The sequence below is a fragment of the Brachyistius frenatus genome, unplaced genomic scaffold (genome assembly GCF_029030835.1).
Source record: "Brachyistius frenatus isolate BFR_SWC_R1_liver_20210118 unplaced genomic scaffold, ASM2903083v1 Contig_385, whole genome shotgun sequence".
NCBI classification, from domain to species: domain Eukaryota; kingdom Metazoa; phylum Chordata; class Actinopteri; family Embiotocidae; genus Brachyistius; species Brachyistius frenatus.
Genome location: NW_027210984.1, coordinates 104,029 through 176,117, shown reverse-complemented (window position 1 = coordinate 176,117; position 72,089 = coordinate 104,029). Strand labels below are relative to the sequence as shown.

At 43.0% G+C, this 72,089-nt stretch overlaps 1 protein-coding gene across 2 annotated transcripts; it reads right to left on the bottom strand.

Annotated features, from left to right (window-relative positions):
* Window positions 1-11,725: 11,725 nt before the first annotated feature.
* On the bottom strand, window positions 11,726-70,330 carry nek7 (NIMA-related kinase 7). 2 transcript variants are annotated; one of them, XM_069724624.1, is made up of 10 exons: window positions 70,054-70,330; window positions 50,490-50,577; window positions 43,226-43,366; window positions 42,407-42,469; window positions 38,226-38,336; window positions 34,347-34,455; window positions 33,115-33,222; window positions 26,957-27,051; window positions 17,508-17,621; window positions 14,170-14,382 (listed from the first exon to the last, which is right to left on the bottom strand). In XM_069724624.1, exons 2-10 carry the CDS (start codon window positions 50,547-50,549, stop codon window positions 14,272-14,274), a joined length of 912 nt encoding a protein of 303 aa, XP_069580725.1. In that variant the 5' UTR covers window positions 50,550-50,577; window positions 70,054-70,330; the 3' UTR covers window positions 14,170-14,271. The 2 variants fall into 2 exon arrangements, with proteins under 2 accessions (XP_069580724.1, XP_069580725.1); XM_069724623.1 differs by lacking the exon at window positions 50,490-50,577 and having other exon boundaries at window positions 11,726-14,377.
* Window positions 70,331-72,089: the final 1,759 nt, after the last annotated feature.

Genomic DNA, 72,089 nt, shown 5'->3' with positions numbered 1-72,089 from the left:
ACGCGTGCTATTTTAATTTGGCTTTCTGTCCATCCTTGCTCTCGACTCAGCGACGGCACGTTGAACAAGCGCCGAGTAAACAACACGTACTCGCACTCGCGCGCGGAAACGTGACAGACGAGCGAGTTGGAAAACAAACAGGCAGACCGGCGAGATACGGGAGAGTTACCTTTTTCCGACCACGGCGACAGAGCAGAGACGAGGGCGTTAATTAAGGGTTTCGGGCGGGATTCTTTTCGCTGCGGTGGCTCGGTAGTCGCTATAAGATTACACCGAGTCGCTGGCCAGTTTTCAAGGCAAATAAGCAAACGACAACACAAGTCGGCCACGCAGCGGGAGTCTGTTCATGCTGTCATTACCAGCACAAAAAAAAGATAAGAGCGTCCTAACCCAACGCTACGCAGGAACACTTGTTGACTTGTTCAGCCGACGTGCTGCGGCACTTAACCCCTCACCCCACCTCACCCCACCTCACCCCACACACACACACACACACACACACACACACACACACACTCGAGCGCGTGATGTCTCTCTCACCACGCAGCCACGGCGTATTTACGTCCGGCACTCGTCAAGGAATGACCGCGTCGCTTTAACCCAGGGGCCAAGCCCTTCACGGGCCAGCGTGCCTTTCTTTATGGTAGTCACGGCCCCGGAGAGCAAGATGTCTGCAGGATCAAACAAAATGCACAGTTCGCCGTCAACCGAGCGCTTGATCCGAGTACGTTGTTCAGGCCGTTGGCGATTGAACTACCTCATTTTGGTCCATGCTTTTTTTTTTTTTTAGTTATTTTCACTTCATGGTTCATGACTGGCTTGAATGGCTGACGTCAGATATGGTGCAGAGGAGCACAGCCTCAGGTCCCCCTCCGGGGTCAGCGTGGAGGCCGGCTGGTCCTTCCGCCGCGGGACACGCGGCCCCGGCACCCGTTCTTCATCGCCCCGAATCCTCCCAGCGGCCTTTTGGAGCGTGACACGCGGCCCCTCCCCGTTCCACCGCCTTACGGCGCAAACCCGACACGCAAGGCCTTTCGAATTCATGGTTCGATTCAATCAAAAATAATCATTTTCTAAATCTGTCGATGAATTTATCACAAATGATCGGAGTATTGTACATATGTTCTTCTAAATAGCTTATATATATATTTTTTTTTTTGGGCGTTCACGACCGCAGCGGCGTTGTCGTTTAGCCCCGAAGCCAAATGCTTTTTGTCGTTTTAGCAACTCCGAGCTCAAATTCTCCTGAATGTTTCTTATCTTTTGTTTTGAGTTGTTCATTTAGCTGCGGAGTTGTTAAAACACTAAATATGGTGTTTTTTTTTTTTGTTTTTTTTTTTCAAACGGAAATAAAAAAATAATCGCTCATACTTAGACGCCGGGTGAATCAGAAGGTATAATTGTACATTATTATATCAGAGATGCAATCGTTCTGCAGAAACTCATTCTGTCCTTTTTACTCCATTAGAATGCGAGCGCTTCTACGCGGTCCAAGCTTCCCCTGCGCCTCGCCTCTTAATGAACACGGCCGGCGGGATTTTAATCACCCGGAGAGTGTTTTGTGTCAACACGTACGTACGGGCGCACGCCTTCACGCCGCGGCGACGCACTCCTGCGGCCAGATGGAGAGAGAGAGAGAGAGAGAGAGAGCGCCCGTCTTAATCCGCTCCGGCGTGCACCCGGCGCACCTCGATATAATAAGCTGTCTTGAGCGTGTTCCCGTCGGGCTGTCATCGCAAGATTATGTTTGTGTTCAACCCCGAGCAGATCCTCCGCCGACACGGGAGGCTCCGGCGGGGGCTCGTCTGCCGTTTAAGGACTCGTAAACAAGGTGCGTGTTGAGAGTCGAAGGGGTCCTGCTGCTTTTGGTGTCTCCCGTCTGCTGTCAAGAGAACACGCGACACAGGAGAGCGGCAGAGAAAGAGACGAGGGGGACAAGATGGGGGGCGGGGGGAGGGGACGGGAGAGGGACGGGACGAGACGGAGGCGGACGTACGGGGAGAGGAAGGGGCACACACAAAAAAAAACACAAGAGGGAGGAATGACAGGAGCAGGAGGAAACGGAAAAGAAGAAGAGGACAAATAGAAACCGGGACGGGAGAGAGTGACAGGCGACAAAACTGGAGGAGGACGGTGTTGAGCGAATCATCGTAAATCCTTAGAGGACATATGAGAGAACAAACAGACGAGGACAAGACAGAACCCAGCAGGAGGAAAAGACTACCGGGCTGCGTTCAATAAGTTTCAATTAATCAAGGAATCATTTGGTCTGTGAGAAGTTCTACTTTGAAAAACGTCCATCGCAATTTTCTGAGAGACAGAGGAAGAGAGAAGAAGACAAAAAAAAGAATCGGACAGAAGATAGCAGAAGATGTGACAAAAAAACCAAAAAAAAAGAAGAACAGGACGGGGAGAAAAAAGAAGGCCACAAGTGGATTAGACAAGACAAATTTGGACATGATACAAGAAGACAAAACTCAAGGGGACAAGACAGAACAGAAGACAAATCAGTAGGCGGCCGGACAAAAGAAGTCAAAACATGGCAGGAACAAGATGGCAAAGTGAGAGTAGAGACGGGAGAGTAGACGTCAGGTGTGGACGAAATATAAAACGACACAACAGAGCAGAAGACAATCCATAGTGGAGGTTAGAAAAGGACGGGAATCACCAAACAAAGCAGGGTAGAAAAGATCGGAAGAGGACAAAATAAGAAGGAAGGGGACAGGACAAACCCGAAGAGGATGGGACAGAATAGGAGATGTTAAACCAAAAGATGAAAGGACAAAATTAGGACAGAAAAGACACAAGAACAGGAAACGAACAAGGACCGAAGAGGATAAAATAATGTGTCCGAGAGGGAGCAAAAGACATTTCGAGAAGTCGGAAGAGAACAAAACTGAAGGGAACAAAGCAGGAACGAGGAGAACGGAGGAAGACGAAGAGGACAAACTGAGGAGAACAGGACGGGATAGAGAGCGATGGAAAAGAACAAATAAAGACAAAATTAGAATAAAAAAAAGGAAGACGACATGACAGCAACAGAGAGAGGAGGACAGATCGCAACAAAAACAAGACGAATCCAAAAGAGGACAAGATGGAGGAGAACAAAAACAGGAGGAAGACGACAGCAGAGGACACGAGCAGACGCGGTAGAGCCCACGAGCTTGCGCATCGCAACACGAGACACCGGAAGACAGTTGAAGACGGTGGCCAGCAACTCGTGTGATGACCTGCCAGCTGACAGCAACACCTTACTGTACAGCTGCTCTCTGGGATTTCTATAAAAAAAGAAAAAAAAAGAAAATGCTTTTGTTTTTGTGTGTGCACTCATGTATGAGCACCAAAAATATTTTGGTTAGCCTACACACACACACACACACACACACACACACACACACACACACACACACACGCACACGGCTCACCTGGAGGTGGTGGGTGGGAGTGGGAGGATGGGGTCTGTGTTTAGCTGTGGGCCCTGCAGACAGGGCGATCAAAGGCTCCTCAGTCTTTGTCTGCTAACGTTGAATAGACAATAGTAAAGAGGGCTCCCTTTGATTTCAGCTCACTTTTATTGATCACAGAGGAGCAGGGATTGAAATATGAGAGACAACCCTGAACTGGATTCTTCTTCAGCTATTGATTATATCCAGAACAGACGGCATTTCGCGATGATCCAAGTTTTTTATTTTTTTTATTTTTATTTTATCCTCTTTTTTTTTTGTTTGTTTTGGTGGGGGCCATGAAAGAGTGTGTCTGGCTCCCTGCCTGTCTTTCAGGTGCAGCTCGTAACAACACCGACTACCATTATTTTACCAGACGACGCCTCGTCTTAAGTCTCATTTCTAAACTGCTGCTTAAAGTTGACATCCAAAACTTATCTGGGATATGCTGACAGAACCCCCCCCCCACCCACCACCACCACCACCACCCACCACCGCCGGTGTGCTCTTTCATCCGTCCTCTCCTCCCGCCTCCGCCACCTTTAAACCTGAGTTTTAGGAGGACGTTTTTGTTTCCATAACTTCAGAGGCGGCACAGTCGGTGTACTCGGGAGGCAGGGGACCGAGTACGGGGCGGGGGGGCGGAGGTGGGGGGGGGGATTGGTTGGTTGGTTGGCTGCAGTACAGAAAAGACCGTGGGAACATGGAAACACGGCGTGGCCAGGTACAACAACTCCCCCCCCCCCCCCCTTTTTTTTTTCCTCCTTTCACAACACATACGGAGCTCTCGTCCGTCCCCTCGTGTCCCCCGTGTCCCGGGGGCCTCAAACTCATCTCACGGCGGGCTCTGTTTAAATCGCTCCTGAGACGCAAACTGCACCGGCCCCAAATCTGAGACCGGCAATCCGTTTATTGCTCTTTACTGTTATGAGGTGAGACGCAGAGCCGCCTGCGAGCTCGCAAGTGTGCGACGGTTTAAATTGAACTTTTCTGGTAATAAAAAAAAAAAAAAAAAACCCACGAGTCAGTTGCGGTACCACGGTAATTGGAGAGAAACCACAGCGTTACACAACGTTGCACTAATGTGCGTTTTAACAACAATTGAAATATGACAGTTTAGTTTACAGCAAACACCTCAAACTCAAACATGGTGTCCGGGAAAAGATTTATTTGATTAAAAAAAAAGAAAGAAAAGAAAAAGAACCCAAAAAAAAAGTTGTAATGCGAAACATCAGACCGTTTCTTTTGATATCTACCGTTCTTTATTTCACGGCAGAGGTAACGACTTCGAGTCTGTGCAGAGCCGACAACGTCCCTTCATCTTTAAAAGTGACTCTTTAGGGCCTGTTTAAGTTGAGCGGACAGATGTGGTTATTTGGGGACAGCTCATTGGCAAGTTTATGGCCAGAGTGCTTATTTTACTGGGGCCGAGCACATGTGCTTGTGACAGTGAGGGAAATCCTTTTGGAAGTCTGGCATGCGGTTGAAATATAGGAGACTTAAGAGGACATAAAGCCGCCTGATGTTTATCACCCGTCCCCCCCCCCCGTCCCCCCCGCCAAAAAAAAAAGAAGAATCTCTTGAGTTTTTGTTGATGAGGTTAAACTGTGCTCATGTCAAATTAAACTTGGGTTTTAATTCAACATGAATAAATATGAATTGCATAAAAGCATTTCTGAGGCCCACTTGGGGTGTGTGTGTGTGGGGGGGGGGGGTCATCGTCGCCGAGTCAAGGGGCCGATCAGATTCCTCCTCGACGGTAGAAATTCACCCGGACGTCCGATTCAGGGCTCACATTGTTTTTTTCTCTATTTACAGGCTGTAGTCTGGGGGGGAGGGGGGGGGGTAGGCGGGTATAAGTCTCACGTAGGAAGTAAAAAAAAAAAGCAGTGGTGTGTGTGTGTGTGTGTGTGTGTGTGTGCGAGTGTGTGTGAGTGTGTGTGTGAGTGTGTGTGCGAGTGTGTGCGAGTGTGTGTGCGAGTGTGTGTGTGTGTGTGTGTGTGTGCGAGTGTGTGCGAGTGTGTGTGAGTGTGTGTGTGTGTGTGTGAGTGTGTGTGCGAGTGTGTGTGTGTGTGTGTGTGTGTGTGTGTGTGTGTGTGTGTGTGTGTGTGTGTGTGTGTGTGTGTGTGTGTGTGTGTGTGTGTGTGTGTGAGTGTGAGTGTGTGTGTGTGTGTGAGTGTGTGTGCTGGGGAGGACTCTACATCTGACACCCCCCCCCCCCCCCCCCCGGCCACCTGTAAAGCGTCTGTCTGAGGATCAGGTTTCTTTTGAACACGTTTAAGATGACATTTGTTCCCAATAGTTTACAGTTGGTGAAAACGGCCCTGTTCCGGTAGGCCGGGCAGATGCTCCCGAGTTAAGTTTTTGCGGGGCGGCGTTTTTTTTTTTTTTTAACAAACCTCCCGTAAGGCCCGCCGGACGGACGAGGGAGAAGCGGTGGCGTGGCTTTTTAAGAGCCCCTGATGAGTTTAGTGAGCCACTTGGCTCAGCTCGCCGCAGGCCGCTTGTACTTCACCGGGAGGCGGGGGGGGGGGGGGGCGGTTGTCCTACGAGACAACCGTTTCACTCTAAATACGAGTTGAACCTGTTTAAAGTTACTGAAGTTTCAAACAATAGCAGCTTTCAAATGATGAGCAGGACCGCGCTGCTGTTCCCGCCCGTGTTTGGAGACCGTCCCTGGTGACTTCTTCTCTCCCAGCAAACTAATATGTTTGAAGCTCGGGCTGCCATTGCCGAGCATGCGCCACGAGCTATTTCAAACGTGCAAAAAAAAAATTATTGATATTCCAGGCTTCTAAAAACAAAACAAACAAACGAACGGGGGGGAAGAAGAAAAAGAAGAAGAAGAAGAAGAAGAAATAAAAAAAAAAGGAAGAACTCCAAGTCAATGTCCCCTGGAACAGCCCCGTTCCTCTGCCTCACAACACTCAGAGATCACCGGGGACCAGCGATGAGCTGAGAGATTATTCTATTTCTTCCACACTCGTTGTGTTTTTTTTTTTTTTTTTAATGTACACATAAACACAACACATGCAAGACCGCTCAAAAAGCACCTTAAACTCGATGATGTCTTTCAGCTCTATTTAAAGAAGGAGCGCCGGCTTTTCCTCTTTTTCCAAATTCTTGTTCAAAAGAAGTTCCAAGTGCGATTACGTGCGGATCGGCAGACGCCGACGCTTTCCGCGGCAGCGTTCGGGTCATATACGTTGTTTTTTTTTTTTTTTTATTATAATCGTTGCATTGACATATTTAGTGGTCGTTAAAAGATGCGGTGCCGTGCATCTCGACCGCGCCTTCAACCAAACGCGTTTCGATCCGTATGACACTTCAGCCGTTAATCGTGTGGCTTTTTATGGCGTTGCTTATTGGCTGTGTGCTTCGAATGTAATGTTTTTACCGTTTGTCCGTACTGGGTGATTCGGTGGCAAAAACGGGTTTTCCGACTTGGGGGGGTCAAACAAAGCCGTCTTTTTAGATCACGTACGTTTGAAAAATTTGGATTATTGTATTTTTTTTTTTAATATATTTCCAGCACTGGACGATCCGAGTAAACGCCTAACGAAAAAGTTTCCTTCTGCCTCTGGCCGTTTTAATGTATGTGGCATTTTAAAGGGATTCACTGGAAGAAAAGTGCAGTGAGGCGTTTTCACCACAAGATGGACTTAGGGGTGCGTGGATCTGGGCTGTACTGCAAACAACAGAGGGGTGGAGGGGGGAGAGGGGGGACGACGACATGCTGTGTAACCCTTTTTTGCAAAAGAAAGTTTTCTTATCACTACACCCCGAAATTCAGAGCCGATTTCTAGCAATATATAAATATCTGTATACTTTGAAGCGACGGAGGCTTGTGTATTAATTCCAGATATTTACTTTTGTTTGTTTTCACTGTGTTCAGAGGCTCCATGGGAGCACACTTTTTTTTTTGCCGTGATGAAACTGAACAGCAGTCTCTGTGGAGTTCATTACAGGGAGAGAGCCAGTGCCCCCCCCCCCCACCCCCACCCCCTCTCCCTTCGCCCCCACTTGCTCCCCGGCCAAGAGGGATTATGGAGGACCCAGAGGGACGGGTTAGTTTGGTGGGTGGGGAGGAGGGGGAGCCTACAGAATAGAGTGAGGGTCTGTGGGAGGGGAGGGGAGGGGAGGGGGGGCTGCACCCATGGGACGCAAAAGGAGGAAGGAGACCATAAACACTCAGCTAATGACCTCAAACACAGGAACAACAGAGCAGAAATTAATAGAAGGGCACAAATGGAAGGAACTCACTTCTGCAGCGGGAGGCCGAGTGTTTCCTTCCCTTTCAAGAAAATGGTGAAAAGTAGCTACGGGTGTGTTTTAAAGCAGAAACTCGCACAAGTGTTGTAATCCCAAGAACGGCAAGAGAGTTCGCGAAAAACATTGATGTCTGAGATATAAAAATCCTGCTCAGAAGTAATTTCCATCGTGAAACCTTCTTTTCTTTTTTCTTTTTTTTTCTTGACTACGTCTGTTACTGTGAGACCGGCAGCGCGCCGAGCGCGTGTTTCAAAGCCTGGCGCAGCGGACTCTTAACGGGTAGAGCAGAGGCGACGCAGAGCTTTATCAGCGGGCCGGAGAACAGACTGCTGTGCGTCCAAGCCTTCTCTCGCCGCCGTCAGCATTTGTTATTGTTTTCGACGGGTCACGCGGTTCTCGCAAGAAAAGAAAAACATAATCCCCGTCGCGCGAGGTGAGACTCTCGAGTATTTGCATCGCTCGTATCCGACGTCTTCATGGTCTTTTATCTTTTATCCAGCTTCTTATTCTGGCTGCGGGAATATGTGTACGTAGACACGCACTTAGGTTCGTATGCGGCCCGGCGGCGGCCCGGCGGCGGGCCTCTGGAGTCCTCGGGGCTCCTTGCTGCTCTGCGCCGCGCCGATCAGTGGTTCGGCCAACCTGTAAGTACGCGTTCGGTAACTTTTGTTTCGCCGTGAACTCAAGACCTGACGAAGGCCGGCGTAATCGAACGGCATTTGGTACAGTTGGAAAGCAGAGAAATGTTTGCACGCTTGGACACGCAAAGGGGACTTCTTCCCTGGCGTAAGTTTTGAACATTCCTTTACTGGGAAATACAGAAACGCAAAGCGTGCTGTCGGTCTGTTAAACGGACCCCCACCCCCCTCCCCAACCCTCACCCCCTCCGCCTTGCTCAAAAGGACGACCTCTGACCCGCCCTAAGTGCCGGCGTGAGCCTCACTCACTTGTAACCATTAATTCACCTACTAGGATACCAGTTGCTATTGCAGGTGAACATACATCAGGCTGCGACTAGACAAAATAACAATCTAACGCAATAGAAATATTACAAAAATAATAAAAGGGGGGGGGGAGAGAGGGGGAGGGGGGCGTCCAGCGTCCATTACGACAAAAATGACCGCGGCTCCCACAGAAATATCACTATTTATATTTGACTTTTTTTTTGTGTGTGTGCATAAAATAGAGGCAAATAGTCTGAGAATACACAACCCAAAAGGTGCCCGTGTAGGGGGAGCTGACTTCATCAAAAGCTCATTTAATTATTTTCAAATGCAAGAAAAGAAAAAAAAAAAAATGTGCGAGTATTTGCAGCGTTTTTATGTAAATTTCCTGGACTTCTGCCGTGTAAGAACATCAGACTGGAACTGCGGGAGTTTCGATTTTTATGACGCTTTAATAAATCATAAAATCGAAATAAAAATTTACTGTGATGTTTCTCTCTTCCCCCCCCCCCGGTTACTCTGACAAACTCAGCCACGACTTCAACAAAAGTCAAAACGGGCGATGAGCACAAAGAATCTTAGTCGTTATGTTTAATTCTAATTACGCTATTAAAAGGAGCCGGATGATGAAATGGTAATGATGTGAACGCTCGCCGTCTCCCTCCGAGTAACAAGTTTGTTTGGCATTAAAAGTTAGTGCTCGCAATTTCCTGAGTACTCTCGTCCTGCGAGCAGTCGCCCGACGCGGCAAAAACGATGAGCTAATGATGCTCAGTTGTTGGCCTGTACACAAAGTAGCGCTTTTTCACGTAATCGGTTCGCAGCGCCGGCACGAAGAAATTGAACAAAACGTGCCGATTTGAGTTTGTGCTCATCCCGACACGCCGCGGTTCGCCAAAAACATTGCAACATTTAAACGTTCCTCATCCCCAGTCACGCTTTTCCAAAAAATAGTCCTTAACAGTCCAACCCTAGGATGGAGTTAATTGCAACTGATATCTTGTAATAGCGTTCAGTGATCGAGTGAGTGACATGTATTAGGAGTGCACGGCATCCCGGACACAATTTAACACCGGACGGTTCGAACACCTGTTGCTTCTCAAAGGCATGATCCTCGGATCAACGGCCAGTGACTTCACATTCAGCAGCTGTTAACATCAGCTACGAATGACTAATGATGTTTTAGCTGTTAGGTCATTTGTTATCGTGGATTATAGAATTTCCCCCAAAATGATGTCAAACTATAGTAATTTGTAATTGCAGCCGGAGGCACTTCGGAAGGAGGTATGATGTTGTAATGAGTGGTTTATTGTATTTCCTGTTTGTTTCCTGTAGTTTAAGTTAATGTACCTGGATGGCGTCAAAAATAACTTTTTGTGCCGTGTTATCGAGTCGTTTGTGAAGGTGTTTTTCGCTGGTAGGAACTTATTATAAACTTTAACTTACCTTTTTGTTATTAGCCAAGAGCTCCAATATTGTGCTCGGATTAATTTATTGAATTCAGCGGCGTCTTTCTCGCTTTGTTCTGTTTTAATGTGTCTGGTGCTTCGATGCGCGTATTTTGCCACGTTCATAAATAAAAGCTAGAACACGACGACTACATCCGAACAACACCCGAAGGTGTTGCCGATTATCTATCATCCCTCCAATTAACCAGAAGTCAAAAGTCTCGCCTTTTTCTGAAAAACGATAGAATAGCTTACGAAACATTAGTTGCGTGAGACAAATAATTATTTAGATGCTTTTGGAAGTGAAAATAGGAAGGAAAATAACAGCAGCAACTCCACCCACACTGCAAGTGACCTTTCCTTTAACATTCTGGAGAATGGTTTTGTCCAGTCTTAAAATATTCTCTGAATAAACAACAGATGTGTAAATTATTGTCCATCATTGTACAGCTGCCTAGAAATGCTTTTTTTTTTCCTCCCCCTTTTATTGTTTACTTTATTGAAGCCCCATATATTGTCACCATTTTCTTTTCTGTTTAACTTAAAAGTAACGAGTGGGTTTTCTCTCTATTGTCGTTTGTCTTTGTATGACTTGAAAGATCTTATTTTGCTGTTGTCACTGTTGTCCCACACTTTTGTTTTCTGCGTTATAAAAAAAAAAAATGTATCCGGGAGAAAGATAAAGTATATTAGATGTAATTGAAAACCAGTTGGGAGAATATGGCTTTTTTTTTTCTTTTTTTTTTTCAGGAATATCAAAATAAAAATAAAAGGTTTAACAATTTAAGACTAATGAATCGTTTAACATGAAGTTTTAGACCCTGATCATACTTAAGATACGTCTTACAACAGTCTTGTTTTCTTGCTGCTGTAAATTTTATACTAAATTAAAGTACCAATTTAGTTTGCGCGTGTATAGCATATAAGCGTATTCAAACTGACCGGGTACTAAACTCTCATAATATTTATGTAGGTTTTAACTGTGAAAATAATCTTAATAATGTTCAAGGGGAAAAAAATAATAATCTATTTTCATTTTCCTTTCAAACATTTTGAGCCTGCGCTTAACATGCAGCCTTTTACAGAACTTGGCAACCAAACAAGTAAACCCAAGTTTGAATTTTTTTGGCAAAATAATGACTTCTTCGGTCTTAACCCGAGCGATCAATATGGAGATGGTGTCGTACTTCAAGTAATACAGAATTGTCCCCGTATACGCAGACGAGAAGCGCAGCTGTCTTTTGCTGAAATCTGGATGATGCGGTTTATTATAAGAAGCCACTAAATAGAAGTTACATGAATGTGCTTACCAACAGGCTGGTACAATGTGTCCGTGGTCCATCAAAGTCAAATATGCCAACTCAAGTAAGTAAAAAGGTTCCTCTTTACCAGTGATTTGGTCCTTCCTCATAAAAGGATCCAAACGGGTCCTAAACTATCGATCTGCAACTTCAGCTGTGAAACCAGGCAGCACTGTGGAAAAAATGTTACCGTTTTATTGATTGGAAAAACAAGTGACGCCCTCAAAGGCATGTGTACAATCAAAACCTGTCTGAACAACTAGACGAGTTGTGAAACCCGTTAAATCCCGGTAAGCAATCACTCTAATGTCCAAAAGAAATCTTAAAGCTTTATTACATTTCATTTGCATACAAGGGTGTTTGTGACGTGGGTGTTTAATCGGGACATGAAATGGTCAGGAAAAAAACAAAACCCCAAAGACAATAAATATCAATTTGCCAATATCTTACTTTCCGGACAACACCTGGACTCTTCAATACCAACTTCAGCGAGCATGCAGAAAAGTAAACAGAGCTATGAGCTAAAAGGCCGGGACACAGCAAAGCAGTGTCGTACACATGAGAACAACAACAACAACAAAAAAACAACATCAAGAAATAGTCAGAAAACCTTAAAGTGACTTAGAAAAACACTAAATCTCTGCTTCTGTTTGTAAACTGAAAACAGAACCTTTACTGCACAGATACGGCCATTTTCCTTAGAAATATGGTGCTTTGGGTTTGTGAGAGGCCATCAATGTAAATGCATTTGTAGGCCAATATGAGGTGCTTTCATTAAATATGCATAAAAGGGGGAACATTAGAGGCTGTTTTCCTCAAAGCATTGGAGAATTTATTTTTGGTATTTTGCTGTTAAACACTACCAATTCAGGGAATTCTGTTTAGCACCAAAACTAAAAAAAAAAAAAAAGTGCCTTAAAGCAATAGCTCCCCTGTAAATACTGAAATGTTTTGGTGCCATACAGATGCTCTTATTTAGACAACACAGAAGATAGAAGATTAACAGGACTGTGGGGGAAGATGATGACAAATTTAGGGGAAAACCATTTTATGGCTGCGGGAATAAAAAGCAATATTAAGGCACAAAAAAAAAAAATCTAGGACAAGATGTAAATACGCAAACAAAAATTGCAAACACTGTATTTGCGAGTCTCAGACAAACAACTATCAACACACTTTCAAAATATTCTGTTAACCAAAACAAAATAACTTACATTTTCTTGCAACTATAAGCTTTGATTTTGTATATAACAACGTTATTAAATGTTAATTAAAAAAAAAACCATTAAAAAGGCATACATTTTCAATGAAGGGTTAACAGTCTATTTGATAATGTTAAAAGAGAATTCATAAGACACTGAAATAAAGCATTATCAATCATTGTTTACCTACTTTACCTTCGACGTGGTATCATTATCATTATTGTAAACCAGTGGAAGTCATTTGTGACCCACTGGTGTAAACCATTTCACTGTAAGAAAAAAAAAAAAAAAAAAAAACCTTTACTCATTCATTGGGAGTTTTATCCTTCGCTATGTACAGTAAAACAACATGAGTCCCATCGGTGCTTTTTTTTTTTTTTTTTTTTTCAGTAAAAGTTCTCGATATTCTTTTATAAAAGATACTTTGACATGTACGTATAAACTGTTCTCTGTGTGTGACTTTGCTCTTATTTCCTCTTAACTGAGGACATAAGTCAGGCACACCGTGGTGCACTCCAGCTACACAATGAAAGGATCCGTTATCTCTTGTTTGTTACTTTAAAAGACACATACACTGCAACGTACACAGCAACATTAATACAATTCTGTCTGGTTAGTTGACCCTAGTCGGACAGCTGTGTTCGGACAGATCTTTAGGGCATACAAAAACAAACAAACAAACAAACAAACAAAAACTCACACTATGCAACAGCAGTATACCTTGCTGCTTAAGTTGAACCAAGGAGGAAATATTTCGGTGTCAGTGACTAAGGTAAACAGCAGATGTAAAGCTGCTTTTGTTACAGCTTTCATGCCAGCTAGGCTGTCAGAAAAGAGACATTCTGAATTCAAGACAATACATAGGTGTCAGAGCGACTTACATTCAAAGTGTTGTGGAGACATCTGTCCATGTTCTCCCCCTAGCACATCTCTAAGTCTACCTTCCTAAATGATCCTTCTCTTTCTAATACCTTCATTAGATATGATCACCCTGCCAGCCTTCCAGTACCGGGGTAAAAAGTGCAACACAACAACCCTTCAACCATCAATTACACGCTGTTATGTCTCCGATTTGCTGTCACTGAGTGAACATCTCTTAACTCCAGTTTTACCGAAAAATTTCCATGGTCTTTTTTTATTTAAATTTTTTTTTTTTTGCTGCTCACTACAGGTCTCGTGACACGCCAAATCCGACGAGGTTATATTTAATATTTGCATTGATTAAATGTTGAATTTATGAACACTGAACATTGCAAATTTGATATTTTTCCCAGTATATCTTCTTTAAATTGCATGTGCTAGAAGCAGCTGCTTAAGAACACTACATGAAAAGAGGACGTGTGTTTTAAAGCCATAGCAGCGCCTCCGTGGGCTGCAACACACCGACTTACAGCGTAATAATATTATCGAACTCTACGGAATGGGAGATCCACTGACAAAAAAAAAACAAAAACAAAAAAAAAGTATAAATCTCTACCGTCTTGATTGTAGGGCAGAAAGGTTTTGAGTGTCGCATCTGTTACATGTACTACTTATCACAAGGAGCTAAACTGGGGGTGTTTGTGTATAAAGGCTGAAAGTTGTGTTACGAGTCCAGCATGGAAAGCAAGGAGAGACGTTGGGAGGAGTTCTGCGAGGCATAAGTGTGTGTAACGTGGGGCTTAGCTGCCCTGTGTCATGCTCTGCATGTGTTTGGCAATGTCGTACACGTAGGCGATGTCCGGCCTCTTCTCCGGGTCGGGGTTGATGCACATATCTACCAAGTTCCTGAGCTGGTGATGGGGGTGGGAGAAGGGGAGGGGGGGGAGGAGAGAGGGGAGGGGGGGAATGATGGTTGGGAAGTAGAGAGAAAAATCATACAGTCAATGATGCTCTACTGATGAAGCCCCTCGTAATGCCCTCCGGATGACCTCTTCCCATCGCAGCAATAACAAAGCAACAGGTAGGCGAACTGAGACAAAGGCGCGAGACTGGGTTAATGCGCTAATCACTTACTGGTCTGCTAAATCCACTTTTTACCCGAGCCCACACACGCACGCCCACTCGCATGCCCACTGCTGCCACTCCACTGCCATCCGGAGACAGCACTTACTCTTGAAGCCGAGCGCAGCGGCTGATTGGAGCAGATAGACAGACAGGCTCGCAGGCGGAACAGCCACCACCATCATTAAAAAAAAAAAAAAAAAAAGATAATAAAAGATGGAGAGGAGAGAAAGAAAGAAAGAAATGAAAAAAAAAAAAAAAAAAACATCTACACGAGGTCGCTATGGTAACCATCTGCCGACTTCCTGGCCGCTGTTGCGTGGCACTGGCTCGGGCGAGTTTTCATCAGCGGTTGTGCATAGACGTGCGAGTGAGAGAGAAAGTGAGCGAAAGATGCAAATTCAGACAGTCTGAGAATTAGTCGCACAGAATGGAGATGGGAGGAGGGTGTGTGTGTGTGTGTGTGTGTGTGTGTGGGGGGGTGTGAGGTGGTGGGTGGGTGCAGAGATGCAGATATGTAAAATATTCATACGCTTCTTTGCATGGCGAGTGGGGTGGGGGAGTGTCAGGTGGAGGGGGAGGAGGTGGGAGCTGGTGAAGGGAGGCGTGGGGGGGAGAAAAAAAAAAGCATAGACGGAGATGGTTAAATGACACAACAAAGATGAGCAGCTGACAGTTTGCTGCCGATCCTTCAGGAGCATTGTTTACATCCAGACAGGCGCTGCAGGCACCCCCCTCATCTCCATCTCTCCATCGCCCTGTCTCTCGCTCTATCATTCCCTCTCTCTTTCGCTTTGTCTTCCTTTCTCCTGGATGGGGGTGACATGTGGGGCAACGCAGAAGCTCAGCGTGGAGTGTGTGTGTGTGTGTGTGTGTGTGTGCGCGGGGTGGCGGGGTGGGGGAGCTCTTGTAACAAATATACACATGCACAATTCCTCTTGCAAGTACAAAAACACACACACACACACACACACAGACACCACAGAGGCTTGAAACACCTCGCAATTAGCCTTTATCGGCCTAATGAAGTAAATGCTCACGGTGTAATAGAAGCCTGCCTCTGCAGGGTTTTACTGTTTGCCCACAGAGACGTGGATAAGGACAGCCCTTAAAATTAGCCACCGTGGACTGGCGTGTGCAGATACTGACACCGTACAGACAATAGGTTAAGGGTGGTTTTGTTTTTTTCTTTCTTTCTTTTGCTTTGAGGAGCTTATCAGTTTCCAGGTTTGGGTCCAGCATGCATACTTCACATGTTTTGTTAAACTTTTTTTTATTTTTTTTTATTTGGCTGTATGTTATACTGTTCCAGGCTGCCATTTGTTTCTATTCATTTCCACATGGCAATAAAACCAATAGCCAATAAAACCAAAAATGGAACTTTGACAGAGAAAAAAAAAAAAAAAAACTGCATACTTTATGTTCACTGTAATGTGTTACACAACCGAAGCAAGTTTCAATAACCCGCAGATGGATCTTAAAAATGTCCAAAATGGAAGAAAAAGTGTATATATATATATATATATTAGTACGCGGCAGGACGGTTTGCAAACGTTAGGTGTGACGTAATGTGTACGTCAGCGAGAGCTGAAGAAGAAGTATAAGATTAATTTTGTTTGGTTGAGTGATAGAAAATGTCCACGATGTTTAATTGTGGTTTAATATTTAAGGCGGAAAATTTGCCGTGATTTTTTTGGTTTCCTCCTGAAACCTCAAATGAAGAAGTTCAGAATTTATGTAATTTAAAATTTTGTACTATTAATCAGACAAACTTTTCCTGGGCATTTTGTAGACCAAACAACTCATCGGTTGATAAAAGATTATTGGATATATTGCTCATTAATGAAAGTTAACACTGGCAGGTGCTTAAATTAGATTGGCTATGATGGGACGTTTCTTCTGTGCCTTTCTACTATTAATCAATAAGATCTTCTGGTGCTTAGCCAAACTTTGTAATTGTTAAAATAATGATCATAAAGATTTTAACTGACTTTTAACTGACTGATGTCAGCCAGTCAACACTATTAAGATCTCTGAAAAGTGAAAGGGAGTAAAAAAAAAAAAGAAAAAAAAGAAATCTGTTGCAATTATAGCTTATCGCCAAAGGTGCCGCCAAAAAGAGCAAAACAGAGCTCTGCTAAGTTGCAACTAATAAACAAATGTAATAATGTGCCCACAACAAAGCACAGCGTTGTTGCAAAATGGGTCTAATACCTGCAATGTATGCATATATGCCTATGAGTCAATGTCTGAGGTTTTGCGTGTATGAGAACCTGAATTTATATGTTCAAGAGAAAAAGACAGGAAGAAAAAAAGAAAAGAAAAAAAAAAAGCCACCCAAACAAAGACGACATGCAAACACAAAGCCACGCAGATTCATGCACACGTCACCGGTAATCAGCAATAAGGCGATCTTTAACCACAGCCTGACTACGTTCCATTTTTGTGCACAGAGAAGTCTTCACAGAATTACAGCAGATGATTTAACGTTTAGTTAAGGAAACATGACACTCCAGCCCATTTAGTTTCACCCCACTCTCGAGCATGACCACATGCTTTTGATATAAGCATTTAATTTTCAAAGGCTTAAAAATCATACCAGTCTTTTGATCACAGAGAAATATCATCCTGTACTGTAGCTCAGTAAGATGGGTAGATTGCACTAACAGAAATTAACTGTAATAGTCTACACAAGTAAAAATCAGGCAACTGGCATAAAGAAAGAGAAGCCAACTCTGTTGGCTTAAAGTTCCGTTAGGACTTTAGTCAAGTTTTTTTTTTTTTTTTTTTTTCTTCCTCTCAGGAGTCAAAGATTATTGTGGGTCCTTTAAAAAAAAAAAAAAAAACTGAACAAATCTGTATGTATTTTGTGCCTTCATACTAAAACACAACTGATACCACTACCGGTACTTACCTCCTCTGAGTAGTGATCTGAAGGAAGAGGGGGGTAGTCACACTGCTCTATCTTCTTACAAAGGGAGTACAGGTTCATCTTATCCCCATAGAACGGACTCTGTAAGGCCGCCATCTGAAGAATAGAGATACAAAGAAACAGGAGGGTGGGGATATACGGGGAGAAAAGGGAAAAAGACGAGAGGAAAAAGGTGCGAGAGAGCCGGGTTAAAACAGCAAGTAAAACATCCAATCGAACTCTCAACAGGTGCTCCGCAGAAGACAGCGTACCAGATGGTAAAAGTGGTGTGCATGGTTTACCGCTATAGAAGTGTAGCGTATTGTTTAAAGTAGGGATTTGGTGCGAGCCACTGGCAAAAAGTCCATACGTCTAAGGTTTTGTATAACTATCAAATTCGTACACCCTCACTTTTTTTTTTTTTTATTTTCTAATGAGCAGTGGTATAAAATTCAAGTGAACCAAAACAAAAACATCCATGGAAGCTTCCCTGAGCTTATGAGTTTCCCCCTAGTTTCTGCAATGCTGCTTCCAAAACATAAGAGATGAATATGAGAAGAAGGATGGAGCTGAAAAAGGAAGAGGAGCACGAGAGATGAGGGTGTAGGGATACGAGAGGGAAGAATTTATCAGTTTGCTGGAGCAGCGAGAGAGAAAAAAAAAAAAAAATTCTCTAGAAAAACAAATGCTAAACAAGCAGAGCAGCGGCAGGGCAAATGGGAACGGGACGGAGGAATAGAGAGCACGAGGAGACCTTTGCTTGCGAGCATAAACAGGTGAAGAATCCCTCCCGTTTCTCTAAGAATAGAAAACTAGCATCCTCTCGTTTAAAAGGCGCATGTGCGAGGTGAAGCCCGCAGCGGACTTGCATAACAAGCACACTGCACATTATTGTATTTTTCAGATTCAGTGATTTCAAAATAGACACTTGAAGTGCTCGGCCATTATCATCAACGCTGTCAGGATAATGAACAGCTCGGAGATATTGGAGCTCCCTGACATTTTGGGGGCGGCACAGTGGTGTCGTGGTTGGCTTCTCACAGCGAGACGGTTTTAGGCTCGAACCTCGGCTGGGGGTTTGCGTGTTCTCTCCGAGCCTGCGTGGGTTTTCTCCGGGTACTCTGGCTTCCTCCCACATTCTTAAGACATGAAGTTTAGGTTAATTGGTGATTTTCAATTGCCCCTAGATGTAAATGTGAATGGCTGTCATTTCCTCAAAGCGTTCCTGAGATAAGCAATTCGTGAGCGAGGGGCGGACGAACGGACAGACGTACAGATGGAAAACCTAAAAACATAATGCCTCACAGCTGCCGCTGGCATTGGGCACAGAGGCATAAAACATCTCAAGTTTATCAGTATGGTAGACGACATTTTTGCTGATTATTATTTCGACCATTTTTCGAGTGTCCCTGCATTACTTCTGGAGAAAGTACAGTATGTGTTTGACAGGCTGCTAATTGGTAGTCTGAGAACAAAGTCTCCACATATGAATCCAAATGGACTTTTTCCCCCATACAGAATACAAGAGGTTAGTGTGAACGTTGCACAAAATCAGGCACTTAATATTTCTGTGAAAAGGACCGATGAGGAAAAAAGAGCTGTATATCAGGATGTGTTTTAGATTAAAAAAAAAAAAAAAAAAAAATAGGGACACAAAGTACTTAATATATAGAATTTTTTTGTGTGTAACTTGGGATAAGGCTTTTCATTCCTCCAAAAATGGATGCCTCACTCAATGGATCATTTAAACTTTTCTGAACAAATCTGAGAAAACAGTTACTGCTTTCTTCATCAGTTCACCTGTTAAGTGTGAAAATACCAAGCGTACACTGTCTGGCTTTGTTCGAAGTAGAAGAGTAATCCATCGACATTTCCCAAATCACACCCACCGGTACGTCGCTTCATCATTACTGTCTTCAATGATGGAGGTGTCAAACGTTGATGGCGCAGAGGCAGAAAAGTTCTTGTTTCCTATCGGGCAGATTATGACAGAGTCTCTGTCACAGCTTCCAGTGGGAAGTCAAGATGACAGCAGCAGAATCTCAGTGGGCCATCTCTCCTCTGGACATAATTTGCCATCATGCGTTCATCTGCGCTCTTAATCAAACAGACACTTTAATACAGTAGATCCTTACTGAAATACACAAGAACATTAAGCAAAGAGCATCTCCCTTTGTTTGTCTCTCCTTGGGTACCTCTAAGCATCACTACTGAGGCTGGCACAGCAGGTAGTTGACAGTGATGAGATGTGTATGGAAATGCGTATTCTTGCACATGTCAGCAATGATACACTTCCATTAGAAACAAAGCCTTGTATCTGTGGCCTAAAAATTTCAGATTTGATTTTATGGTGATTAAAACGATGGACGTATGCACACTTTAAAAACAGGATTACACTCACTGCAGATAACGCAGATTGAATTTCCAGAAGGATAAAGCTACACTAAGCAGTTTGGGTTTGAACCCTCAAATCACTGACGGCTTCTAAATAATCATTTGGTGATGTACAGAAAATAATTTTATGTAAAAAATATATTTTTCGGAAAGCATGACTAGTCCTTAGTCAGCAGAGCAAATGATCACAATTATAAATTGTATCATAGTGTAAAGTAAGAACTGCATTTATATAGAAATTAACAAGAAAATAAAAGCATAAACGTAAACAGCATAACGGCAGGAAAGTCCGGCTTCTCCGTCTGTAAATCTGCACTGACTGATAAACCTACAGGACTTTACAATGTGGCTCAGTTTCTACCATTAACACACACGTACAAAACTTATTTTGAAAGCCATTAACACAGATGACAATGAAGGAAGTCTGAGAGGTGAAATCACAAGTTATTAATCGAGTATGTTAACTCCCTCGTATGTTACAGTTAATGATGAACCTTCACTGAAGCGTGATGCCACAAATTTCAACATCACATTTTTACTAAACCCACATCAGATCTATAGATAATTCCAAACCTCCTGGAGTTAAATCACCAACTAAGAAGCCATTCACTGCAGCCTATAAATACATCACCTACACAGCAAGGCATGAAGAAAACGTCGGACTTTTATTATGAGTCATTTGCCACCAGGGTCAACGGACATCTTGCACTTTCATTTCAGAAATGAATCCCTTTCCAACAATCACACCGAGAGCTCTAAAATTAAAAAAAAAAAAAAAAAACTAGAGGGCATTGCCAGGCGGACTCGCACTCAGTTGGCTTTCTTTCACAAGGGTGAGTCTGATTATGCCTGGTTTAAAAAAAAAAAAAAAAAAAATTATGCCGACTCAAAAGTTTATTTGAATGTCTCTGAAATGTAAAAAAAAAAAAATTCTTTATGAGTAATATAGATACATATTTTAATACGGGACACAGTATGTATATTTGGACGTATCTGTAAGGGTTAGAGAGCGCCTTCCGAAAACACGAATATTTCAATAAGCAAAAGAGAAAATGAGGGTGAGACGTAAACAGACAGGAAAAAAAAAAAAGAGGAAACCCAGCCAGCTATAGACACCAGGAGGCGAAGGGTTAAACAAGACCCCGTCGTATTTTCATGCATCTTCTGCTTTTGACAGATGAAAAATGTCAACTGTCCTGTTTGTATTTGGGAGTTTTTGCACTATTCATCTGCTTCATTAGTGCCTGCTGCTCCTAGCCCCTGACAGCTGCCGGCCCCCTGGTCTCACACACACACGCACGCACACACGCGCACGCACACACACACACACACACACACACACACACACACACACACACACACACACACACACACACACACACACACACACACACACACACACACAAAGATGCATACCCACACACACAAACACACACTTACTCCTTTTTTTCAGACTGTGTCGTCGCAACGGTTTAGATGATTGACTCACTCTGACCTCTGAGGCCCTGGTGTGTGAGTGTGAAACTGTGTGTGTGTGTGTGTGTGTGTGTGTATGGTTCATTGATATTCCAGAGACATACAATGCACACGCATGCCTGCTGTCTGTCTAAGGGGTGTGAGCTGCTGGTGGCAGAACACACGCACATCCTCACAAACACACGTTCGCACTTCTATGTTTGTGAGGACCCTCATTGACATAATACATTCTTAGCCCCTTATGCTGTCCTTAGCCATCACAACTAAATGCCTCACTCCTAACCCATATCCCCAACGTAACCTTAAATCTATCCTTAACCCCTAAAACCGAGCCTTAACCCTCAAACGTCCCTTTCGAGGTCCATCCCAAAATGAGGATTTCCAAAAGGGCCACAATGTTCTCACCATCAAAGTCTAAAGCTTAAACTGGTCCTCAAAAATGTACATGTACAAGAACACCCCTCCACCCCGCTTCAGGACCCCCCCATTTCTTAGCTGTTATTTTGGCCAGGTTGTGCTCTCCCCAGCCCAGGCATGTAAAGCTAGCATCCCTGTGCGTGTAAAAGGTTTGGATGAGGCCTTCAGGTTTAATTAACATTGATCTCCCTCTCTCTCTCTCCTGCTTCTCTCCCTGTATGCCAATTAAAAGGACCTGCGAGAGGCTCCCGTCTTCTCCCTTCAACTCCCTTCATCCCCGGAGCCTTTATAGCCTGGGACCGAAGAGCTTCTCACAAGTTCTCACTTACTCATTTACAAATACACATATGATTATTAGCACGAGTCACATCAAAATAAAACACCAAAATGTTAACACATCGATGCAAAACAGATATGGAGTTTGCACATTCTTTCTCTCTTTCCCAGTGTCATAGATGAGGACAAACACGTGCACTGCTCAAAAGTAAGGAAGGCATGACTTTTTCATGATCTCATTGGTCCTTCGTGGGGCTTTATGATGATATATTAATCAAGGCAATAAGTCACAATGTAGGGACAGTCATTAGAACTATACCTACACCCAGTGGAGTCATCACTACTCTACTTCAACAGACTAAAAAGGGAAGATGGAAGGAAGATAGAAAGATAAGAAGAAGGAAAAAGATGGCTGGGTTGAGTTGAAAGCACCAGATTGTTCCAGTGAAGTTTTGAAGAAAAATGATTAAGAATGTCTTCTCATGTCCTGATCTCACCGCGTGGCGGTATTTGAATTATGAATCTTAAAGGAATAACTTAGCATTTTTGAATGTACACTTCTTCACTTTCTTCTCAAAAGATACAAAGATTGGGAAACGGGGGAACAATCAGCCTGAACTCAGTCCAAAGGTTAAAAAAATTTTTTAAAAAAAATTCTTATCAGCACGTATATAACTCATTAACTGAAGTGTAGAAATGACAATTTGTTGTTTCGCGGGGGGGTTATTAGGCTAATATTAAACAGACAAATGTGAGAGCGGTCTACAGTTTCTTATTCAAGAAAACAAACAAGAGGATTTCTCAAAATGTTAATTATGAGAGTAGCTCAAAAAGTTCAGAGACTGCTCCTGTTGTGCGCAAATGCCGCTCTGCACCGTGACACACAGACAGACTATAACCTTCGTGAGTAAGCAAGTTAGTTTTGTCACGTGATCAAAATCAGCACTTGAGTTACACATGATTTTTTTTGAGCAGTGTTCCAAGTCCGTCTACGCGGCCGGAGGGCGTACATTCAATTTTGAGTCAAACTCTGAAAATCGGCAACAGAGACCTTTAACAAGTCGATGGCAATGAGGCAATGAACCTGGAGATGTGTTTTGAGTGGCATTCACGTTTCCGCGGGGAAGAACATCACCGTCCAGAACCGAAAAAGGTGCATCAGGTCAGAAGCAACCAGTTTGGAGGTTTTTTTTTTTTTTTTCACATTTGTGCATCGTGAATTCGTCCCCCCCGGGTCAGACTGTCAACACCGAGTTCTACTGGTCACAGTTCTGAGGCGTATAGGGGAAAACATTCAGCACTGTGGCACAATGGCACTTGGGTTCTCTCCTACTTGACAATGTACTCACTCACAGCGCAAAACACACAAGTTTCTCGGCCACAACAACACAATCGTCGCTCCTCAAAAACGCCAATGCTCGCAGGCCACTGCTCATAAATCCATGTGTAACTCGGGTGCGGATTTTGATCAAGCGACGAAACTTTGGAGTACTTACTCGCAAGGTTTACAGCTCCTCTGTGCCCGGTACACATTGCGGCGCTGCAAGCCTTTCGCGCGCAACAGGAGCAGTCTCAGAACTTTGTCATCCATCCTTGTTTACTTTTTGAATAGTCTAGTAATAGATCAACTCTTGAAACATGGATATGAAATTGCCTTAACGACTGGAACGAAAGCTTGGAGATTCACAAGAGAACCTGCACGAGTAAAACATGTTTGGGATCCACAAATGTATGCAATAGTAAAAAGGTCCGAGATAATGTATCTATCACATCAGATACTGACACTGGTTTGAGAATGTGGATGTTAATGCATCAAAGATACACACGGAGTATTAAAAAAAAAACACAAAAAAAACAACAAAAAAAAGTTGAAGGACATCCACTCTTTGCAAAAAAACAAAACAAAAAAACAACTTGCATTCAATACCATACAGAGAGCTAGCCACAGGGGTGGCTCATCACATGCAAACACCAGCTGCTGAGAAGCCAGCTTTTTGGGGCCTCATAAAACCAACAGCAAAACAAGAGGGGAGGGAGTGGAATGAGGCAGGGGGCATGAGACATGGGCACAGTCAGAGGTATGGATGGCTGAGCTCCATACAGGAAGGAGACGCATCCAGTAAAGCTTTTCAAGATATCCTCCTCCTCTAACCTTTATACCAAACACAGCAACCACAACAAGTCTGCACAAGCGGGAGACCGACAGTGTGTGTGTGTGTGTGTGTGTGTGTGTGTGTGTGTGTGTGTGTGTGTGTGTGTGTGTGTGTGTGTGTGTGTGTGTGTGTGTGTGTGTGTGTGTGTGTTTTTGTGCGAGTGCGTGCATATAAAATGCATCTCCTTTATAGAAAACATACTCAGTGTGTGAGAGTTACTAATGCAAGTATGAGGTGGTTGTGATGTGACTGTGAGCAGATGGAGAGAGAGTTCAGAGTCTGCAATCCAACTGATTGGCATGTGACCAAACTCAGTCCTTTTCCTTCCTGGGAGACAACGCGGATGAGCATCCCTGTTTAGCATGTCGTAGGGGGTTTGGGTGAAGGGCACAAGGCAGGGTCAGGTGATGTAATGAGGTTGGACACAGTCAGAAAGGGATCAAACAGAATGGGAGATGAAGATAGACGCAGATACAATGACCAAGGATTGACGGGCGGACCCTTCGGACCCTAACTCAACCCCCGGGCACCAGAATGAAAAATGAGGGCTCTCTCAAATGGAGTCGTTTCACACATAAGGAACCAAAGTCTCTGGGATACAAACACACACATTCATTGACAAGAACACACACACAGAAAAAAAACAGCACAATCCTTTGCCCCGACTATACAGTATGTTCAGAGTGAAATCAATGAGCACCAAAGGGATCGGGCGTGGATTTCTATGTGAATTCCTTATGCCTGAAGGTTAAGTGAGGAAAAGGAAGGGATACGGAGGAGAACATAGCAGAAGGGAGGAGAATAGAGCAAAGAGGAATGGTGGAGAGAGTTTTGTGGAGAAAGAGGTAAGTTTCCTGACACTGAATGCACTGTGGAGCCCTCTTACCAAGAAAAGTGGAAAGCAAGAGTCTGTTCTTCAAAGAGAATATGCATGGCGTGGAGAGCACCGCTCTGGTAACAATAAGGTTGTAAAATCTTTATCTCCACAGGCTCCTTGCATGGCTCACCTTGACCTGATGGCTGGAGTTCTGTCTCTGCTCTTGTACCTATAGTATTTTCTCTCTGAATGAACACCCCCCATCATTCTCTTCGCTCCAGCAATCTATAACCTCACTCTCACTATTTGTTATTTTCCCCTTCCACTTCTTCCCCTCAGCTCCGACTAGCTCTCCAGCCTTCTAACTCCGCTTTCTTTTCATCCTCTCTCATGGCTTGTACTGCCTATGCCCTTACCCTTCTCTAGCTTCTTATATTGTTCCTATATAGATTCCTAAACTTTTTCACCTTGCGTCTTTATTCCTTGGCTTCTGACCTCCTCAGGGAGCAACAAGTCTCATCTTATTTTTTTTCCACTTCTGCTCTCTAGCGGTCTCCTGATTTCTCATATCTGGTCTCCTTCTTCCTTTCTCAGTATTTAGTTCAGACTGTGACGCCCTTGCAGTTCTCCTAACGGTGAAATGCATTAAAAAATAAATAAATAAAAATGTAAATCAACGTATTGCGCACTAACTGAAACTGTGAAACTATCGATGCTCATGTCAACAATTTTTTATTTCAACATGATCAGCTTCCTCAAACAAGAAGTCACGACAAACAGAATCCTTAACTACAATCAAAAAAAGCTCAACCTAGGAAATGTGTAAAAAGAGTAAATACTGTGTTCACATGTCAGGCAACTTAATCAAAACACCTAAATACAGCAATCTGTATTTTAATAACACTAAACGTCGCATCTTCCATGTAAACACACTCACACACCACGCGTATAAAAAAAAAAAAAGTACAAAAACAGAATGTGACCTACAGCACCCACTGCTTTCAGCCAACCACAGACATGCACTGCCGCAGTGCATTGTGGGGAACTAATTAGCATGAAGGACTGTGGTCTCTGAGCAACCATGACCTGCAAGCTGAGCTCGAACTTCCTCCTTGCGCGTTCTCCACCTCCATGCCTGAGGCGCTGTAGAGAAGGTGTAGTCACTGGTGCGTTGAAATGCAGCCCAAATGATCAGTAACTCAGGGGAGTTAAGAGAGACGAGAGGAGGGAAATGTGGGTATTTCCTTAGCCAACAGTGTTTCTGAATTTGTGCCCGTCTGTGTGCATTCGGTGCACGGGTGAAGTCGGCAAGGTGCGACGTCGGATTGACTGCAATCGTCCACGTCTATCATTGTTCTGCTCCTCACGCTTCCCTCTTTGTTCCTGCTGCTGCGTGCGCTCCTCCCGGGCTTGTCTCCGCTCGGTGTGGTCCACAGCAGAGCCCTGTGGTGTTTTGCTCCTGACTAATCAAACTAGTCAGTGTCACTGGGCAGCCTCATCTAAAACACATGGCCATGTCAGTTCCCTTTACGCGCCAGCTTTTCAATGTTTAGCAGGTTCCCAGATTAACTGAAAGAGACTCAAGGCCTCAGCTCAGACAGACCACAGAGACGGAAGAGAAGGACAAGAAATGCGAGAGCGCATTTGAATCTATGATTGCTATAAAAGTGTGTCTTTTTTGTATTGGTCACATTATTACTCGCACATAAATGTGAATGTAAATTCAATGTAACCACGCGGAGCTCCAGAGTGCACAGTATTTGTATATATATATATATTATTTTTTTTACAGTACTCTATTATATGTGGTTTTGAGAGTGGTTTGTTTATTTATGTACGTGTCAAAACCAATGTGTCCTCATGTCACTCCTACCCTTGACTGCAAGGTGACAGTGTGTGCACATATTCCCATAGTTTACCTCGTAGAGCAGGCATCCTAGCGACCAGATGTCAGATTTGAAGTTGTAGCCGTTTTCATGTATCCTCTCCGGTGACATGTAGTAAGGAGTACCCACTGGAGCACAGAGGGGGGGAGGAGGAGGGGAGGAGAGAGGAGGAGAGGGGTGTGAGGAGAGGTTGAGGGGGGCAGGTAGAAATATGAAAGGAGAAAAGGACAAAAGACAGATTGAGCGTTAACATTTTGCATTACAAACCCACGCTAGTCATCTTATGAGCAACATCGCTGACACAGCTCACGCAGAACAGGAAAGCAGGTGAGGAATGGAGGTGTCCACTCACAACTGTGAGAGGCTGCAATATTAAATATATTTTAGCTAGAGCACCATAAAAAAGGAGGGACTCTGACTCGGTTCATTCTAAATCAGCTTAAGTAAGATGATATTGAATGAGGTTAGATATCATCATACATACTCAAGAGTGGTGCATGCAATTGTACAAGTACCACAAAGTTGCGTACAGAAAGCATACCCGCACACACAAAATATACATAAATCAGTTTTGATTACTGTGGCTCAGTAATGATCTGAAACAGTAGTCTGAGAATACGCCCAGGGAGCAGCGGTGGAGCCTTAAAAGCTGGCCCGTTTCTGGTTCTGGTTTTGAAACTCAAGAATCCCAAACTGCCATGGCGAATGGCAGAGCTCCAGAAAATCAGACCATCACCCAACTGGACACAAAGAGGAACCACAGCTCAACATCACATCTATAACACACTGCAGGAAGCTTTGGAGATTTGCCGTTTCCTTAGCCGAGTTTGACTGGCTGCTTTTTTTTCATCTGCTTTCTGTTTATTGTGATTTCCCATGTAAAAGTCTATCAAGCACATCCAGCAGAGGTTTTTTATTAATCACATATGGTTAAAGGATGGAAATTTCACCAGCACAGTGCTGGGAAGCTTCCAGACTGCACTCATTCCACATCCTCTTGAGCAAACGTGAATGGAAGCTTACTGAAATATAAAGATAACAGCTGAACAGGCTCTGCTGAGTCTGTACAACATCAGCAGCATCGTTGCACATGTCAGTGTGTGTGTGTGTGTGTAGGCTACATGACAGAGCCTGTGCTTTTACGTGTCAAAATAATCAGCATCTTGGAAACTTGGGATCCATACTGAAAACTAATTTTGTTGTGCTGAAATATTTAAACTTAGATTACTAATTACATTTCTTAGACTTCATCTTATATTTTTTTTGACCGTCGATGACCATCTACTTGTCAGAAATGAAGTGAAACCAATGTTCCCTCGAAGCAAAAAGTATCCAGTGCTACACCATGAAAAAGATCATAGGTTTTCAGTCCAATCAAACATGACATCAGCTCCTTTTACTTCCTTCCTCCAGAGCTGATGGCGTTATCACATTTATGAAATAGTCTTGGCTGAAAGGGAAAATTAGAGATCTTTTGTGCACGCGCGCACGCACGCACGCACGCACACACACTCAACTAATGTAATTACAATTAATAGAACTATTACAGAGGGGGGCCATTAGAATTGAAGTCAATGGGAACTGAAATAAAAGCTAGCACTTTTAATTTTGGTGCAGCTCTAATTGGGTGGAGAACACATGCTTTTATCTTAAATGTGTGATTTTGAATAATGAGGTGTTACCTGTCATTGCAAAAATAAATCAGCAAGGGGAAGAATACGGGTACTGGGGGATCGCTCTTTTAATTGGTCATCAGGTTGGTATTGTGGTTTACGTGTGTTCGTGTGTCTGTGTGTGTACGTGCGTGCGTGAGATGAGAGGTCTCATGGTGCGGTCTGTTCAGGCTCCCCTAACATTCATTATTAGTTGATTAAAAAGAATCAGCCTCTCTTATGCTAATACTTGCATAAAAAAGGGAGCCGCGCTAGGCTCAGGCTCCTTCAGCATGCTGAATTAAGGGCACATTACTTATTCATGCAAATAAATTGAAAGTCATGTTGGGATTGATTTCCATTATTGTGAATAGCAATGACAACACTGTATTCTGTGCCTAACAGGATAAGCGTTGTTGTATAGGAGGTGAGCCACTATAAAGAACGGCACGCTTCTAAACCCCTGCTGAACATACTGTAAAATCAACCGTAACCTGTGTCTTTGTAAATACATTTATTGATTTGATAGCAGAGGCGTGCTGCCATTTCCTTATTAACACTTTAAACCTAAACCTTTTGCACGACCATTTCTATGCTGCAAAACATTTCAGAGGGAGTTTCCTGTAATGGTGTACGTCTTCTCTATTCAGTGCTCTCTTAACAGTTTTATATTTCTGCATTTTGTACAGCTAGTTAGATTCTGCTGGACTCCAAATGGCAGAATTATTGTTTGAAAACCTCTGCTCCATCATAACAAATACAACATACACAGATGTGGGCAGCAACGCAGCCAGACTGAACCAGTACTCATGAGACGATCACTGTACTTCCCTTATATTCCCATTACGTTGTTCTTTTTTTCTATATGTCCTGCTGAGCTCTCACCTCCCCACCCCCCTCCAAATTTGGCTCCCCGCCTACCTCTCTCTGTTCATGACTCGCTTGCTTGCCTTTATAAGATAACCTAGTCTTTATATACTCTTTTAAATGTTCATAATTATTTCCAACATCAGCCTACAAGCAAAGTCTAAATCCGTCCCCTCCTCTCTTTTTCCCCACAGTGCTCATCGTTAACACCTTTCTCATTACAGGTGTTAATTGCAGGTATATTATATTACTTATTAATGCCAATTGGCAGTAATAAGAAGGAAGTTGCTCATTCCTCTCATGATTGCATCAGCTTCCTTTTTACTACAATTTTTTTGTTCTTTTTCTCTTTAATCCAACTCTTGCTTTAACCCTTCGTACCCCTCCTCAGCACTGAAATTGCGTCGTGGTTGCCTTTTGCATGCTTGTGTGTCTTTTTGTCATTCTTATATCTACGAGACTGGACGTACAGTTGTGTGTGTGTGTGTGTGTGTGTGTGTGTGTGTGTGTGTGTGTGTGTGTGTGTGTGAGTGTGTGTGTGAGTGTGTGTGAGTGTGTGAGTGTGTGTGTATGTAGACTGCTGAGCAGCTGAGTTGAAAGCCTGGAAGCTGACAGGCTGTATGCCTGGACCTCCATCTCAGCTCCACCACCCTGCTCTACTGTTCAGCTGGGTGGCTGGGCTCATTACATACCCACGCAATTGTACATGCACACACACGCGCGCGCACGCACGCACGCACGCACGCACGCACACGCACACGCTCGCACACACACACACACACACACACACACACACACACACACACACACACACGCGCGCGCGCGGTCTTTCTTTCTATCCCTCTCTCTCACACTTACTTTCCTTTTTCTCCTCCATTTTTTGTCACGTTGTCATATTCTCTGCTCTTCCTCTGCTCGCAACTTTTTTCTTTCCCTCTGCATTCTTCTTTTCTCCTATTTTTTTCTTCTTCTGTCATTCTGTCAAACACTTCTCTTGCACCTGGGACATTCTACCTTTCTTTTTTCTGTTTCTTTGTCACCCATTCTTCTATTTCTTATGCTCCTTTCTTTTTCTGACATGTTGCTTTCTTCTCTCTCCCTCACTTCACTCTCACTATTCGCCGTCTTCTATTCTCCACTTCCCGTTTTCCCTCACCTTATCCATCTCGCTGCTTCACCCACACCTTCGGTCTTTCTCTGACTAAGAGTTAAAGCGCCACAAGGAGGGACAGAGGGGAGGACACAGTAAGACACAGAAACAGCAGCAGGAGAGAGGGAGAGGTGACAAAGAACGACAGAGGAGATCTGCTATTTGAAACACACAGCAGGAAATGTCAAGTGGAGAGCCGGGGAGAGAGGAAGCGTGACGCACTCCGGGTCCCTCGAGTCGACAGGTCATGCTAACCTACAGACATCATCTGCTTCTACAGCACAAGATCAAGCACAGATATCTGCATGCAGTTGAGAAATTGACAAACAACTTACATTCGTACATCACATGTTTTTTTTCCTTGATGAAATATGACAATGAGACAGCGAAGATGGTTGGAACATCTTTCCTTGAAAAACTGTACGAGTGTACTTTGGAGAACTCGTGCCGTTTTAAAAAGGGTGGTTCCCCCTAATTTGGTTATAATTTAGTTTTTGTTTTATTTGTTGCACTTTGAATGAAGTTAAGCGATAACAAAAACTACTCGTGGCATTGCACTGAAATAAATATGACTTGCTTTCATACCTAACTCGGAGAACTATCTTGATTGCTTCAGATCAATGAAGAGAGTATTGAGTTTGACCCCTCTGCTTGTGAGGCTGCCTGTCCTCTGTCAGCCTAAAGAGGGTGCTGTGGACTCAGCATTTAATGAGCAATCACAGATGCTTTCACCGCGCTCTGTCGGCACTGCAGGATGCTTAGTTGATAGGGGCTTCTGTTGAGTTGATCATGTGATTCACACGTTCTCAAAGGTTGGGCTGCTGCTGCAGTGGGGAGGCTGAGAATAACACGCTGTTTGTGGTAATAACAGTTTGACATAGGGAAGTGAGACAGCGTGAATGGCAGTACTTATATTTGTCTCGGAAACTCGATTTTCCATTCTATGCAGCAGCTGATGTTTGTTGGTCTCACTGGGGCGAATTAAAACCAGTGTAACAATCTCCACGACAAAGATGCGTGTCACATTATATTATAAACTAAATAAAGTATTAATTCAAATACTATCATTACAAAAAACCCTATCATAAAAGGCACAAGGAGAGAAAAAAGTTGCAGTTGTTTTTTAGTTTTTACTGTGTTATGGCAAGCAAACCTGATCATTTACATGGAATGAGCAGCCACTGCTTGTTTCTGTCTGTGCTGTTGCTAAAAGGAGTTTCACCTGAAAAAGAATTGGGAGAATAATTTTGTTTGATATCATGAAAGTTTTCTATTAATGATTACATGATTCAAACAAGAGATTTGATGATTTCAGTGTTTTTGTTTACCACACGTCTGTTTAGTTTTGTTTGACTCAAGTAGTCAGTGATTGAAGAACACGTAAATATGGAAGAAGAAACCATTTTTACAGGTGGATTTTTTTTTTTTTTTTTTACTGTTTCTGTTATTTGACTTCTTCACCAAGTTCTGTCCTCATTTCTGGGGACATGTTGGTGGTATAAAATTGTGCATTCAACAAATGCAATTGAATGCAGTGTTTTCTGATCCCATAAAGGCCTTTTCCCTTTATTGTAATAGCACAGCAGAGATAAACAGGCAGCAAGGGGAAGTGTAAATGTGACCCCAAACTCTCAGTTCTCAACAATTTATCCATTGTGCTCTGACCATCTCTTGGCTTCACATCATACACTATTACACTAATAAACAGACAGATGCAGAAAGGCAAACTGTAACAGTAGGTAAAGTGATGAGGGCTGGTAGGAAATGGCTGTAAACAAACTGTAAAGAGGTAGACTTGTTTTTCTTTTAAACTTGGACACACTTGAAATGAGGTAGGTGTGTTCATTTGTGTTAGACCCTGTGCCTCCTGTGAAGAAAGGCAAACTACAAGTTTTCACTGACAAGACAAGCTTTAAGTATTCCCTGTTATTTTGTTTCATCATAAAAGCCACTTCTTAAGAGTTATGGCCATGACTTCTAAAGATTTACAGTACGAGGCCCATCATGATTCAACATCCTGTGCATTAAAGAGTGCATTTCACCATATGGTATCATTCTGTTTGTCAGCTCGTTCAGTCTCAGGTTTAGCACACACTTATTTTGTGTTAAGTGTTAAATTAAGCCAAATGGACAAGTCTTAATTACCGTGGCAATTTTGAACGACAACTCACTTCTTTGAACAAAAATTTAGTGCTATATGATTTTATTTTGATTTTAAACACACCCATCAATGTTAACAATAACCCTGATTGTAAAGCTGGCCGACTTGTTTTACGGCACACAGTCACAATCAGAGCGGTGTGTTGCCAGCCTCAGTCTTCATCTGTTTTAGGGTTAAAGGTCAAGGCAACAGGAAACGGCTAAGTGGCTTGCGAAGGGGCTGGGCACAGCACTGGCCAGGCAGAATGACTACATGACACATGGCTATGGCCTCACCAGGCCTAATGAAACACATCCAACACTAGGAGAGGACGGGGGGTTGCTGTGTGTGTATTCACATGTGTGCACACTTCGTAAGTTACCTAGTGAGTGAGCAGCAGTTGTTTTGGAGCTGAAGAACCGTCCCAATCCCAAGTCTCCAAGTTTGACTACTCCAGTAGCTGTGATGAATACATTGGCTGGCTTGATATCTGTGAGAAGAGAAGAGAAGAGAAGAGAAGAGAAGAGAAGAGAAGAGAAGAGAAGAGAAGAGAAGAGAAGAGAAGAGAAGAGAAGAGAAGAGAAGAGAAGAGAAGAGAAGAGAAGAGAAGAGAAGAGAAGAGATTGTAGTCTTTACTTGCAAAACATAACTGGATTACAGTCATAAATGTATTATTAAAAAACATAATTTCAGTTAATGTGGGCGTTAGCAGGCTGTTTTCTGAAGTAATGTTTATATGACCCGCATCAGCCTTTGAAATTTACTGCTCCTGTATAATTGTGAGCGGCTTTTGAATAGGCGGTGTCTGCTAAGTGGTCGTTAAAGCTCAGAGCTCGGGGTTCATTAGTGTCCCTGTACCCTAATCAAAGTCAGTCCAAACGGAAGTACATCACCTGTAGCTAAGTGTGTTTTTCCGTGTGTGCTGCAGCTTATGCACATGAATCCAGGACTTGATTTGACTGGGCCCTATTGAAAGCATGTGGGCCCATAAACACTGTGTTCTCTGGTCTATGTATTATTTAACACCTATACTTAAGCCTCCTGTCATATGAAACAAGGTCATTCACACCAAAGAAAATTCACTGACTTTATGTACCTTTTTTATTCTTAAGAGTTTAAAATGGGCAGGAGTAAAAGTATTAGATGTTTCACTCTGTTAATGCACATAATCTAATTTGGGGCAAGGCAAAGTATAGGCAACTTCTTGAGATCAATTAACAAACATCCATTTAGTATGCTATTAAAAAGTACTTTCAGAGACTGCTGAGACAGATCATCGATCATCATTTTCATATTTTGTAAGCGATTTGCTACTATTGTCTGATAATACACTTGGGAACACGTTTAATTTCATGTGAGGTTTCCTGCGTCTCCAGATTAAGGCCACCAAAGCCAGTGAGTTGCAGGAAGTTTCTTGTTGCTGCCATGCAAAGATGAGTGCAAATTATTCTTTTAGTTCTGTAAAACATTCAGAAACTGGTCATAATGTAAGAAATTTCAAATATATATATATTTATTTTAAAAGAATTTTCATACACTTAAATAAATAACTCCTGTAATTATTTGTATTAATATATATGTGTGTGTGTGTGTGTGTGTGTACATCAACACTACCTCTGTGCATGACTCTCCGGGAGTGCATATGTTCAAGCGCACTGCATAGCTGGACAAAGTACTTCCACACTGTTCTCTCTGGGATGAGCCTTCTCTGCTTCTTAAAGTGCTGTGAAGTACACACGTGTACACACACACACACACACACACACACACACACACACACACACACACACACACACACACACACACACACACACACACACACACACACACACACACACACACACACACACACACACGCACCAAATCAGATAATCAAAATTAACATTGGCATGCAGCTGCAGGAAATGGCAAGTCAAATATTTCAATGTATGTGTGCGTTTATACGGTATCCTTCCCCATTTTCTGACTCCACTACTAATGCAACCCAGACCACTCTCCTCTGGTCTGTCCCTAACCGAGCTCCGTCTCATTTTCTCTACGGCCTTCAATGGAAAGCAAATGCATTCTCAGGAACACAAAGAAGAAATTTGTGGTACCTTCCAAAAAAAAAAAAACTCCCATCTGGCACACAACACTTTAGTTAGGTACAGCTTTCAGTGGAACAGTGCTTCCTGTTGTTTTTAAAGCTTATTTATGTATTTATTTATGTATGTACTTTGGAGGGCTGAGTGAGTTGTTCCTAATCATCAAGGTTATGGCCCCTCTCCAGAAAAGTCACTGTGATGACAGAGCTTCAACTTAGACATAATGGCTTATTGATCCCAAAAAAATGAAAAACCGATGATAGGAACTCCTCCTTAAACAGCAGTGGAGCTGCAGTGCAGACTGAGAAGATGTAAGAAGTATGGCTACCATCAGGGTTTTATGGGGTGTCTTTGTGGCTCCATAATGCAGGCAAGAAAAGCCTGGACTAGTCTGTTTGGAACACAGCCACATACATGACAATTTCAATTTAAGCATTTAGCAGAGGCTAAAGAGGCTGTAGTACAACACTACAGTAAGTTAGCATCACAAAGGCATCCACAGGACAGGGGCTTCATAAATCAGACCTATACAATTAGCAACTGCTGCAACCTTAATCAAGTAAAGTATTCAGGGTATTTCTTTGATACACTGCATGTGTGTACTGTACAAGTAAATACATATATTATGCATACAACCTGTTTATATGTACATATGCACGACACCACATAATACAGAGCAGCAGAATCCAGCAGTAAGAAAAAGTTTAATGTTTTTATGTTGAGTGTTCAAAGTTGATGTGGCGGTCCTATATCAGGAACCATCATATTCCTGTTGCATTTCCTTCTGTATCAGCTAAATGAGTACAAACAAGAAATGAGAGAGAATCGTGATCTCATTTTATGTAAGGATGGAGCAGCCCGAGTAAGAAGTAGGTTGTTCTACTATAGAACAACCAATGTCATTTCCTGTGAGGTCAGGGGGCAAAGAGGAGGACAGGACCGTTAGAATTACTGACTACAGTAAATCTAAGCAATGAGAGACACAGCACAAGAGTAAGACAAACAGAAAAGGAAAAGAGAGAGATTGATGGAGATACGGTAAATACTGAAATAATGGGATGTAGTAAACAAAATGATGTAGGTGATGGTAGGACATGCAGACAATGAAGGAAGGTGTGAGAGGAAGAGAGGGATGGAGATAGGTGGAGAGATGGAGAGAAGGAGGGACAGACCTTGGCCTACATCCAAACAAAGCCTCAGTGAGGAACCATTCTTCTCTTGCCCTCCCATTTCCATATCAGAGGACTGTTTGATGTCAATGGGGGAGCACATAGACGCCCACCAACACCACCACCACCACCCCTCTTCTCCATGCCTTTAACAGCAAACACTGCACATGCAATATTCTGTAAGTGCATGCAAATCAAGGACCTTTTGATTTCATTTGAATTCTGAGATGGTCAGAGAGAGAGTAATAGAGAAGTGTGAGAGAGAGAGAGAAAGGAGGAGAGAGGAGTGTGCAGGACGAGAAATCAAAAAGAATAAAAAATGTTAAATTCATGCACGGATGGGGGGGGGGGTGGGGGGGGTGGTCTGTTTTACATATGGCACACTGTACGAACGTGTTTACTTCATATTATGGCCCAGGGAAGGGGGAGGGTGGGGGGGGTGTTAGGGGCTGAGCCCTGGCATGCACCTCTGGACTGCCACTGTTACACTGGAAAAACAAATCATTTAGAACGGTGCAGAGGACAAATGGTGCAGAGAAGAGGCGTGTACATACGAGTGCGTGTTGTCAGCAGCCATAAGGATATGACACAGCTTGAATGCTCCCAGAATCCTCGGTAGCCCACCTAAGATAGTCGTGACGCTCAGTGGTTTGTTATCTTACCTCTTCAGGCTGCCATGTTACATCTTTGTAAAGTGCATCTCTTAACATACGTGTGTGTGCGCGCGCCCGCGTGCGTGTGTTGTGTGTTTTGTGTGTGTGTGCGTGCGTGCGTGTGCTCAGCCTGCCATGTTCACTCTCTTGTACCACTAATCCTCGCCTCTCCTAATTTGCTGTGTTGAACTGTGCGGATGTGGAGCTGCTGAGTATGACTGCAAACAGCTTGTCGAGCTGTACTGATACAACGCTGCAGCATCATTTATGCATGGGAGAGGACCAGGCTTTTTACATGCACACCACTAATTTGCTATACTGGCAGGTTTTTATGATAACTGGGGGTTTGGTCTAACTCAAAGACTCAAAACAGGGTGAGCTTTGGATGTAATCGCGAGCACTTTTGAACAACCCTGTTCTGTCTTCTGCTCCAATTTCAATTGCAGGGCAGATTTGTTTGAATGAGATTTTGCAGGAGGTAAAAAAAAAACTATAAACAAAACTGCAAGTGTCCCACAATGAGTAATAACAATATCTTCACAAATAACAGCTTTTCTGGCAACTACCTCCCCTCAAGATTTATTGATTTAAAATTATATATATATATATATATATATATATATATATATTTTTTTTTTTTTTTTTTTTCAAGATACAAGGCAAACATAAGATTAATTCCAGATTAGTTGTGCTCAGTTTGTTCACATACAGTACCCCAACATGCAACACATGCTGGAGTTTTATGACCATTAATCATCGGGTGATTTTTAACAATGTCCCTTTCATAGACTTGGCAGATGTCAGCACAAACTACTGGGATGAAAGGAGGTTGCAGGAGGCCTTATATTAGTTGGTTTTTGGTTTCAGTGTGGAACGGATGATTCAGATTGACTCAGTGTCCAGGTAGTCAAAATCATAAAACCACCACAACCCACAGACCTCCTGCCATCACTCAGCCTCGTCAGCAGTTTGTTGCTTCCATTACTGTTGACACTAAATAGTACGGCATCGGACTGTCAATGATTTTTGGCAGGTTTTATCTCTCAAGGCCTTGGCTTGAGTTATGCATCTCTAAGATGTTGTATTATATGAAAGTGCTTTCGGTTGGATGAACCACTGTCCACCCCGGAGGCTGTTATTTTTATGATGACTAACGACTCTGATTGCAGACTGAATGTTAAAGTAAAGCAGTGTTAATAGTGTAAATAAAAATAGATAAATAGCAAAACACAATAACATCTAATAAACCAAACAAACCACTGTCAATGTTGGTACGAGGAACGGGTCATGATCTAAAAATGTTTTTATTGTCATTTAAAAAAATACAAAATTTAACAGTTTATGTGACAATCATTTCGTCATATTTCCTTTGTTTTTAATCGGCGCCTGGTGATTGGCCTGCCTTATTATCTCCAGAAGGAGATGGTAATGAACCTAAAAGCTGTGTGTGTGTGTGTGTGTGTGTGTGTGTGTGTGTGTGTGTGTGTGTGTGTGTGTGTGTGTGTGTGTGTGTGTGTGTGTGTGTGTGTGTGTGTGTGTGTGTGTGTGTGTGTGTGTGTGTGTGTGTGTTGTGGGGAATTCTCTTACCTTGATCATACGGGAGAGGTCTCCAGCATCCGCTAGCTCCAGTACTATGTTCAGCTCATTGTCCTCAATAAAAGATGCATGGTACTTTATCACATTGGGGTGGTTCAATTGCTGTTGTGGAGGAAAAAAAAATAAGACGTGTCATTGAGAAAGACAAAAAAAAGTCCACAGAAGGCATGTTGGTGACACTTCTCACATTAAGAGCATCCTTGGCCACATTCCCCACTTCTTGCAAACTTATTACACGTTTTCTATCAAAGCAACCTCATCATAAGTAACTGAGGTTTATGTCATGTGCAACTCACTGTACTTTTATCTCCAATTAAAACAAACCCGTTAAAACCATACATGGATTCCATATTTTGTGCGTGTGGACCTAATGAGATGGTTTTGTCTTCAAGTGTGACAAAGCTGGATGACATGTCACAACAACCCCCCGTCTATTATGACAACAACCCATGTGTGAGACAGACGCGCGCGCACACACGCGCACACACACGCACGCCTGACAGGCTGACATGGCTGGCAGTCAGAAAAACAAGCATCCCAGGCTCATCTCTAGCTGAGATTCCTTCCTGTTGGTTGGTCAATAAGGCAGGAACAGCATTCCCAGTAGTAAACAAAAAGTTTCAATCCATCCAGAGCAAGACAAGAAAAAAAAAAAAAGGGGGGGGGGGGGGGCGAAGCGGTGAAGGGAAAGAAACAAATGACACAGTGACACAGACAAGCAAAAGGAATGCTGGCGACAGGGCGAGGGTAGGGAAAGAGAACAAAGGTGAGGAAGGGAAGAGGAACAGGAGAGGGATAAGGTAAGCTGCTGAGGTAGAGGCGGGGGTGGGGGGATGAGGGCGGTGGGGGTGTGTGTGAGGGGGTGTGGAGAGCTGGAGCCGTGATGTGAGCAGACGGAGTGGTGTGACACGCGTCCTCCGCTCGGCTCCGCTCTGCTTTCTCTGCTGTGATTAAAGAAATGTTCATGCTCCGGATGATGCCGAGAAGAGGGGAAAGGAGAGCGCAGTACAGTACACTACGCTACACTACACTCTCCACTCCACCTCTGCATCCCTCCACAGTCCTCTTTCTCATTCGTTCTCTCTTTCCCCTTCCTCATGTCTCCATCTTTCCTTCTCCCTCCCATGTCCTTTCTTGCCAGATGTATTTTTGGCTCAGAATGGCAGTTCTGCACAGCTCCACACTGTAGCACAGCCAAGGAGTGATGACAAGTCCCCCCCCCCCCTCCATTCCCCCCATTTCCCTCCCCCTCCACAACCCACTCCTCTTCCACAACTTGAACCTCGGGCGGAGCATACAGAGAAATGAAGAGATATGTTCACATGCAGATGTTTATGTAAATGATGGATGGGACTCTCCTGCAATACAACAATCGTTCACTGGGAAATATCACATGGAGCCTTACATGATTATGTAATTACACATGCTGGCTGAGACCCACCAGAGTGTGTAATTACTTAATCATGCAAGACTGTGTGATATATTTGGTGAGCTGGTGATGTGTTTCAAAGAAGAACAAGATACCGTCTCATGCAATGTGATGGCACGGAATTAAACGTGCTGCTAAATGAATTTATAGTAAAACTATAAATGGAATGACTTGCTAATAGGAAGCTGCTGGTAGAAATACGTACAACAATTGCTTAAAAGATCTTCTGTTACATTCCAGTGTTTGTCAGCTAACGAGGATAAAGCACAAGCAGCGTCCGCTTCCTTTCCCCAGCAGAAATGAATGGCTTGCATGACATATTTTATATAAGATACTTTTTAATTCAATGAATAAGAATGCGAGTCGACAAATAAATGAATAGAAAAACAAAAAATGTACTGAACTTGTAAAATATACACTGAATGTTGAAACAATATGAGAAGACCTAAACATAAAACTGAATTTATAATGCGAGTATCAGGTTGTATAAAGCTGGTTGCAGCCAGTTCTCTGTCTTGTCAGTGAACCACTGGTATAATCCAATCAGATGCAGGACATACACACACATACCATACATGTCTACACAAATACATAACAAACACAAAACAGAGAAGCAAACTGACATCATTACAGCTTTTCAAGTGCTGATTAGGGCAGATCATTAGTCGGAAAACAATCCAGGCTTGATAGTAACCACAAGCGAGAGGATTATGCTGCTTTGGGATTTCAAGAATGGTGAAATTAGCAGATTGGCAGGGAACGGGCTATTTCTGTAACCAACATGCCTATCAATGAGGATTTAGACAAAAGGACACAGTGAGAAGTGAGACTCTCAAGTTGAAATCATCGTGCCAGAGCACGAAATTACAGATGAATGAGCAGATACAAACACAGACAGACAAACAAATAGGCATACCGTTAAAGAGCCATGACTGTGTGTGTGTGTGTGTGTGTGTGTGTGTGTGTGTGTGTGTGTGTGTGTGTGTGTGTGTGTGTGTGTGTGTGTGTGTGTGTGTGTGTGTGTGTGTGTGTGTGTGTGTGTGTGTGTGTGTGTGTGTGTGTGTGTGTGTGTGTGTGTGTGTGTGTGTGTGTGTGTGTGTGTGTGTGTGTGTGTGTGTGTGTGTGTGTGTGTGTGTGTGTGTGTGTGTGTGTGTGTGTGTGTGTGTGTGTGTGTGTGTGTGTGTGTGTGTGTGTGTGTGTGTGTGTGTGTGTGTGTGTGTGTGTGTGTGTGTGTGTGTGTGTGTGTGTGTGTGTGTGTGTGTGTGTGTGTGTGTGTGTGTGTGTGTGTGTGTGTGTGTGTGTGTGTGTGTGTGTGTGTGTGTAAGATCATGGGCGACTATGTGTGTCACTCCAGTCAGCCCATGCCAGTGTGCCTCTCATTATTCTGATTTGGCTGTGTCCTCCTGTTGGCCTGTCTAGTGGGGGATAAGGCAGAAGGACTGTCTCTCTCACACTCGCTCCTTTATTATCAGGCTGGCTGGGCAACGCAGGGCCAGGCAGAACTTCCATGTTCACTAGCAATCAGCTTACAGGATGAAAAGAAGGGAATAAAAAGCTCTGAGTAAAGAAAATGAGGCAAGAGGAGGAGACAGAGGAGGGATGGGTGGATGGTAAAGCAGAGCAACTGGCTAAAGAGGACAGAAGAGATAGAAAACAAGCGGAGGGTGAAGGAAGCAGCAGAACAGGGGTGGGGGGAGGATCCGTCTACTGAGAGAGAAGAAAAGGAAATATAGGAAATGCATAAAGGTAATGAGAAACACAGTCACCTGGAAGAGTGTGACATTTAACCTCGCCCTGACCCCTGCTAGGAGCTCCGAAATACAGATCAGACCAATCCCGCTGGCTCGTGTTATCAGGTCAATGATCTGCTACTCAGATTACAGCTCTCTACAGGGTCTCATCTGCATCCGAGTATCGCTGTCTTTGATTGGCCCAAAGAGCCCCAGGAGCTCTGCAATGAGGTGTTTGAGTGGCACTAACTAATTGGTTTTGTTTTCTTGTTTCCCCTCTCTTAACTTAAGTGTATGCGTGAGCGCGCAAGTGTGCACAACCGCCCGCAGTGCACACACTCGCACGCAGAAAGGCTGCATAGGCGGAGAGGAGCACGAGCAGAGCTGCGCGGACGCTCACGCGCACACAGTCGAGCAACGAACACGGAACTCTTGACACACGTCTGGGATCTTTCAGACAGGCAGGGATATTGAAGCTGTCGTTAGCGCGTTCATTAGTATTTGAGAGCAGCCCGGTTGACGCATGTTTAAGGTAGTTTAATAGATGAAACCACTTCGTTGGCGTAAAAAAAAAAAAAAAAAAAAAAAAAAGTAAAGCTAAAGTGAGGGAAGAGACACACGAGAGAGGCTGCTCAATTTCCATCCTGATGCACTGTTGCCCGGCTCTAAACATTACAAAAAGATTTTGTTTTGTTTTTTTTAAACAATAGCTTTGGCATTAAAAAAAAAAAAAAAAAAAGAAAGAAAAAAGAGCCAATGTGAGCCTGGAGGGTTGTAACACTGCAGTAACTCGGCGCGTGCGCGCACACACACACACACACAAGCAGAAAGCAATACACGCATACAAAACCGTCACACATGCATTCTTATTCACATTCTCGACGCACAACACACAAATCCATGCCGTCTGGTGCAGATCAATTGTTTTCCTGTGGTGGAAGGTCTCAGCTGAGGCACCTTAAGAGAACAGAGCGCAGCGCATGGCGCCGTCTCCCTCTCCTCTGGTTCTTTACCTTAAGGAGATCTATCTCTTTGATGCAATCTTGCCGAGCTTTGGCATCCATCAAGTCGAATATCTATCAAGAGATCAAAAGGGGAGAGAGAGTGATAGAGAGAGGACAGAGAGGGGTGTTATGACATATTCAAAAAAATTGTAAGATGGAGAGATGCAGAGAAACTGGGGGGCTGGGGGGGAACACACAAAAAAAACACTAAACAGAGAACATGGTTGCTGTTATCTGGAGGGTGGCACTGTAGTGACTACAGGTGTTTCACATCGGAGAAACGCGCACACATCCCCGTGTGAGGTGTATCGTAGGTGTGTCTATGCATACAGCACATGCTCAATCAGAGCAATTCTGATGCGTGCGTGACTCTGCGAGCTGTGAATACTGCATGTATGTGCATGTACTCGTGTATATGCACATTCACACAGAGAAATGCAGAGTCAGGTTGGGATGGTGGGCCAACATAGACAGTCACATTGCACTTCACATACAAATACTAAAGTGTCTGGGTGCGGACGTGGTTCCCCCACATTCAGAGCGGTCAACAGATTGAGCAGGTGGATTTTCTCGATTCGTTTTCAGCATAGGTCTGATTTAGCAGTGATTCTGGAGTTTGATCGAGTTGTGTTTATGTAGCATTAGTAGCCGCCCGTGGATTTGTCACTTGCTATTACTGTCAAACGTCCTGCATGCAGGTGATGTAAATTCTAAGTGCCGAAATGGCCACAAGCGGGATTATATTTTTGTTCCTTTTGAAAGATTTAACTTTGGCTACATAAACGAGTTGCACTTGGTCTTGAAAGAGACACATTTACCGTGCCTTACCTGAACTTTCTTTAGGGCCACTGATGTGTTGTCTAACAGGTATCTTGCCCGGTACACCTCACTGAACTGGCCACGTCCAATCTTCTTCTCAATCTGGAAGTTAGCCAATGAATTATGGCCCATATCTGGTTGCAATGGTTTCTGAAAGAAAAGGGGAACAAAAACGGTTTGAGTAATTATTCGTGTTAGGACAGTGCATTGACTTCCATTCATTGTGGACAGCCTAAGACAGTAACAAAAACAAGTTTTACACACACACACACACACACACACACACACACACACACACACACACACACACACACACACACACACAGTCCGTCTCTCTGTACAAGGGGAAAGAAATTTGAACAAATAATTTACAGACATGTTGCGGTAACCACGTATTTGTCATTGAAGTGTAACTATCTCCACATTAGTGAAAGAAGAAATGGTGAGGGCTGAAGGATGCATGTGAAAATGTGGTAAAGCCCAACAGGTGTAGTTTGTTTTGCTAAGGGGCTACTGATGATTTGACTGGCATGAGGCTGATGTGTCACGCTGTGAAAGGTCTTAAGGAATGTGCATACACTTACTCACTGAAGCCTGTAGATGGAAGAAGATCCTAACTTCCTGTTATTTGCATAGGTACGCAAAGAACACCTATCATGTTTGGGACTGGAAATGTTTTTTTCTAATCAATTTCAAAGTGTGAACTCGCATGAAGCAAATCAACATGTTACCGAATGCAAGTTTGTACTGATTGCGGAACAATGTTATGCAGCGCCTGGTAGTATTGTTTTGATAAAAGTGGCAGCCATGCTGGCACCAGACATTCATTTTTTTTTTTATCATTAGTTACCAACAGTTGTATCAAATTTTATACGTGCATTGATAATCTTCCTAAGTAACTAATTTAACCTTGAAATCAAATCTTACATCTACTAGGCAGGCTGATAAATCCCAACTGGTTTCATGGGTGCAGTTTTGTGGCTAAAACAGCACCAGACAAAAGATGAAAAAAATATTTTCCTCCGGGGGAAAGATACAAAATCTTATTTACATGAATGCGAGCTTCTAATCATTCCATTTAAGGTTCTCGGGAATTGAGAGTCTGCCAAGTTATATTAGACAGTCTGGCAATGGGCCACAGACTAAAGGACTCCTCACCTCTCCTCGCCACATGATTGGTTGTGCAAGCTGAGACCCTCACCTTCCACAATGAAGAAGAAAAAAAAAAACACTCAAAAATAAACCAGAATGAGCCCCCTGGATATAATGTGTGAGAAATGCACGGCGCAGGCTGTGTGACCTTTCCAGCCTTTTGGTAAACTTGTAAAAGGCATCGGCGGGCGCAAACAGAAGGTGACAGATATCAGAATGCCACATGTCACCAGCGCTTCTGCCAGCGTGGCCGTGGGAGCAGCTCAGGGGCAAAAGACTTAGGACGGAGGGAAGGAGGATGAAGAGGGGGAGAAGGTCAAAAATTAATCTCCTTCGCAGTAAAACACGCAAGAAGGGAGTGTCATCACATTTGTCCGCTTCACTTGCGTTTCACATTTTGACAAAGTTACCGCTACAGACTGGAGGCGATACAGGATTCCCTCAACTGAGTCACTCACAATGAGATTTTAATTCAGTGAAATATTATCAATTAAACACAAGCAAAATAAGAACAACGGAAGCAACTATCACAAGTGAAATTAATGATTATTTTCACTATTGACCAATCTGACAGGTTTTTTTTCCCTCCACAATTACCAAAACTAATGTTTGCTAAATGTCTGGAAAATTGTGCAATTGCCTATCACAGTTACTAACAGTGAAAGGTGCCATCTCCAAATAGCCGTCATGTTGAGTCAACAGGCCTCAAGCCAAAAATAAACACTTTAAAGTGATATAAATCAGAAGCAATTGTGACCTGCAAATGTTTTCTATTTTTGCTTGATAAACAAATTAACCGGTTCACAAATTCTTCGAGCACTGGTGGTCAACCATACAGTCATGGCTCATAATATATTTAAGACCACAACGGTCTGTACTTTTAAGGTCAAAACAAAGTCATCACTCAATCTACTGTCTGTACACTGCCAAACTAAAAATATCTTTATTAAGATTAAACCGTGAACTATATTAAAACACACACACACACACACACACACACACACACACACACACACACACACACACACACACACACACACACACAACGAGGGGAAGTACAGCTCCAAACAGGACTGTTGATATCACGCTGGAAGACTGGAGGGGGGGCACCAATTTAAGCATTTCGTTGTTTTTCAAAGTTGACAGGCAAAAGAAGAGGCGTGAGCCAATGAGATGCCCTCTCCAATTAACACCACCGAGGTGTGTGCATCTTTCAGCATGACACCACCATCATCCCAATGCTGTCTGGGAGTCTCCGAGAGCGAGCATGACACACTGCTCCAAAACACATTGTTCAACACTACCTTAGATATAAAAAGCAGCTGTAAAGCTTCATTAATAGATGCCACAAACTGCTTTAACAATGCTGACATATAAAGCCACCGGAAGGCTTTACGACGAATTTATATTTGCATACGACAGAAGCCAAATTAAAATCTAAGATCTACAAAGTGTCTCACATCGAAAGTGTAGCCATATTGTAATTGAGTGACTTTTCATAAATGTGACAGAAGCATTTGTGCAAGGAAACAGGATGGACAGTTGGAGGTGTAGCGAGAGAGAGAGAGAGAGAGAGAGAGAGAGAGAGAGAGAGAGAGAGAGAGAGAGAGAGAGAGAGAGAGAGGGAGAGAGAGAGAGAGAGTAGCTAGGACAAGAGGGCATTGCTTTCATTCGCTGCGTGGTAGCTTGACAAATGTTAGCATGAGCCTCTAAAGCGCTGTGACAACCGCCTGCTGAGAGCACAGTCTTGCTAATGTGTCCTGGCATGCCAGCCTCGTAATCACACATTTACATATGCAATGACCTACATTTGCATGTCAGATCGCACACTGTCCAGCGTGATTAACAGTGGGCACCTCCCTGTGTGGAGTCGCCCTGGGTGGCAGCAGAGGCCATGCGAGGGCAGAAGAGAGGGCTGGAGGGAGGGCGGCTTTTCTGGCAGCCAAGGGGCCGGGCTGCCAGGCAGGATTATGTCAGCCAGCGGCCCCGACATTAGACACTTCATTAGAGCTAATCTGTTTAGCAGTGGGCAGTGTATGTAAACTTCACAGGCCATTTGCGGCACCTCTTCGCCCCCTGGCCTGGCCTTCAAAGGGCAGCCAGGCCAGAGCTGACTGACAGGCCGTCTCATCTGCCGCACATGGGTGTCACACAATCAGGAGCTCCCAGCTGAAAGACAAGGCCCAGGCAAAACGCACTCTCTCTCACACACACACACACACACACACACACACACACACACACACACACACACACACACACACACACACACACACACACACACACACACACACACACACACATACATACACACAAAAGGAAGTCGCAGAGGAATGACCCTGAATGAGGCCGGGGTCAGAGTCTGAGCAAAACTGGGAGGAGAGGTTATAGGCTATCCTTTGTAAGGATTTTAACTTGACTGTTCCTGAGCTGGTTAAAGATGATGGTAGAGCTCTGAGATAAAAGGTGGCTTAGTGGTTCTTTCAAAAAAACTGGTCATATATATATATATATCCTATCTTGTATAACCAAACAAGAAAGGCATGACACAAATGCTGCCAAGGTAACACGTTCATATTCTTTCTTGGACCTGTAGCCTTGTAAACAAAGCTTAATAAATTAACCTCAATTAAATTAATTTAAAAAAAAAATCTTTACATAAATTCATCAAAAACTTCTCGTGTCGATGTTGAGGCAAAAACAATAACACTGACCAATATTAAGTCGTTACAAAATTGCTAGCCGACGCCATCAATGCAGGTTCATGTATCGGATGTCACACATCATCAGTTAACTCAAGCCTGTACATCAAGACAAAAAAATAGTGAGGACAATTAATCCCCATCTCTTCATAATACAAGCTTTCTTCATCGTTCCTTGACTTATCTTTCTGTTCTGTACCATGTGGTGTGCTCACTCATTTCCCTCATACTATTCGGGTTTGTGATGGGGACAAGCTGCAGGGGATGGAGAATAAGTGGCAGTTGTGCAAGGCATTATGGGTAACGTCTGTGAGGGACAGCGTGTCTTGGGTATAAAGGTGACACACAACCGCCATGGGCAAGTCACTAGCAAGGGGATTGAAAGAGAGAGAGAGAGAGAGAGAGAGAGAGAGAGAGAGAGAAGTAGAACGAGAGACGGAGAGGGAGCACACAGACAGCTCATCGCAGGAAGTGTGATACGGGCTGCCCAATAATGACACCGTCGCCAAACACAACTGACAGGACACATGGAGAGTGGAAGAGGGAATGCGGAAGACGGGGAGAGGGAGATAGGGTGGAGGGGTGGTGGAGGACAAGCAGCAGAGGGTGTGATGTGACAGCCCGGCAGTGCCAATGGCTGCCACAGAAAGGCCAGCGGCAGCAGAGAGGTGCTGTCTCGCGTCGAGAGAGAGAGAGAGAGAGAAAGAAACTCGGGGCGCATCCACTCGAAGACGGCTAATTCTGAAAGTTAATCTGTCCATTTTGGCACATTATTCACCCCGGACCACCCTTGGCGACACCCGAAAACGGAGCTTTTCAAAAAAATTATCTTCAGGGTTAACGCGGCTTTCAACTTCGGTGGGGATGAGAAGAATAATGAAGCCAACAGCGTAAAAATGAAATGAAGAAGAGAGACAGACGGGAAATGACATTCAAAAGAGGTGCCCGTCCGAGCCAGAGACACGAAGCACGAGGTCTTTTTAAAAATCAGTATAGCCGATCACACAATACAGGCGTTGCTACTAAGTAGCGTGTATAGTTTGTCATGCGGTTATAAAGCCGGGACCAGCAGGACACTCCAATAACTTAAAAAGTACTGTTCATCCGGTGAACAAAGTATTTATGACCAGCAATAAAAACACAACTGTCTATATGAAAACAACTGAATTGTGGGTTAAGCTGTATTCGAACCCGGAACAGACGTTTAATCTGCCGAGACTTGTACCGTGTATTTCTCCCCACTGACCAGATGTTGGCAGTGATGCAGATGGTTGTCATTTCCTGACCGAAACAGCAGGAAGAAGAAGTCCTTTTTCTTACTGTTGGAGCTTTTTTTTTTCTTTTTTTTTACTGTGGACAGAGATCTTGTCAAAAACAATCTCAAACTTTAATGTGGACATGCGTCACTTTCACATGCAAACAGTGTTTACAAAACCTGTCAGATTAGCTCGGGTGTAGTCCAAGAGGGACAGAGCGGGATACGAGCAGAGATAGAGACAGGAACTGGCAGGCGGCGGGGGAGGGTTGGGTGGGAGGGTGGGGAGTTGGGGGGTGGCAAACTCCCACCCTCACCAGTCACCAGCCCCCTTGAGCAGGCACCATGCAATATTCATCCTTAGCCAGTCAGCCAGTGAGCCAGGCAGGCAGTCAAACCAGCAGGATTCACCCCAAAGGTGCTTCTCATTCTCCTCCTCTCCATCGGCTCCACAACCACTCCGCCTTGTGTCAGCGCGTACAGACAGATCTGTGTCTGTCAAACTCGGCAGGGACGATCAAAATCTGATCTGAGGGGGGGGCCTCATCACTAACCCTCCCACTCACTCAAGAGCAAATGCGCCATTAAAAATGCACATCTTACCAGCTCATCTCGTTTAACTAATGCATATGCATCATACCTCCGGGACCAGGAGAAATTATATTGCAAGCGATACAGAATATCCTTCATCACATATACAATTCAGATTTCTTCAGGAGGAGGCCCGTGTTGTTCTTCCCCTTAGCTGCCGAGCAGACTGAACCTCCGGAACGTTTGAAACGGATACGGGACTCGTTGAAAGACACCCATCTGGATGCTGGTCTAACATAACCTAACCGACTCGCTCTCCCTCTCTCCATCTCCCATTAAATGTAAAATCAGTTCAAACCGGCTGCGAGTAAAAATTAACAAAAACTTGATGCAACATAGAAAGTTCACTGTGTTACCAGTAACCTAAGCACAAAAAGTAAGCCTGGAATTAACAATGAAACTGCTCGAAATAGATTGAAAAACACAGAGAAATCATTAAGCCTGAACAATAACACATAATCAATTGTTGGAAGATCAGTAGATCTACTGTCTGTGTGTGTGTGTATACGCGGGGGAGGGTTGCCTAAGTCAAATTAATTATTAGAGCTTTTATCCGACTTTTTTCTGTGTGCAACCCAATTATCCTTAATTTTGCAATTACAAATCTTAGAATAAATTAACCCCCTTGGCAATTCCAGTGTTAATGTTGCCTTGCCCTTGCGTACGCACGAAAAACAACAACGAGTACAGGCCTATTTTTAGTGTTGTTTCCCTCTCCAAAAGAATTCACATTTACTCTGGGGCATATGGATGATCCTCTTTGTTTAAAGTCTATTCAATACTTATGGAGGCAAAAACATCCTTCTGTAAAGAAATCAATGCGCCTGATGTTGGAGGGCGGTATTAAAATCCAACAATGACCAGATCTGCACTGAGCAAACTTGAGTTGTATCGAACCAAAAGAGGCATGCAGGCAGGCCAGGCTCTGCCAGCCTCCCGAGCTCTGATCAATAGTAACAACTCAACATTCATCCACTGCTGTCTGTCTCAAACACCGGCTACACTGGTCTGAAGGATGATTGGACTGAAAGACAACTCTTGATTGACACGGATAAAAATAAAAAAATAAAAAAGAAGAAGAAGAAGAAAAAAAAAAAAAGAAGGATAAAATGGAATATTTACAGTTCAAAATAAGAACAAGGTGGCATACTATGTTTCCAATGAAAGGATGAAAGAATATGTAATCATAAATAAATAAATAATGTCAATTGACCCTGAAGGCAAACAAGCTGTAATGCCACAACCCTTGTTAAATTTGACAAAAACCACACTTTATATGACGAGGCGGGTGGTCCGAAAAGTTTTCTAGACGTTTATCTGAGAAACTGTTAGAATTAATCGTCCATACTTCATCACATATCCTTTATTGATGCAACAATCCTGTGAATCTTGTACGGCAGGCCTTCCAACATGGCTCACAGTGGCCTAAAAAAGCACTAAACTCAGCGCCCTCAGTATCAAAGATATGACAAATTAAGCGGCAGCTGACACTTTTCATCATATCACTTCATAAGTCATCCGACTTCACAACCCTCGTCGCCGGTCGTCTTTGTGTTCATGTGTGTGGGTTTACCTGAGGTTGAAACACTGGCACAGCTGCTTGCTGTCCTTGTGGCTGTGTGTCCATATCCATGGTGCTAGGAGCTTGATCCTGGACACCTCTGGGAGTTAATCACACAAAATAGAAATTCTGTTCAGCCGAATCAACGTTGACCATCAGACAAAAACACTCGGCGATCATTTCCTTTTTTTTTTTTTTTTTTAAATGCCACTGAATTAAAGAGATCTACTCGAATATTGACAAATGTTCTGTGTTGCTCAGCACCGAAGTAAAAAGTGATGGTTGCTGCCACCGTGTCCAGTTTCAGCAGAACTGGAACCTACGTCATGCCTGTGGATTTGACACTCTTTGTCCGCGTTCCTCTCAAGTTGCAGCACGGCAGAGCTACTGCAGGCAGCACTAATCTGAACAAAGCACAGAGATTGCTTCTCTGGATTTCCTTGGCATTTCTCCAAGGAAACTTTCTTGGGAATTACTAGTTATACCCGTTACTGGTTAAAGCAAATCCATTTGGTTTTCTGTTTCCCTGAGAACATATAGGTCACACAAAGGTGAGTGAGTGGAGTACGGGTGGATGCCACGGTGCTGTTTAATTGCATGTACTGGCATGTGGCCTAGCTGGAAGATAATTGCATTCGATACGCTATCACCAGTTGCTTGGCTTATCTCTGCACTTAAAACAGACAGTGTCATAATATGAAATCATACCTGAATGAATAATTTACATCGTCGGGGGGGAAAAAAAAAAAAAAGTATGATGCAAAAGTTATATTCACACATGCAATTAGCTTTTGATTCCAGTCTACACTCAATTCATGTATGTGGGAAAAATTCACATTTTGACAGATGCTCTCGGATCATTTCCAGTGCAACACGTACATAATATGGTTACATAGCCTAACAATTAACCTCCATTCATTCCTAATTTACACAGGACAGAATGCATGCATAACAACAACCATGTGTCATCCACAAGTTAGACGCGTACGAGGTGAAACTTTCCCATGTATTCAACAACCAAAATGAAGACTAGGAAATATATGCAGACATTTGAGAGTGTGTGTGCGCTCCCGGGAGTACGCATGCATCTGCACACACACTGTGTGCTTGTGGCTAAAATGGAAATAGCCAGAAACTATTTACGAGCACAATCTATCAACAGAGGAAGAAAAAAGAAAAGTCAAAAATGTTTCTTATTTTGGTAATAAGTAACTAAGACTACTACAATTTATAGTTGGTCTTTTAAGCCGGATTCTTGTGTTTGGGTTTATGATTCTGTCATTGGTTTTTTCTTTTTTTTCTTTTCAACGTCTCATTTACACAAATACTGTACATGCATGCTCGTACAAATGGACAGACACACACAAAAGTTCCGCGTAAAAGAAAAAAGGCCACAACGCACTTCACTGCGGGATATCTCCATGTTTTTGTTTTTTTTTCCACAAGAGTGAAGGAAGTCTGTCCGCAGATCTGTCATTGTGCCGTTTGCGTATTAGTAACTGTCTTTCGTCTCTGTTGCCGAAACCCTCTCCGGGCCAATTAAAAATCCCCTGGTATAAGGGAAACCAGAAAAGCACTGAGGAGCAGCCTCTCTGCTGGTGACATCAACTAACTAAAGGTTAATATGTATGTACAATATGGCCATACGATTGATCGATCAATAGGTCCGTATGTTGACAGACAGATTTTCTGTGTTGGGGATTTCATGATGCAAAAACGAACTCGTGCATGCGAGTAGGAACATATTTATCCCAGACTGTGGCTGATTATTTTGGACTATTACAGCTTTTCTTTCTCGAGGTTGGTTGGTTTTCATGTGAGCTTTGAAGATCATGAAAGTGTTTGCACAACGCTATATCTCTTGGGATTGCATTGACTATATTAGGAATATTATTTCCTCAAATTTACATTAAATGCTCGTTTCTAACAACTCTAAATCGATTCAGATGTAAAAAAAAAAAATTAAAAAAATTAAAAAACACAACAACAAGTTTACACAAAATAAGGGTTTAAAAGCAACTATTGCTGGAGGCAGAAAAGGGAAACAAGGGAACAACTGTTAAATGTCTGATCCGGAACCTTTTGTTTCTTATTTTTGTGTAAATAATCCTACGGAATCTTTTTTGATGGCCAACTATTGTTGTGGCTTTTGTGAAGTCCTGTTAGTGTAGCTAAATGCACACCATAAACACCAATGTCATGTTAATTAATTAAAGGTCCCAAACATGAGGTTCATATCTATATATGGTTAAGACCGGCACCATTATGATATATTACTGACCCATATACAGTGAACATCCTGCCAGGATCATTTTAAACACTAACAGACTGAACTCCTTTTCATTGTATAATCTTGTGATTGTTTTAATTAACCTGTAACTGTGGAAATTGTTTATAACTGTTAATCAAATTAAAAAGGAATACTTTGAATTAAGTAAAAAACAAATTTTTTCATTTGTTCGGCAGTCTGCACATGTATAAACTGTATGTTAATCTTTAATAAATGGGTTAAAGCAGATAACAACAGATTTACTTATATTTACACTTCTGTTTTTATTTGGCTTCAGATCCTATTAAGACAATCTGGAAACACCCAGGATATGCGTGGGGATTTGAATAGCAGGTGAAAACAGGGCATATCAGGCTAACTGGATGGCTGACTAGCTGTGTGCCGTGGCATTTGGATTTCGGTGTCACAGGGAGCTCACAAGTCACCCACCCAGCCGGCCTTTGTGCCTCTTGTCGTGATTCTTTGCACTTCAGCCTTGTGCTTTGTTAGATAGAGGCTGGCACCCGTTCTGCTCTCCCTAACCCTCTCGTGTTTTCTGATTATTTGAGGTGTCAAAATAACCAAGGGGCCTCTAAGCGGCGTGACGTTCCTTCGCCTGCTACATCCCACGTTAACGAGATCAATTAAGACTGCCATGTTAGATTAACACACACCAGGAAACGACACAATTAACAAAGCGAACTCCTTCAAGAGGAGTAATGGAGGGAGGGGGCCGCACTCTTACAGCTTTCATTCACGCACAGTTCAAGGAACAAAAGCAAAACCTTGGCTGTTGCTTTTGCTTCTGGTGACCAAACAAAAACAAACAACAAAAAACGGATTTCAAAAAAACTTTGATCACATTAACCTTAAATCTGCTAAATGCGTCTCCACCGCCTCCACTGTTTCGGTTATCGTCCATGTTCCCCAAAAGGTCTCGCTCTTACCGCAGAAAGCTATTTTTGACAAACCCTAAAAAACACTTCATGGGTACAAACAGCAGTGGAAGCTCAATGTATAAAGTGTATTATTAACATGCGAGTAAGAAATGGTGGGGTGCTAGCAACAGCTAAAAGCCAAATCCCCGAACTATTCATAGGTGTATTTCAGAGTCTAGTTTGGACCTTCGGTGCGAGACAGCTGTTAATATATACAACAGGAGAAACACGGGTTTAGTTTACAGGAGGGAAGCAATGTGTGCTAAATATGTAAACGCAATACACTATTAATGTGTGTGCCTTAAATGGCATGCATTTTGTGGTTATTTAGGTCTGAAGTTTACAATATATAGTGACGGATCGTCACACAGTTAAAGGCTATTGTTGCAATTAAAAACACTGCAAAACATTCTGTGAATGATCTGCAAGCGATGTGAATACACAATTATTTTGCAGATAAAAATTGTGGATATTTACAGCGTATTGGGAATTGGGGCGACAACTTAATGGCAGGTTTCTGTTACAGAAAGTGAAAAGAAAAACAACAACAAAAACGTCCCCATGCAGACCACCAACCACTCGTCGTAAACAAACACTGCAAAGCAATTTGGAAAAAAAAAAAAACACTGACTGTGTTCCATCTAATGTGAGACGCCAGACCGAGATTCTCACAGTAGGCCCAATCACGCATAGGTAATTATATGAGAGGAGGGAAAGGCAAAACAGAGTGAGGCGGCGAAGGATATTAAGACTAGTCAGCAATTTTCAGTGAACGATCTTCTTAAGACTCTCACTTCCGGAACACAACAGGTTTGCTAATTTGCCTTTTTTTTTCTTCTTCTTCTCACAAACCTCCATTCCTTGCCTACTTCTAATACTCTTAATTGACAAGCATGTATTGGCTACAAAAACCGTAACGACTCACTTCACCCACTGTTGGACTAATTAGCAGTTAGTTAAAGCGCTTGGCAAACAGGCCTGTGCCATCAGTCATCCTCCATGTGCTGCTGCTATAAGAAAGACACGCTGCACTAAACGCACTGATGGCCGTGGGGGGGCGGGGGGTTGGGGGCGGCGGATCAACCTTAAAAAGGCTGAGAAAAAAGGCTGGGGTGGGAGGGGATGGGGGAGTATGTACGAGTTGGCTCACGCGACACGCTGGACAACAAGTTGTCCCACCTTGATATGAAGGAGCGCGTCTTCAATCAATTGGGGGCAAAACTAAGTGCGAGAGGGGAAAATGAGTAAGGCACAGCAGGGATGGCGCAGGACAGAGTGGGACAGATGTAGAACTGAAAGAAAAAGATGCCAGGAGAGAGAAAAAAGAAGCTTGTTAGCCCTGATGTGCTCACGGTCCTGAGAGAGACGGACTGGAGCTGTGTACCACAGAAGTTGGCACTGGCTTTAGCTCCTCTTTAATCCTCATTTCCTCCTTTCTGCATAATTCATTTAAAACGGGAGAACAGGAAAAACAAAAAGAGGGAAATGATTATTAAAAAAAAAAAAAAAAAAGGTGCATCAAGGCAAACTGTGAAGGAGGAAGGGGAGTGGGTGGAGGGGGATGGGGGTGTGTGAATGGGGAAACAAAGGGGAAGGGTCCGGGAATTAAGGCGGTCCCAAAGAGAAGAGTGCAAAATCAGCTCTCGATCTGAGGACAATAAATACGAACACAAACTGATGAGCTTGGGTTTAAGGGGGACAGAAAAGAGAAGGATAAGAAACGGGGTGAAAGAGGCGAGAGGAAAAATATAATGTGACACTATCCGGCCCGGGTGCACGATGTGAGGGAATCAAAGGCACCTTTGAGGAGCCCGAAGACGACAGCGAAAGTGCTAGAAGAGCGGTGTCCATGATTACAAGAAATGGAGGAACCTTTGAGTCTGCGCTCATGAAAGCCCACCCCAGGCCTCTTCTCAAACCCCTGCTCGACAAACACTGATGATACAGAAGGAGAAAAAGAGGAAGAGAGAGGAAGAGAGCCACTAATGATGGAGGGGTCCATGTACTACAGAAACAGCACACTTTCCAATTCATTTTAATCACTATTCAAAATCATTAGCCCAAATGTGCAAGTACTCATGTTCATTGGACCATGAGCTGAGAGAGAGAGACAGAGAGGGGTAGAGGACCAATTACACCTCAGCATGTGAGCCGGTCTTTGAGGTCTTTGAGTAAGACGGTCCGAGACTTGACAGAATAGAAAATGAAGAGAAGACATTTTATTGTCTCTAAATCTGAAAGAGAAAAAAAAAAAAAAAACACAACACAGCGATAAAGGGGGAACCTTTGAAATAGGCTTTTCAAAGCCAGCCAAACACTACAGAGTCCAACTATTTATACTTTTCCACTCCCCCAAATCTGGCTACAAAAGCAAAAAGTTAATCAGGGCCCAACTCGGCATGGGAATAGCACAGAATCTCTAACAGTCAGGACAAAAGACCCAAAGAGCAACAGTGGCATCAAACAGGATTCACTATTCAAGAACAGGCAGAACATTTCTGGACGAACGGCGAGCTCTCTTTCAGACTGCAAGTGTGTGCTTGTCTGTGTACGCTGGAGTTGGAGGGGACAAATTAAGGTACGTGATCAAACCCGGTGTGTCTTTTCAGGCTCTTGAAACTCTGTCTGCGTTTACAAGTCAAGTTTCAGATGAAGAGCAACGGGATGTTGTTAAAAACACAAAAACTACAAAAAAAATGACCTTGATGTTTCTGCTCTGTGCATGTTTAAATATATACCGCATTTGCGTGTGATATTGTGCGCGACCTTCACCCTCTCCCTAGTGGAGAGAGCACAGCAAAATGATAAAAAAAGGAAATTAAGACACACAAAAAAAAAAATCTGCAACGGTCCACTGGGACACTACAAGGCCAGCAGATCCATAATGCTGCCTGCTAACTATTTATAGCCATCCTTTACATTTTTCACTTTCACATTTTTATAGGCTCATGATTATTTCACTGCAGAAGTAAATAGCACAGCACAAATAGCCCGAGCTTCATGTGAGGCCTAATTTGATTTATTCCCCGACAATCCAAATAAAGTAGCACAGTGCTCTGCTCTTGTGTGTGTGTGTGTGTGTGCACATTTCACCCACTGCAGCCAGTAGGAAAAGGCATTTGCACTATTACTTGGTCTTCCATGAGCCAGGAATCCCATTAACAACACTGGACTCTCCTCCGTCTTCATCTGCAACACAATGCATGCAACACCTGCACATTGTATCTCTGCTTTCATTTGGCACTCTCCACCATCGTCAATAGTAAAGATGTCCGTCATTGAGAAAAGAGCTCAAGCACAAGCAGGTGTCCGCCACTCTCCTTCCCTCCCTCCCTCACCCCTCACCCCCCCTCCGTGCTCCTCTGTGCTCTGTTGCTCCTGTGTGTCTCCGACACGAGCTGGCACGTGGCTAAAAGCCCAGGCCACCTCTATGCTCCATTGTCCTACCCACTCCACAGCGCCACTGACGACTCTCTTGCGGCCGAGGGGGGGCCTTTTGTTGCCAGTCTGTCACTTCTGCAGGTGCCTTACAGTAAAAGGCAGGAGCCAGCCATGCCAGCCAGCAGTGCTTCATTAGCGCAGACTGTTTGATGTGCTCATTTTCATCAGCCCGAGACGGCAGCCGAGGAGGATGCTAATAATCACTTGAAAAACAAAAACATTCCACTCAAGCTTGTAAAAGATAAACTCCAATTTCAATGATAAAAGAAGAGTACCAGTCACAAAACAAAAAAAAAGAAGACCACCAGCCACACTACCCCTCTGTCATTTCTCCTCACCGCCCCCCTGTTCCTAGGTGAAACCAATTCATACTGTCAATCACTGAGAATAAACACGGTATATTGACAAATTGCTGACTGTGTAAGGGGAGACAAAGTCGCGTGGGCAAAGTATGCAAAAACAGAGCTGCCTTTAAGACAGCTGTGTGATCCCTCAGAAAGCAGCTTAGTGTGTCAAGGAGCAGTCTGTGTGAAGGAGAGAACCCCCCCAGGCATTCAGGAGAGGGGACCCTGGGGGGTTTGGGCTGTGCTTGCACACCCTCGCTACATTCACAGCCCTTCAAAATGCCATATCACCATCGCACCACAGTTAAAACAGAAACTGAATGCATTATGTGTCAAAAAAACCAAAACATCAAGAGCACTTCATTTCAACTGGTTTATCTAGATGCAAGTGAAGTCACTACTTTTTAGGATATTAATGGGATCGAATAGAGAAAACTTTGAGTTCGTGATCATGTCATGTATTCCACCAGCAATGATGTACTTCCAAGTTCCAACTTTTAAGGTACAACATTGAGTTAATCACACAGATAATTAAAGTATATAGTGATTAACATTAGAAACATCCGATTCAGAGCTGTAACTAATGAATGTTTTCGTCGTAGATTCATCAAGTTTCTTGATTGGCTGATAAATTATTTGGTCTATTAAACATCAGAAAACAGTTCAAAATGTCCATCACAGTGCCCTGGAGCCCAATGTGACACCAAAATGTCTTAAATGTCTCGTTTTACCCAACTTACAGCCCATAATACTCAATACAGTGTGATATAAAACCAAGAAAATGAATAATAATAATAATAATTCACTTCAAAGCATGGAACCATGGCCGTGTCCTAAACCACATTCTTGTTCACCGTCACTACTACCTGTATAACAGATACTCAACAGTTTGCTGAACAATTTGGAGGGGTGATAGGCCTATCAGCTAAACATCCAGGTGAGAGGGCACCCACTAGATAACCATGAAGATGCCTTCACTCGCTCGAACATCCAGCAGAGTCCAGGCAGCATTGCAATTAAGGGATACGAACATTTAATGCTACGCAACGTATCTGGTTGAAAAAGAACTTCGTTTTCAGGCAATACAATAATACATTATTCGACTTTTAGTTTGTTTCATTCTAGGAGAAAGCAGTTGGATGGTTGTTGTAGCTGAGGCTGTGACGATAACCGCATTACTGCATTACTGCGGTCATGAGATGCCCACCGCGGGCTTGAGCTCGTCATCATCATCATCACCAATTTTTTTTTTTCAAATTGCTTTGCTGGGAACTGACAAAGTGAAGGAATATGTTGCTTTTCAACCACATTAAGAAAAATTAAAAAAAAGTCCACCTCATAAAAGCCATAGCTGTGGCAATTTAATTGGACAACAGACACAATAATTGGAATAATTTCACTTATATATTCAGATCAAGCCCAGACATCACTGTCAAATACTCGTTGCCACTTCTGTATTTCACATTTTCTATGCTCAAGTACTTTTAGTCTGGAATCCACCAGATTTCAGCAAAACAAAGGTGGGGCAAAAAACCCCGAAGCTAAAACCTATGTTGAGCTGGTTATTTGGTTTTCAAAGCAGATATTTTAGGTATTTTTTTTTTTTAAAGCACACCGCTCAGTTCATTTCTACATTTGAGCCAAATATCCACTCCCTGATTTGCACACCACAGTATGCTGAAGATCCCGAGGCTTTAGGCAGCATTAGTGCCCTGTGGCAACAACTCGTGGTCTTTCACAACGCAGAACAGAGCATTGCACAGCGGAGGAGAGAACTTCCAGCCCTCCAGGACCAACAAAGGCTTTGTTTGTTAGCCATGTCACTGACTGACCACCAAATTAGCTTCATCACCTCTGGCACCAGGATATTGAATGTGACATTCTGTACTGCGGGGCTGTGGCTGTGTTTGTCTGCAAGACTCGAGGGCCCATATTAAAAAAAATAAAAAAATAAAATGGGGACAAATGAGGGAATTTAACAATACATTAATAAATAAATAATACAAGGCAATGCCATGCACAGTTTTTGCTGGATTCTAATTAAAGAACTGTTTGATGAGAGCGTCGTCTTCCAGACAGCAACCGGATAAGGGAATTGCATTACCCTTCTTTGTCCCCTAGTAGTATCTGTAATAGTGGAGGTGAGGCTGCAAGGAGGAGGCAGCTTGACATTACCCGTTTAAACCAAAAAGCAAAAAGAGCAAAAACACCAGCTGGCGGGACATACAACGACTTCGACAAAGCAGTCGAAAAGTGTAAAATGTGGGTGACTCAAGACACTGAAATACAATAAGATGCACGTGGGGCGTTCGGGGGGCATCTGTAAATCGTATCGTCCGCAGATAGTCTGCATTAAAGGCATTTGGGGAACATCTGTAAAATGTAGCATCTGGCGATAGCCAGCATGTGAGGCTATAAAGGGCCGTCTGCAAATTGTAGCTGCAGAAAATATCTCTCTAAATGCATGAATCCCTGCGTGCACTTGGGTCACACACCAACTACCACAAGTCCATTCTCAACCTGTGGGAAACACTAAAGAATAACAAAGCCTCAACAGCAAATGCACTTTTTGAACAATCCATTTTCATTCAATTCTATTCTATTTTCATTCTATGTGCTTTTTGGTCTGCATGCAGTTCTGGATTGGACCGGCTTCTGAGACAGCAATGACAACACACTAATTGCTGACTCATTTCTCATCTCTGAAACAACCGTTAAAAAAAACATCTGGTGAATGTAGTTTATTTTCCCTTCACACAAAACCAGCAGTCTCTCAGACTCCCTTAAACTTAGACTTCCCCTTCTCCTTGAATAGTTTGAAGCAGTTACCCTGTGCTTGCACAGAAGATTGTCTGAGAGGAAATGACAAGCGCAAGATGTCCAAATCATTAGTAATGTGAGAGGAGCAGTTCCCAGGCATGTCTTGTTACATACTTGACTGCTAACGTGAGGGCTAAGGGCTCGTGTTGGGGCTTTTTCTGGGCCCAAGCCTTCTTGTATGCTCAGTGAGGGATGGGAAAGAGGACCACAACCCTTCAGCAACTCCACAGCTAGTAATGGAAACATCCAAGACCTTGAACCCAAAACAACCTTAGCTCAACCCTGGCGCTCAACGGGCAGAGAAAGAGATACCGAAACACAAACTGTGGTCCACACGTTAATGCAATACACACAAACTCACATGCAAACAGATATCAATGTAAAACTGGAAGCCTATACGGAGTGCATGCTAATAGTGGGCACATGGGAATACAGCTTCACAAAAATCAAGCTCGGGTCTGGTTTTGGTTCGGTTTCAGCTTGCTGTGGCTTCTGTGGTTGGCCTTGCTGGCTGCCACACACACAATCCTCTAACCAGATCCAGAGCACTGATAGTCAATCGGAGGTCAAATACAGTACTGTTGCTTCATATAAAAGTATGTGTACAGCCATGTTGTTGTAATACTGCCAGGAAGGATGACTCCTTACCATGAGACTAACAATAAAGCAGGCGTTTCAGTCGTTTCCAGTAGCACAATTTATTCTGGTTTAGGATCACATCACAAAGGTTTGGAATTTGGAATTTGAATAATATAAACTCTTTGATGATCAACAACAGTGCACAGACAAGAATGCCAAGTTTATGTTTCGACTTTAATCTGTGTCTTGAAGGGCAGGCGTACACTTTTGGAGCATGTACCTGAGAAAATAAAATCTGTTGGCATTTTTCGACTTGACACCCATATTATTTCACATCGATATTTTAGGGAAAGAAATATTTGTTTTGTCTATTTTCTGTGCACAGCAATGAAGAAATAAAATGACACTCATTCTACCGTTCCACTCAAAAATGCTAAGAACAGGCTAAGAGTGCAAGCCAAAACCCCCAAAAATGCTCATTTCGCCACAGATTAATATAGAAACATAAACTAACATGCATGCGAGCACAACACATGCACAGACAGATGCACTCACAAAAAGTTCAATGTTTATTTTTATTCCTCAGGCACTCATCCTTCTCTGCATGAGTGCATTACCCGGCACACCGACAGAGCATCCCAGTATGTGTGCGAGTGTGTGTGTAAGGAGCTGACGATCAGAGAATAACGTTACCCCTGAGGGGTCGCACCTCTCCCCATTCTCGCCCTCCTCCCTCATCCCTCCTCTCTACTCTGTGCCTGCAGGGATTTCCTTTTTCAGTTCAGGAGAGATGTCAGACCTGTTCCACCATCCCTCACACAGAGGCTGGACTCTGCCCTATATTCATCTACCATCTGTAAAACTCCACAAATAAGGCTCATTTCTAGACATCAGAGCCGAGTGGGACTGAACTGGGTGATACCTGAATCCAAATGTTCCGAACTTCTCTTCAAGAAATCAGGGTTATACCCGACTCAGAATGGCTCGTCAATACGAAGATTGAACTACTCATATGGGCAATGTGCCAGATAAAAATCGCCATAGCCTCTGTGCAGGTGTCCTGAGGTGCACGAGCCTCTTGCCTGGGCCTTCATCACCTATATCCGCACTCAAAGTCCTCCCCTGGTGGTTGCCCCGCGAGAAAAAAAAAAAAAAAAAAACTTTTGTTTGGGCTTCAATCCCAACCAGACGACCTTGTGTCCCCCCCCACCACACTTCCACCTCAGCAATTCACTCCTGGCAGCCCGCTGTGGAGACTGTTTCAGGGTCCCCGTCTGGTGACACCCGATCCTGGATAGGAACCGTGGAACCTTAACCTGAGAGCAGTGCCTCGGCTTCGCCCTGGTGTCTGTGTAACTATTGGGAAAAAAAAAAAAAAAAACTTTTGCGGGACGAGGTGAGCTCTACAACTGACAATTCAATCCACCGATTTTCAAAAGGCCAGCCCTACAAATAATAGACAAAAGTATGCGATTATCTTGAGCCTAACTGGGGATTTAATATGAGCTGGGCACAAAAATATATAAGAGACATGGAGGGCCATATTCTAATTACCCACACAAAACCACAAGCAAATTTATTTGGGTACAGCAGCTCGAAGTGCAAAAGCGTTAGCTGAAGTGGACTATAAATAGGAGGATCTGGTGGTTAACAAATATGCTTATCACATCACATCTCATCGTTCGGAAACAGCTGGACCAATCATAGTAGAGTATTATGGGCTCAACAAAAGGAAAGAGCTTCTCCAGGAAATTATACTGGATGTTGAAGAGTGGCACGGCCTGAACACACCACACGTCGAATCTTAAGCCAGACGACGACGAATAATAACGAGTATTGATAATAGTCTTTATATAACCACATCCTAAAGCATTTCAACAATTAAAGATGAAATGTTACTTTTAGAAGAAAACTAAATCTGGATCGCCTTTATCCGACATCTTCCACATAAACAACAGATTACTGGGTCATAATGGACCAGTTGGGTGTGTGAACTGTTGTCACAGCTCGGTGCCGCTTGCTTATGAAGGTGAACACAGTAGGCAACCTTGCGTACTGGCACTGTGGCCCTGGCATGGCACATCTTAAATAAAGAGGTGCAGATTCACCAACATATCTGTCTGCTGCCTTCACACGGCTGGAGGGAATTAATGACGTGAAGGGGAAACGAGGCAGCTGTGGACAACAGGGACCGTAATAATCACTTGTACCAATTTCAAGTTCAATGGAGACTGCATGGCTAACATTCCTGCTTTAAACAATAAATATTCAGTTTAACACCAGCTGAAAAGCCTCTACTGCCCGGGAAGTCATTCGTTAAAATGACTACTTGCATTTTAAACAGTATTCATTACCTTTGACTAATTTCATAGTTTGCTCTTGTTTCAACAAAGTGACAGTAGACTGATGTTGTACCAGACTTGGTTCTGAGAGGTGTATTTTCATTGGAAAGTCTAAGACACAATCTCGCATGTTATTTATTGGATATTTTCACCAAAAGTAGGAAACAGAGTCTATTTATATCGGAACAGAATTGACCGTATTCAGAAAATGAAAACATCCGTTACTGAAACTGCAAAGACAGACGCGAGGAAAAAGAGCTAGAGAGAGTGAAAGAGAGAAAAGCTCCCCAACAGGGGTTGAAAGCAGCTAAACCAGAGAGGTCTTCCCTGCCTCTTTCACACATTAGAATATTAATATTAATGAGACTTCCTGTTTTCCCCCCCTCTGTTTTATTTCCCCTCAGACGATTTGAACATGAAAAACTTAAAAAGCGCAAATTCCAGGAGTTGCGTATCACAGTTTGACCTGGAGCCACACAGCAGACACCAACCATGACAGACTTGCTGTTCAAAGCAAGCGGGAGCTGCTTTCATCAGGGGATCCTGGTGTTTTTTTCTTCTTCTTTTTTTAAAATTTTTTTTTACAGTGACACCACCAGCCCATGCCATCTGCCTTTTTCTAAACTCAGAACTTCAAGATGTGCTTCCTGCTTGTGCGTTGTTTTTAGGTGGGCTTCACAACCAAGGCCCAGCGTCACACAAGCTTTTGCTGCTACGGTGCTTGCTGACTGCTGTTTACAGCCGAGCCTCGCAGTGTGGCGCAATGTTAAATATTCACTGTTAAACTGTCAAGCCAGAACTGGTTGGGAACGCAGCCAGGCATTCACAGTACAGCACCATTGGATTCTCCCCCCTCTTCAAATACAACCCGACCAAATCAAATCACTCATCGTGCAGCAGATCCAGGATCAGACCAGCCTACTTTCCTCCTCCTGCAACAAGCCCACTTCCTGATAGTCTGGGCTCCAAGGACCACTTTATTTGGCCTTTTTTCCTCTATTCATACTTAAAGCTCATTTTCTTTATCATAAATACTACTTAGAAACGCATTACCATACACATCGTTTGTACTTAAAAGACACCTCTACTCTATGCCCCAGCAAGCCTCTGCTGACTCCTGATGCCTGCCATCAGACATCTGTAAAATATTTTTATTTGGTGCCCCAATACCGCACTGGCAAAGGTCTCTCATCCTTGGCTTGGCAGGACTTCTGACAGAACCAGCCGGCAGCGCCATACAGGCCTAACCCCTGCTGCTGCAGCTTCCTGCTGCTCTGAGGGAGTCAGGCTGCCTGCCTCCCTGACAGTGGGCCAGGCCGGGCAGGAAGGGGGAGGCTGAGGGTAGGCCCCAGGTAGAGAGGACCCCCGGGAGGGCAGAGGCAAGAATAGGGGGACAGACTGAGAGTCACAAAGGCTAAGGGTAGAAATAGGGATGAAAAAGAGGGGAATCTACTTAGGGGAAAAGGGGGTCTGGCGAGCAACAAGATGGAAGGGTCTAAGATGAGAAGCGGTAATAGGGAAAGAGGGAGAAGAGATGGGTGGCACAGAAGTGGAAAGGGAGCGAGACAAAGGAGCTTGAGGGCAGGTTGGGCAGCAGTTGAGGGGAGCTTCTCATTATGACTCCTTTTCCTTCTTCATGCCCCCTGGCCTTGACCACAACCTCAAAGCCCTAGGCCAAACCAAGAGACCAGGGAGACCGTGGAAGACTGCTGTGAGTCAGGGTATAGAGAGGGAGGGGGAGGGAGCAGAAGAAAGATGTCTCTCCACATCCAAATGAGGCAGTGCGAAACAAAGAGAAGGATAATAAAGGAATATGAATTTCAAAATTAATTTTAGTTTTTATACGCGAGCCAAGTGATTTAGGAGCTATTTACCTACATGGAGACCAATCTGATAATTACATTATCTACAGAGCAGCAAATGATAAAGTAAATCTACATGACAATTAGTAAAGCCAGTTTATTTAGTACATTTTAACAGCTATTACTGTTGTGTCCTAGAGTATTTGGCTAAATTTCCATAGATGGAGAGTCAGAGTGAAAATGTGGACGAAAGGTTTGGACATTGCCAGAATAAGCAAAAAAGTTGCGATGCATTTTTCATCTCACAGTAACTGAAAAAAGATTAAATGAACCATTTCCCATCTTTACCAGCCAACGCAGATAACAACGTAAACACCTTTAATTAAAACTGCTCGCCATTCATTTGTTTGTACTGTTTTGCAATTCACTCGTTAGAAATACTGGGCAGTACAAACTGTTTCTTGTGCAATAACGAAGCACAGTGAGGCATTTTTTTTTAACAGCTGGCGTACCCACAGTGCAACGGGTTTACATTAAGTAAAGTATATAGCAAATACGGATACATTTTTGAAATCTTTTAATAGGCAGATCAACTTGTAACGTCACTGACAATGGAAAAAAAAAAGAACACTAAAACATAAGAAGAAAAACAAAAAGAATGCAAGTGAGAGTGAAATGTCCCTCGCTTTTCAAACTGAAAAGGGGGGAGGGTAAAACAGACAATCTGTCAAAACAAGATGCTCTCGTACAAATTTGCTCTCGTCGGCAGCAAATCCCGTGTGAAACATTAAGGCGTATTTGTGGTGAGGCTGGAACAAATGCCCATAGCACAGTCAGCAAGCAACACACACACACACACACACACACACACACACACACACACACACACACACACACACACACACACACACACACACACACACACACACACACACACACCTCTCTCTTTCCCTCTCTATTCACGGGCGCAAACTTCATTCTGCTTTTGTCTCATCTCATGACAAATGCATACTGTCACTGTCACTGATGTGGTGTTTGCAGTGGCATATAGCATCTTGTAATTACTCTGTGAAAGTGAATTTGTATCCTGAGGGATTTGTGTTTTTGCGTGTGGGTAATCAAGAGATAGAGAGGGAGAGAGTGGAGAGTGATCGCCAATAAAAAAAAAAAAAAAGAAAAGAAAAGAAAAAGGACGTTTCTGTATGAGAGTCATCTTTCCAGTACACTTCACAATGTGCCAACTTGGCTTTTGGTAGTTTTGTTTAGATTGCAACATACATGCTACACATTAGGCATTAGATATCTGCAGTATAACGCATGTACAGTTAGTCCACGGGTAATTAAGCTTTTTATTTAGGCAGCGGCTAACGTAGAAGGTTAAAATACTAATATTCAAAATACAAATCCTACTAAATTACTAAACTGGGAGAACTAGTCAGTGTACTCTTACAAATAAGCAACAGCTCTCTCGATCAGCTATATTACACAGCAATTTTGAATTCATTCAAATCAGTTAACAGCACTGCTTCTATCAATACATGCCAATTATTCTGTGTCGTCTCTCCACTTCCTGTGTAGATTAACAATGTTATTTCCTAGTAGGCCTCGTTTTAACCTTCCTAATGTGTGCTGACAAAAGGCAGCCATAACGACGCTATTTATTTCTTCATCTTTATTTAATCTTTTTTTTTTTTTTCTGCTATAAGGCTCTTTACTGCGAGTAGAGAAATGTGCCTTTAATGTTATTGCTTCAATTACTCTATTACTTTAGGTTCATTACACCATTGCATGTAAATAGAGTTGTTCTTTTATGGAACAGGATTTCAGAGCCAAAGATAAGACAAGAAAGACAACAACAAAAAACAGCAAAATAAAAATGCATAAATGCATTCTCCCCCCCCCCCCCCCCAACACCCTTTGCTGTGAAATAAAGCACTGATACTGTGTGGTCATGGCAGAGGCTGACCCAGGGGCACTGAAAGCATTTCATAAACTTTAAACGAGGTCCTAGGTCAGTAATTTTTGTGTTTGCATGTCTTTGTAGTCTGTTTCCCCCCAGAGCACTATAGAGCCCGATGAGAAAAGGCTTCAATGCCACAGTGAAATTGAGAACTTTCACGTGACATGCGGAGCTGCGAGGCATCCTCCAAGGATGTTTTGAATGCTTGAAACATCGGTGACCCTTCATAAGATGGAGGGGAGATGGATATGAAAAATATTGACAGGCTGGCTGGTTGAGAGGAGTGGAAGAAGCTGCTTCGACAGCCCACTCTCATTGCCAAAGACCTCATTCTAAACTCTAACCAAACTGAGCTGGTAAAGGAAAGACTTTGAAATTCTTCTAGTGAAAGTGATAAGCTTTTCTTTTCCTTTTATTTATATACTCTGATTTTATCATGTAATAATGTAACAGATAATTGCAAAGCTGGAAAAAACAAAGTCACCTACATCGTGATCTAGTACCTTTGCCAGCATTGTTTCTGTACAATGGCTGGCCAAGGTCTTTGACATCATGCAAAAGACAGTGTTTAATGTAGCTCAAAATGGCCTTAGGAAGCATCTTCCTTCAAGTATGCTTTGTGAAAAAGGGAAAAAAAAAAGCCAACAGTGTTTTTTTTGTTATTTGTGAAACCCAAAGGCAAGATGACTGTTAAAGTGGTCAGATGACAAATGTCTCATCTGATCTTTAATCCAGCAGAGGGGCCAGCTTCAGGGCTCAAACAGGAAACTCTCTCAGGATTGAGCGATTTGGTAAATTCCACTGCGCTAAATCACCGCTGCGAGTGCAGCAGACTTCTCCACACCAATGAAAGGTGTTTAAGCTATTCCTCTGACTGTCTTAGTATTATAATAACACACTTTGTTACAAAGTGCTTCACATAAAATAAGCCATTAAAACAAATTAGGAAGTCTCACTTCCATTAAAACAGCACTGACAGAGAAGAAATGTATGGCTATATGTATCTGACCCCAGGCTCTATCAAAGCCTCGCATTTATATAGTATAACCGCACTTCTAAAAAGGCCAAATTTGTTTAATGAAGTAACTGTATTATCCTTTTCTCTTCTAACAAGTAAGTTAATAACTTATCTTGTGTAGAATTCCCACCTTGTGTTTTCAGGAGTTGTCATTCAATCAGACTCAAATAGAGCTGATCACCACTGGTCTGGCTACCCGTATTAAATCCAAACAGAACAAGGCTAAATCATTGAGTTTTGCCAAAGCCTGTCAAAAGTAATCCCTCACCACAGAGACCGATGCAAACATTTGGCAGTCATTTTCTGATCATCCGGTTCGTGACACATTCCTTGATAGTCAACTTCACAGAGGCAGCCAGTGTTCATCTCAATCACCTGATGACGCTGGCAGACTCAAGCCGGTTGTCTCTGACAATGATGGAATGTGGCAACAAGAGAGGTGAGTAATAATTGGGTCAACAAGGTATGTCAGCTCCCACTAACTCTCGTTTGAATCATCCCTCTGCAGCGTAGCCAAATGTGATGGTATGACGCCTGAAATATTTGTCTGGCATAAAGATGAGAAACTGATGAGAAATTACAAAACGGTCCACTCAGGTTCCAACAAAACTGAACGCAATCGTGATGCAACGGTTTTGCAATAATTATTCTGACTCACAAAAAAAGAGCAAGTCACACAGAGAAAACCTCAACTTATTGATTTATTTATTCAAATAAACTATATCTTTAGAACTTCTAACAGCTGTCCTGTATTCGAGAATTGTATTGTGTTTAACGGTGTGAATTAAACAGCTTTCTTTTCCAGACAGTGACGCGTCAGGATACAACACGCACTTAAAACTGTGCGGTTTAGAAAAGCATATCAACACAATTTCTATTGAAAAAGGCTAATAAACCCTCGGTCGGTCATAAGGCTTGTAAGCGTTGTCTGAGGTTTTAAATGAAACACAAAGCGTTGTGAAACACAACACAATAAAAAGTGCTTAAAATACGTTCGACAACTACTGTGCTCCCCTCTGGGCGTACAACGTATGAAACGTGGAGCTAAAACACGATTTAAATTTACACGTATTTATATGTTCGTTCTCAATTTTTTTTTTACCTTGGTAAATTGTTATTAGTATCATCATCAAGCCACGATTGGGAAAAAATATATATATACAGGGCTGCAATTAAGTAGTCATTATCAATCTTCTAATGATTTGTTGAATTATTGATTCATTTTTTTGGGGGGGGGGGGGTCTATAAAAATGCCTTGTTTTCATACCAACTTCACAATTCGTTTCACTTTATGTCCTAAATAACAATTTAAAAAAGGACGTTCAGCCTTTGTCTTTGCTGAACTGATGCTTTGCTGTAACAGATGTTCAACATCACTTTTTAGCAGCTTTTACAACTTCTACATGAGACAATTATGAACCACACACACACACACACACGTGAAAGAAATACATAAAACCCCGTCACGAGTGTCAGAAAGCAGCTTAAAAGACAAGGAGGTGGGTGTCTCAGCTTCCAGGAGCGGCCTTATAAACTTTTGTTTTTGTTTACGGTCGCGATCGTTCAGGTGTGAAGTCAACTGTAGCATAGTAGCATAGCATCCGAAGTAGCACGTTTGCCTGAATTGGCTTTGTTATGATGCGCAGAAACACAAGTCGGGAGAAAGTGATTTTTTTTTTTGTTTGTTTGTTTGTTTGTTTTATTATTTTTTTGTTTTTTTTTCCACACGCTGTGACAGCAATGTCGACCGTGTGATTTAAAAAGTAGTTTTCGTTAGCAAAAGAGGCATGCTAGGTGGCTAACAGGCTATGCTAGCTAGCTAGTTAGCTCCCGAGCTAGGTAACTTCGCAGAAACTTTTTTTTTTTTCCCACGTGAGTGCCGAGCTTCTGTCTGAGCAGCAAAATAGCGACTTTTTTTGTTTTTTTGTGAGCTTTGTAAGACATTCGTACCCTAAACAAGTTTAAAAAAAAAAAAAAAAAAAACAGAGGAGGCAACAGTTTACAAAAGCTGTCGTTAAGTTTCACAAGTTCATCGCCAGCTAACGCTTGTTGTCAGTTCTTACCAGGAAGTGTGGGACTCTTGTTGCTAGAAGCTGGTTCCTTCTTCACGTTGAGTTTCTCCTGCTGGTTATGGCGGTTGTCTTTGTTTTGACTTTTCCCTTTCTTTCCAAGGTCGCTGTAAAAAAAAAAAAATTAAAAAAAAAAAACAACAACCAAAAAGAAAAAGTCGACTCGACGGGCCTCTCTCTCTCTCTCTCTCTCTCTCTCTCTTTTCTCTTGTTGCGTGGCACTTTGCCTGAGCGCTTTAAAAAAATAAAAAATAAAAAAATATATATATAAATTAAAAAATAAAGTTTTCTCGCAGAGAGCGCCGGTGCCGTGGAGCCGAGTCGAGATTCGCGTACGTGTTTTCAGACAAGACTTTTTGTGCGCTGCTTTCTAGGCCGCTCTCCTCGCCGCGCCGCTGACCCGTTGGTGTGCCAGCAATGTAAACAACCCAGCATTCCCGGAGCGGGGGGGGGGGGGCTAGTGTCAAAGAGTGGAAGGGAAGCTGTCAAATACCGCGAGATTCAACAGAGGAACTCCCAACTCCAAACCACCGCCGCACCCTCCTCACGTCTCCTTTTCTTTTCTGTGCCACCGAATTTGTATTGAATCATACATTTCCCAAGGTATGTACTAAGAGAAGAGGTATTCTGCTAAAGTGGTTTTTTTTTGTTTTGGTTTTTTTGTCCTGAGCTTTCAACTGCAATTCACATTAAGTGCTGTGCCGGGTGATAGAAATAATAATTTAATCTTTCACGTTAAAAAAAAAAAAAAAAGTAGAAAAGCGGCAAATCTTTAATGTAAAATGGCACGTCATTATGACAAGACGCTCTGCAGTTTGACGGATGTATTTCTGTTTGATAGAGACGCAGCACGGTGTTACAGATTTGTATGTGTCACTGTATTTCATTAAACTCAATTTATTTTTGGGAAAATGCTCAGTGGGAGCGCAATATAAACAAAAATAGTCAGAAAAGAGTCCTAAAAGAGAACATTTACACAATTTACATTAGAGGTGCAAATTTCTACAAATAATTGACATTCAATTCGGGGATTTTGATGCACAAAGGGTTTTGGGAGGCCTGGCACCAACGTCCAGTCTGTAATCCAGCCGCACCTGGGTAATATTAGTACCATGGTAGCTGTTAAAGTGCATCCAAAATGAACTCCCTTATATGCTTTATCGTATTTATCTTGATGTTATTAGTTTGACAAAAGGAAAAAAATATTACAGGTTTTACAGTTTTTGGTCACATCGCAGAGTTTTCATCAGTAGATGGACTTCAAATAGCCCAGATATCACTACGCTCATATCTTGTGTTGAAAATCCTTGTATGCGCAGCAAGAAAAGTACAAAAACTAAAAAGATGTCCAAATAAAAAAAAGTTGAGTAAAAAGTGAAAAATTTCTCCCTGAAATGTATTTGGAGTGGAAGTGTGCATTACGGCACGTAATGGAAATAAGTGCTTCAGCTCCAAATTTTGCTTCCATTTACAGTAAACATGCTCAGTTATCCTTTCCATCAGTGTCGGCGACACGTTCTTCCAATGCAACAAAACTACAAGATTTGATATTCTAACTTTGTTTCGATATGTATGGTGATTTGTTGAGGACGCATGTGTGAGTGTCTACATGTGCAGGGGAGAGACGGTGGCAGTCAGGGCTGAATGGATTCCCCCCCCCCCCCCCGAACACACGCAGTAATATGCACGCAGTCTTGCTTGCTATCATTATACACATGGATACAGAATACCCACACATCCCATGACACACACGCAGCGACTGTAAGTGGGCACATTAAGAGAATTTATTGACAAAAATGGTGCTGCAGATTGAATCGCATGGACAGCGAGAGCATCTGGAGCTGATCAGCTTACGTTGCTTTGATAAGAGCTTCAGCGCTGATTTCAGACTGACAATTCAAACACTGCTGATACACAGGAAACACATCTGTCTTCTTCCCATCCCCATTGTTAATAATCAACAAGTTAGGTGGGGTTGTGTTTTTTTCTCCCTACTTCAATAGCCTTTTTTGTTAACCTCACTGCAAATA

What these genes read in the sequence shown, in the direction of transcription:
- nek7 (XM_069724623.1), bottom strand. Translation starts at nt 43,348, where the DNA reads ATGGGCCATAATTCATTGGCTAACTTCCAGATTGAGAAGAAGATTGGA. An exon ending in AACTGCTGCTCACTCACTAG is followed by an intron (nt 27,052 to 33,114) that starts GTAACTTACGAA and finishes TCTGTGCTCCAG; the next exon opens with TGGGTACTCCTTACTACATG. An exon ending in CAGATCACTACTCAGAGGAG is followed by an intron (nt 14,378 to 17,507) that starts GTAAGTACCGGT and finishes TCACCAGCTCAG; the next exon opens with GAACTTGGTAGATATGTGCA.